This window comes from Juglans regia, chromosome 6, assembly GCF_001411555.2.
Source record: "Juglans regia cultivar Chandler chromosome 6, Walnut 2.0, whole genome shotgun sequence".
Taxonomy (NCBI): Eukaryota; Viridiplantae; Streptophyta; class Magnoliopsida; order Fagales; family Juglandaceae; genus Juglans; species Juglans regia.
In genome coordinates this window covers 20,192,522-20,264,610 of record NC_049906.1, presented here as the reverse complement: position 1 = coordinate 20,264,610, position 72,089 = coordinate 20,192,522, and the positions used below count along the sequence as shown (strand labels likewise).

The 72,089-nt window shown below is 37.8% G+C and overlaps 3 protein-coding genes, 1 non-coding gene and 1 pseudogene across 4 annotated transcripts; 4 read left to right on the top strand and 1 right to left on the bottom strand.

Moving 5' to 3' along the window:
- Positions 1 to 10,037: 10,037 nt before the first annotated feature.
- On the bottom strand, positions 10,038 to 11,317 carry LOC108994281. Its single transcript, XM_018969419.1, has 2 exons — positions 10,363 to 11,317; positions 10,038 to 10,234 (listed from the first exon to the last, which is right to left on the bottom strand). Exons 1-2 carry the CDS (start codon positions 11,315 to 11,317, stop codon positions 10,038 to 10,040), a joined length of 1,152 nt encoding a protein of 383 aa, XP_018824964.1.
- On the top strand, positions 10,812 to 10,919 carry LOC118348834. The gene has a single exon (XR_004801841.1). It is a non-coding gene; the product is annotated as a small nucleolar RNA R71 (small nucleolar RNA).
- A 24,963-nt stretch (positions 11,318 to 36,280) lies between the features above and the next one.
- Positions 36,281 to 46,310, top strand: LOC108994279 (DNA cross-link repair protein SNM1). Its single transcript, XM_018969416.2, has 10 exons — positions 36,281 to 37,060; positions 37,628 to 37,789; positions 38,297 to 38,704; positions 39,127 to 39,190; positions 40,096 to 40,313; positions 40,411 to 40,524; positions 41,208 to 41,313; positions 41,637 to 41,848; positions 42,137 to 42,240; positions 45,917 to 46,310. Exons 1-10 carry the CDS (start codon positions 36,386 to 36,388, stop codon positions 46,059 to 46,061), a joined length of 2,208 nt encoding a protein of 735 aa, XP_018824961.1. The 5' UTR covers positions 36,281 to 36,385; the 3' UTR covers positions 46,062 to 46,310.
- Positions 42,838 to 45,984, top strand: LOC118348747 (annotated as a pseudogene).
- A 21,071-nt stretch (positions 46,311 to 67,381) lies between the features above and the next one.
- LOC108994285 (3-ketoacyl-CoA synthase 10) lies at positions 67,382 to 71,899 on the top strand. The gene is made up of 3 exons (XM_018969422.2): positions 67,382 to 68,072; positions 68,356 to 68,984; positions 70,918 to 71,899. The coding sequence occupies exons 1-3, from the start codon at positions 67,662 to 67,664 to the stop codon at positions 71,495 to 71,497; spliced, it is 1,620 nt and encodes a 539-aa protein (XP_018824967.1). The 5' UTR covers positions 67,382 to 67,661; the 3' UTR covers positions 71,498 to 71,899.
- The last annotated feature ends 190 nt before the right edge of the window (positions 71,900 to 72,089 follow it).

Here is a 72,089-nt window from a genome sequence, read left to right as displayed (position 1 = left end):
TTATTCATCTGTTACACAAGATATTCTGTCACGTATTCCTATACATTGCAAGTATGTCATGTTAAGTTAAGTATGCCATCTGTTACATGTATGTCATGTCACGTAATATTCACTGTCACATGTTACACCATGTTAAGAAATGTTGTCTATTATATGGTATGCCATGTTACGAAATGTTGCATGTTACATGTATGCCAGGTTATGAAATGTACTCTGTTACATTTATGTCTTGAAGTATGTCATGTCTGTCATCTTACGTTCATGTCACGTTATGCTACGTCAGGACTTTTGTCTTTTATGTCACGTTCATGTTACGTCACGTTACGAAATGTCATGTATGCCAGTTAAGTTATTCATGTCAATCACGACCCTAAGCGCTAGGATGGGGTAATATCCTAGTGGAACTCCTTTGTTCACGCTGGAGTGTCTAAATAGGTGTGAAATTCCCTGGGTTGACGAAGTACAGTCAACAGGTTGCGAATGGGGCCTAATTAGCTGGTCACCGGAGCGCGCCAGGCACTAACGCCGATGGTGCCACACATTATGTTACGTGTGTCCACAGCAAGTGTGGCACAAACAAATAAGTCATGGGGCCACAACAACTGTGGAGCATGAAGTATGGGGCCACAACAACTGTGGAGCATACACTACATGAGACACAGCAATTGTGACACGTAGAATACGTGGGGCCACAACAACTGTGGAGTACGTATTAACGCACTCACAGCTGGTATAGAAACCTGTGATGTGATGCGGTAATCGGCAGGGACACACGGCTCAAGGGGACCTGTGTAGCACCCATATGGTCACTTTAATGATTAAGTCTATTGAATAAGATTTCAAGTTCATGTATTTCACGTTCAAGTCATGTTTCAAGTTCACGTTATGTTATGTTCAAGTTTACGTTCACGCAATCATGGTAATCCCATGAGACAAGAATATGTTTCAAGTTCATGTTATGTTATGTTCACGTTTACGTTATGTTCCAAGTTCACATTTATGTTATGTCATGCTCAAGTTCATGTTCAAATTATGCATGTTCACGTTCATGTTATGTTTCAAGTCCATGTTATATTTCAAGTTCACGTTCATGCTATGTTTCAAGTCCATGTTATGTTTCAAGTCACGTTCATGCTAAGCTTCAGTTTCAGTTTAAGTTATGCCAGTTATGTTATGTTGTATGTCAAGTTATGCTATGATTACTTATGATTTGATTATGCATTCATGCTTTTACTGCCATGCATGCATCATTAACCTGTGTGGAAGTTTTCTGTTAACTTGCTGAGATTTGTAATCAAATCTCACTATGGTAGTCCCAACTACCATTCCCCCCGAATGGTAGATTTTGTTATAGGATCTGAAGGAGAACCGGGAATCGACCAACTGGAAACGGCCGACTAAGCGACGGTGCAATGTAGATGGTATTACAATAGTTACCTCAGATTACTACTTGTATTGGTGGAGTTCAATCTCCATCACTCTTTTGATCACAACCTTATGGACTATTATTGTGATCTTAGTTGTTTAGTATGTCGTTAAGTATGGAGTATGTTTTAAGTATTTGAGATATTTTAGTTTGGTGCATAGTATTGCTAAAGAAAAAAAAATTATCCGCTGCGAATATTGCATAATGCTAGATGCATGTTAGGAATATTGCATCTTATATGTCATGAACGGGGGCAGGTAACCTTGTGTTGCATGTCTCGACACTTCAAATGTCCGTCCGATCCCAAGCGGAATTTGGGGGCGTCACAGCACATTTCAAGGAAGTATATTCGGCCGAACACCGCCCAACGAAGTAGAGTAGGAGCAAGCCCGCACCAACCATCACTTTTGGGGAGGGTGATGAAGAAGGAGTCCTCAATCCCCATGATGATGCCTTAGTGGTGACAATGCAGATGGCCATCTTCACCACTAGAAGAATCTTCATTGACAATGGTGGCTCCTCCAACATCCACTTTTGGGATGCCTTCTCTTGGATGGGGATTGATCCTAACTGCCTGCGACCAGCACCCATGCTATTGAAAGGATTCACGAGAGACATGGTTTAGCAAGTGGGAACCATCACGCTCTCAATCTTGGAGGGAAAGGCCCCTCACATCGCCTCCACGATGACTGACTTCATAGCAGTGAAGGTCCTCTCCTTGTACAACGCCATACTTGGGTGACCTACGCTCAACAATCTGAAGGTGGGGTTACATCGACTTACCACCTGAAGATGAAATTGCCAATCCCCACGGGAGTGGACAATATTTGTGGTGAGTAGGTCCTGGAACGGGAATGTTACATGCAAGAACTAAGGCCGCCGAAAGGCAAGGTCAATGTGATAGAGCCCCTGATCGATAACTACATCCCGCCTCTTCCCGGCTTAATCACAGGGGAGGAAGAGGTCCGGGATGAGCCGGCTTTCTGAAAAGTAGAGCCAAATGACCCACTCAAGTTGGCTCCCTTGGACCCAAACCGCTTTGAGGCCATGATCAGACTCGGCAGTAGGATGACATCCAGCATGCAACAAGCTATGATACAACTCCTGATGGAGCATTAGGACGTGTTTTCTTAGAGCCACAAAGACATGCCTAGGATCGACCAGGACATCATTCAACACCACCTGTGTGTAATCCCGAGGAAAGAAAAGTCAAGCAAAAAAGGGAAACTTTTAGTGCTGAAAGATGCACCGCCATCACGAAAGAGGTCGATAGCCTCCAAGCGGTCAGATTCATACATGAAGCACACTACCCATATTGGCTATCCAATGTGTTGATCATGAAGAAGGCCAAAGGCAAATGGAGAATGTTTGTTGATTTCATAAACTTGAATAAGGCCTACCCCAAAGACAACTCCCTTCTTCCTCGAATCGACCCGATAGTGGACTCTACTATGGGACATGTATGCTTAGTTTCATGGATGCTTATTCAAGGTACAACCAGATCTGTATGGCGCACATGTACTGGCCGCGTAACCTTTGGCCGTGTGGAGGAGCTGGCATGTAGTGACCGTATAGGCCTTCGCCGCAGTGCATGGTGTGCATGTAGTGACCAAAGAGCTTAAGCCGTGGAGTTTAGTTGTGCACATGGAGGCTGAGGAGTATGGCTATGTACATGGAGGCCGTGGAGCCTTTCCTGGACCATAGAGTGGCCATGCACAAGCGGGGGTCGTGTGTATATCATCGTGGAGAGGTGGAGAGGCCGCATGAAGGACCTTGACTGTAGTGCACACAGCTGCAGTGCGGGGTCGTGGAGAAGCTATGGCCGTGTAGTTGATGGCAGAGGAAGAGTAGTTTCCCACTATTGTTTGGCTGTGGAGAGGGAGTCGCTATGCTTGGCCGCATCGCATAATCGTGAAGAGGAAGGGAGGCCGACGTGTAGTGGTCGTGGTCCTCGCTGCGCCACAGTCGAGCTGGGTTGAGGAAGTTTAAAGTAGCCTCGGGCGTGCGGATGTGTGGTGGTGTCCCCGCCTTAAGGGGAGGGAGGTCATAGCCCATTCCCCTCGGGGACAGACAGCTCCAGCAGTTCAGCAAGTGACTGCCGGTACCACTCCTACTCGGTGCCACGGCGTGGCCATGGTGCTTCCAGCTTGTGCTGTCATGTGCTGTCGTGCGTGGCCATTGGTGGTTCTTTTTTGGCCAACGTGGTAGGAGTTCAGTCCAACGAGGACAGAAGACGCCGGCGACCACATGGTGACCGCTGGCGAGGTTCCCTAGTCGTGCTGCCATTGGGCCGTGGTACTGTCCCACGTGCGAGTTGTTGTGTACGACCACTTGTTCCAGTGCACTGTTGACGTGCACAATGGACTCTGGGTCCCTCCCTGCAGTCTACATGATTGTTCTGTATATCCTGGCCTTTCTTTCCTTTCAAATCGTGATGTCCTCGGTAAGTATTTGTAGTCCTAGGCGCTAGGGAGTTTGGGTTCCTAGCCCTATAAACTGTGTGCATGGAAAACACTTAAGTGCACTACACTTAATTACTTGGCCAAAGAAAAGTTCACTCGACCCTTTTCTTTGCAGTTGTATTTTTTATAAAAAGAAAAGTGGAAAGATTGAAGATACTTATCTGGAAGAGTAGTTTCATCTACTCCTCCGGTATGAGATCCTCATTTTCTTTGCGAAGTGTTTGCACTTCATCGGTCAGTTTCGTCACCCATTCCTCCATTATTTTCAGCCTTGCCTCCATGGCTTTCTCTTTGTCTCTTCTGAGTCGCCTAGAACGGGTTGTCTGGGCATACGAAGGACACTTAAGATCTATTATGATCTCACAGACAGTGCCACTATTGATGTCGTATTTCTAACGTCATTGGGCCAGGCCCCGGCAACCCGGGTCTTCCTAGCTGGGCCTCAATCGATGCTGCGTGTGAGCCCCTAGTAGTGGTCCGGTGTGGCTGTACAGTGTCCGTTTGTACATCCTTGGTGATGAGCAGTATTTAAATGCAGAAAATAAATAGATGAACACAGATTTTACGTGTTTCGGCACTAGGCCTACGTCCACGGGGGTTTGGGAATGAGAGATTTCACTATAAGAAGCTTGTTTACAGTCTCTCATAGTCTTTCATTTCTTACTGTACAATGAAAACTATAAAGCTATTTTATGGAGAAGAAGTTTTGTCTAGAGCTCTTTGGATGAAGAAGAAATCCCCCAGGTCCGGAGAAGTCGAAGTCCCCCCAAAGCGAGAGTGTCTGAGCTGATCTAAAACCCAAAAGTCCCAGAGATCAAAAGTCCAGGAGTCCTCAATCTGTAGGTTTCCATTGCCTTTTATTTCCTGCCCCTCACTTGCTTTAAGTCACTTCCATACTTTTTGTTTCCTGACATCTTACACCTTATCATTTCTTGCTTTATGTCAAATCACCCCATTCTCTTGCCTGACATTGCTTTTCCCTCATTCTCCGCTTACACCTCTATGCCTCTCATTTCTTGTCCCTCACTCTTCTCTACTATTTTATCTTCTAATGAAGCCCCCCAGTGGCTGAGCCAAGGACATTCTATGGGTCGGGGAAAAACCCCCTTACACACCCTATTCATAATGTCCATGAAAGCTGCTAGGACGTTAGCTAATAGGGGTGGGTAGTTCTCCCTTAGCAAAGGAGCGATAAAAAGATTAGCAGTTCTCCCTTCAAAGGTTTTCCCAGCTGAGAACTTGTCAAAAACATAAGTCATTAATTCCATAGTTCAGATTTGTTCCTCATTTCAGAACTTCATGTAATTAAAAAAAAAAAAAACTTATGCAAAGGAAACCAATAATGTAATTGTACATCCAAACTGTAATTAGTGTTGGTCCTAAGTCATTAGAGTTGCACACCATCTTCTACTAGGTTATTTTACAGTAACATATATCATAAAGAATGATCCTTAACCTTAATTCAAAACCATTGATTTGTTGGCTTTCATGCTATCACACTTTGAAAGGCTTCCTTATTTCTTTTCTTGCTAAAGCCCCGGTGATAGGCAGCCTTTTCCAAAAGCACTCGCTGGTTTGTCCCTTTTCTCTTTTCTTTTCTTTTTTTTTTTTTTTTTTTTGATAACAAAAAAAAACCATTAAGGTGTGATTCATTAAGGTATGTCCAGCTGCACATTTTATAACCCTAGTAGAAGAAGTGTGACTTCTTAGATGTCCTAGTTTGCAAAGGAAACAGTTTGGAAGTAAGCAAAGTGTTCATTATTTCCTTTGTTCAAGTGTGACTTTATTATACGATCTTCTCAACAGAGCCACTTCAAAGTTCTTGTGTATCTATGAACTCATGATTAAGACAGTTCTCTTCTAGTCATACCTAATAAGTGTTTCATCCTAGCACCAGAATTGTTCTCCTTGTGACAGTATTTTTTATTTTTTATTTTTACTGAATCATGTACATGAAACTTCAAATACCCCCTCCCAACTAACACAATGCATTGTCCTCAATGTATGCATGAAGAAGAGTTAATGAAAAGATGTTACCTGGGCAACAGAACATAACATTTGAAAGATGTAAAACAAGAAAAATGAGTATGTCCTGCAGTGTAATCTAGTTAGATCATGAGGGCAAAAGCTTTGAAGAAAGGAACTTCAGTAAATGGGAATGAGCAAAGAAAGGGAAGAAAGAAGAAGAAAACAAAACTAAATAAAGTAATTGACACTTGCAGTCTGTATAGGAACTTAGTCAGTTGACAATTGGTTCCTGTAATGGGATGGATGAAATTTCTGGTGCATAAGTCCCTCAGAATGGCTTCAGTCTCTGACCATTCACCTTGAAAGTATTAGCATTTTAAGTGTTTAATATTTCTATGGCACCATGAGGAGAAACTGATTTTACTAGGTATGGCCCACTCCACCGAGATCTTAGTTTTCCAGGAAACAGATGAAGCCTATAATTGTACAGGAAGACTTGCTGATTAGGTTCAAACTTTCTTCTAAGGATGCTTCTATCATGTAAGACCTTCATGTGTTCCTTGGCTAACTTAGAATTCTCATATGCATCCCTCCTAAGCTCCTCTAACTCAGACAGTGGCAATCTTCTCAAAGATCCAATTTTTTTCGTGTCAAAATTAAATTTTTTCACTGCCCAGTAAGCTTTGTGCTCAAGTTCTACAAGGAGATGGCATGCGTTGCCATAAACCAGCCTATATGTGGACATACCAAGTATAGTCTTATAAGCAGTTCTATATGCCCACAAGGCATCAATCAATCTCAAAGTCCAATATTTTCTTGAGGGATTAACAGTTTTTTCAAGAACATGCTTAATTTTCCTATTTGCTAATTCAAATTGGCCATTGGTTTGTGGGTGATAGGGGATGGACACTTTATGATGGATCCCAGCCCGGGGCATACCAAACCTGGACACTATGTTGTCTTTTATGAATTTGAGCACCACTTGGTGATCATTCTTTTTACAAGGGATGGCTTCCACCCATTTAGACACATAATCTACGGCCACCAAAATATAAACATACCTAAAGGATGGGGGAAATGGGCCCATGAAGTCTAATCCCCAACAATCAAAAATTTCCAAGACCAAGATTGGTTGCAAGGGCATTATATTCTTCCTAGTTATCCCTCCTAGTTTTTGACATGGCTCACACCTTTTACAGAATTCAAACACATCCTTAAACATATGGGGCCAATACAAACCAGACTATAGGATTTTGGCCACTGTTTTCTTTGCAGAAAAGTGGCCCCCACAAGCCCCATTGTGACAAGCAGATAGGACAAAAGATATCTCATTGTCAGGGACACACTTACGGATTATTTGGTCAGAACAATACTTGAAAAGGTAAGGGTCGTCATAAAAAAAATACTTTACCTCTGCTTTGAACCTTTTTAGATCCTGAGGAATCCAATGTTGAGGTGTTTTCCCTGTTACCAAGAAATTGACAATGTCAGCATACCACAGTGTATTCTCAATTAAAAGTATTTGTTCATTAGGAAAAGATTCAGAAATTGGCAAAGAAAAATCAGATTTAGTGACAATCAATCTAGAGAGGTGGTCAGCCACCACGTTCTCCACTCCTTTAGTGTCTTGAATTGTGATATTGAATTCCTACAAGAGCAACACCCACCTAATCAGCCTTGGCTTAGCATCTTTTTTTGCAAACAAATATCTCAAGGCTGCATGGTCTATAAAGACAACTATATAAGTTCTAAATTTCTCTAGAGCAAATACAATGGCCAGCAATTCTTTTTCTATCGTGGAGTAATTCTTCTGAGCTCCAGTCAATGCCTTACTGGCATAGTAAATAGCAAAGGGTAGTTTGTCCCTACGCTGGCCTAAGATAGCTCCTATGGCAAAGTCACTGGCATCACACATGACTTCAAAAGGGAGGGACCAATCTGAAGGTTGCATTATAGGGGCTGTAGTGAGTATGTGTTTGAGCTGGTCAAAAGCTTGTTGATGTTCTGTTGTCCACTCAAACTCAGTGTCATGCATAAGTAATTTACACAAGGGTTTAGAAATGGAGCTAAACCCTTGTATAAATCTTCTATAAAACCCAGCATGTCCTAAAAATGACTTAATGTCCTTCATAGTTTTAGGTGTGGGCTGCTTAGAAATCAGGTCTATTTTTTATTTATCCACTTCAATCCCCTTTGAGGACACTATGTATCCTAGTACTACACCCTACTGAGCCATAAAATGACACTTTTCCCAGTTGAGTAGCAAATGTTTCTCCTCACACCTGGCCAAAACAGCTTGCAAATTAGTCAAACATTTCTCAAAAGTGTTCCCAAAAATAAAGAAATCATCCATGAAGACTTCTAAGCCATTTTCAATTGTATCACTGAATATACTGAGCATGCACCTTTGAAAAGTTGCTGGGACGTTACACAACCCAAAAGGCATCCTTCTAAATGCAAAGGTTCCAAATGGGCATGTGAAACTAGTTTTTTCTTGGTCCTCAAGTGCTATTTCAATTTGATAATAGCCTGAGAACCCATCTAGAAAACAATAAAATGCATGTCCAGTACCTTCTCCAAGACTTGGTCAATAAATGGCAAGGGGAAATGGTCTTTCCTAGTGGAAGCATTAAGCTTCCTATAATCAATACACATTCTCCAGCCTATAGTTACCCTTGTGGTGACTAACTTATTTTCTTCATTTTTTATTATAGTCAACCCAGATTTTTTTGGAACCACTTGTATGGGGTTGACCCACCTACTAGGTGAGATGGGGTAAATAATACCCACATCCAACAGTTTAAGGACCTCCTTTTTAACTACTTCTTTCATTGAAGGATTGAGCCTTCTTTGCATTTCTCTAGAAGGCTTGGAATCCTCCTCCAGGTAAATCTTCTGAGTGCAAATAAAAGGGTTTATGCGCTTAATGTCAGCCAAGGTCCACGCTATGGCATTTTTATGTTTTATAAGGACCTTTAATAGCTCTTCTTCTTGTCTATTAGTTAGAAAAGAAGATATAACTACAAGTAAAGTGCGATTAGGTCCTAGAAAAGCATACTTGAGTTCTTTAGGTAGGGGCTTAAGGTCCAAAGCTGGGACCTGCTCCTTGTCTACCTTCTTTGTTGGTTGTACTGGACCTAGCTGCTCAGTCTTGGGCATCCATGCTGCTGATTGTCCTACCTGAAACAATGGCAGTGGCTGGTCAGCATATTCTAGTATTTCAAAACCTTCTTCAAAATTTTCAGTAATTAGAGGGAAAGATTCTGCAATGATGCCTCCAACAGATTCACTTCTTGAGGTTCTTCCACTTCCTGAGGTTGTCTGCATAGATTAAATATATTAAGTTCCAGAGTCATGTTGCCAAAACTGAGTTTTAGAACCACACTTCTACAGTTTATTAGGGCATTAGAAGTAGCCAAAAATGGCCTTCCCAAAATTACAGGGGCTTGAAAAACTGAATTAACAGACAGCTTCATGTCAAGGACAACAAAATCTATAGGATAATAGAATTTTATCAACTTGAACTAGAACATCCTCCACTACTCCCCTTGGTATTTTAATCGACCTATCAGCTAATTGCAAGGTTATGGAGGTTGATTTCAATTCTCCCAGCCCCAGTTTCTCATATACATTGTAAGGCAACAAATTGATACTAGATCCTAAGTCTAGTAAGGCATGGCCAATTTTTTAATCCCTAATGATGCAAACAATAGAGGGGGATCCAAGGTCTTTAAATTTAGGAGGTGTGTTGTATTGAATTATGGCACTGACTTGCTCAGTGAGAAATGCTTTTTTCTTCACACTCAACTTCCTCATATCTTTTAAAAACTTGGCATAAGTGGGGGAATTGGTTGAATGGCATCGAGTAAGGGCATATTGATCCTTACTTGTTTGAACACTTCTAAGATCTCAGCTTGGTTTTGTTCTTTATGAGAAACTGTTAGCGTAGTAGGGAAAGGTGCTGGTAATTGTTGAGTTGTTTCCTCAACGTGAATAGGTATAGGGTTAGAAACCTTACCACTTGTCCTCTCAGGAGTAAGGTTTTCAAAAGTTTTACCACTCCTTAAAGTGGTGATAGCTTTTACTTGCTTCAAGTTAGAGTCCTCCCCCATTTCTAAAACTTGATGAATTTGACCTTGATGATTGGGTTGGGGCTAGGCAAGGAGGAATTTCCCTTTCTCCTAGATGCTCAAGGTTGCAGAAATCTTGGTCAAGGTCCTTCTGATGTCATTAAAGGTTTGAGCATTTTGTGTATTTATTGCTGCTTGCCCTTGCATGAACTGCTGGAGGGTTCTTCCCATTTGCTGGACAGTTTCCTCAAGGTTTCTCCTCTGACCAAAATGTGATGCAGCAGGATATTGAGGTGGCCCCAATGATGCTGAATTTGAATTGGTTGTATATTGAGAAGGACCAGGTGCATGAATGGGGATTGAGCTGATTACTCATTCCTCTAGCTGAGATTTGGATGGTTCCTCCAATTGGGATTGTACGTGTTGGAAAATGGACCTGGAAAAGATTTGGAGATAAAATTAACAGAGTTAGATTGATCTAGAAGGACTTCCTTAAAAGCTGGAATTGTAGGGCAGTCACTAGTGACATGCCCTATTTCTTCACAGATATTGCATTTTTTTGGAATTTTCTGAATAACTTGAACTTCATTTACTTTGTTTGTATCTATGGTTTCCAATTTCTTAGAAAGCATAGACACTCTAGCATGCAAATCATCCACCTCTCTCAAGTTGTATTTCCCCCCTCCAGTTATTTTTAAAGGTTCAGTTCTATCATATGCATCTGAAACATCCCATGACTGAGCATTCTCTGATAGGTAATCAAAATACTCAAAGGCCTCTTCTGGTTCTTTATTAAAGAACTCTCCATTGTACATTGTCTCCACGAATTGTCTCATCTTAGGTTGTAAACCCTCATAGAAAAAACTTATTATCCTCCAATTTTCATACGTATGATGAGGACAAGCATTGAGTAAATCCTTGAACCTCCCCCAGCACTGATAAAAGGTTTCAGTGTCTTTTTGGGCAAAATTCATGATCTGCCTCTTTAGTGCATTGGTTCTGTGCATAGGAAAGAACTTTTTTAGAAACTCAGTCTGCATCTCTTGCCATGTTCCTATGGATCTAGGCCTCAAAGAATTCAGCCAGGTCTTGGCTTTGTCTTTTAATGAAAAATGAAATAACTTGAGTCTGATCACTTCTTCAGCACAAGTTTGATCCATAAAAGTTGAACAAACTTCCTCAAATTCTTTGATGTGCAAATACGGGTTCTCAGACTGCATCCCATGGAAATGAGGTATAAGGGGTATCATGCCAGGTTTAAAATTGAAATTATTTGCATTAAGAGATTGTATAATGCATGAGGGTGAGCTAGTCCTAGCAGGTTGCAAATCATCTTTAAGAGTCCTATTATGATTCCCCACTCTCCTCCCATCTTGTTCTTCTTCAGCCATGGTACTAAGACTCTCAGAAGATGACTCAAATGAAAGTGACTCACAATCAGAGTGTGTCACAAAATTTGATCTGATCAATCGAGAAGAATGATCTCTACTCCAAACAGATATGCAAATGCTCAACAACAATACACAACTAACACCAAGCTTTGGTGTATAGTGATGGCAGTAAAAAAAAATGATGATGTTAGTAAGTTTTTACAGAGAATGTTATTCACAATAATCACAAGGAAAACAGAGAAAGCTAAGGTCAGAGATCACCAAAGTGTGAAGAGGTTCACACTCAATCCCCCATTCCTCTGTAGTGTTCTGAGAGCTCTGCAATTTGCCTTTAATCCCAGACAACGGCGCCAAAAACTTGGCTCTATTCTTAAAATACCTCCCAAGTGCAGAACGTGTCTTACTTGTGTATACTCAGAATCCCAAGGTCGCTTTCACAAGGATTAAGGTAGATTCAGTGCTATGCAATTGTTTATTGGAATAACAAGAAGCAAGAAGGTGAGATATGAGATGTGCAACTATCTTACGGTCACTGGGCAGCTTTGTAAGCCAGATTGCTCATACCAGAAGACTCAAGGGGTTGAAAATAGTTTTACTTCTTTTATGAGAATCCTAGATGCGAATGAGATGGATTGGATGCACACTAAATTAAAAAAAAAAAACTAAAGGAACCGAATTCTCTGTATTGATAAAGATGAACAAATTCAAAACTCAAGACCAATGTTCTGAAAAGCTTTTAGAGGAAAACAAAATACCTAGGCTTCGGGTTACCTTTACACAGATGGATTCTAGGCTAGTTTTGCATTAGTTTCAAACGCGATTTCAGTCACGATAAAAGCATTTGGATAATGTATGTGATTAAAACTCTAACAACACATTTACTGAATAATCTCAACAAACTTCACATCAAACTGGCAATCAACATACAACTCGAGTTAGGGACTACATCCGTTAAGCATCCACCGTTCCTTCAATCAACGATGGATCAAAGAAAACACAGAGAAGCCCTAATCCCAGTGTCTATAAGAATGACAGAGATTCATGGAGAATACAAATTAAAACTGTGAAGAAATCAAAACTCCCACTGAAAACCCTACTGCCCAAAGGTTCCCTTTGACCTAGGTCACGAAATTACTTTTCCACCCAGTATGAAAACAAGCTATTAAGCAAATAAAAAGACTGATCCATAATCTAGAGAAGGGAAAAACAAAACCCTAAAATTAAATGCTGAACTTTCAAAATGATTTTCGGACTCAGCCAAAAATCCCAACATCCCCTTCTCGCACGTCCCTTGGTCCCTTTTAAGCTTTCATTCCTCATCCTCTCCAGTGCACCTGCTGGTTTCTCTCTCCAAGTTGTTGCTCTCTCCAATTCCATGCGGTTCTAAGGTGCGAAGCGTAAGATGCAAAGCAGCAAGGGTTACGGGCTTGAGAGGATTCCTTCTTCTCTTTTTTTTTTCTCTAAGTGTCGAGTGAGTGTGTGAGGTAAGTGGTTAGATATTGATTTTTTTACACGTGTATTTCCATTTTGACCTTGTGGTGCCTTTGTTGTAAACTTATTGTGTAAATAAGCATATGTGCTCATTTTCAGACCAAAACCCTTAATTTGCATGCTTAATTTTCATATTATTTCCACTTAATCAGCAAACTCAATGAGGGGTAAATATCGTATCCAGCTGCCCTTAAACTCCATAACACATGCCTTGAGCATATCCTCCAAAATTTTAATTGTCCTCTCCGATTGGCCATCTATTCGAGGATGAAAAGTGGTGCTATAAGTTAGCTGAGTTCCTAACTCCTTCTGTACATTTCTCTAGAATGCTGAGGTGAAACGTGTATCTCTATCAAAGACAATCTTGGATGGTACCCCATGTAGTCTGACAATCTCTTTCACATACAACTCTGCCAATCTATCAGTGGAGTATGTCTTCTGAATGGGAATAAAGTGAGCTGATTTTGATAGTCGATCAACAATCACCCAAGCTGCATCTTGACCTCTTGGTGCCCTAGGAAACCCTGATACAAAATCCATCTCTATCTCATCCCACGTCCAAACTGGTATAGGAAGTGGCTGAAGTGTACCTGAGGGCCTCTGATGTTCTGCCTTAACTTGTTGACACATCAAACATTGTGCTACATAATTTATCACTTCTCGTTTCATAACATTCCACCAAAAGTGTTGTTTCAAATCCCGATACATCTTAGTACTACCTGGGTGAACCGTGTACAATGAACGATGGGCTTCTCTCAAAATCAAATCCTTAATCTCTCTATCATTAGGTACACATAATCTTCCTCTAAATCTCAAGGTGTCGTCATCTGATACCGAATAGTCAGGTCTCTTGCTTTCTGATACCTCCACCTTTAACTTCATTAATTCTGTATCACCAACTTGAGCAACCTTAATCTGATCTATCGATGTTGAACCTAAGGTCAAACTACTTAATTTAGCTTGGGTATCACTGATCATCTCAATACCTGCTCGCTCCATATCTCAATACCTACTCAGTGCATCTACTAGACATTTGCCTTACCCGGATGGTAATTAATATCGCAATCATAGTCTTTCAGGAGTTCCAACCATTTGCGTGTCTCATATTCAACTCTTTTTGTGTGAAGAAATATTTTAGGCTTTTATAATCAGTAAAAATCTCACACTTTTTACCATAAAGATAATGTCTTCATATCTTCAAGGCAAAAACCATTGCTGCAAGTTCCAAATCATGGGTCGGGTAACTCTGTTCATAACTTTTCAGTTGTCAGGTGGCATATGCAATGACTTTCCCGTGTTGCATTAAAACACAACACAATCCCTTATGTGAAGCGTCACTATATATGACAAATCCTCCATCTCCTGAGGGAACTGTAAGTACTGGTGCAGTCACAAGTCTTTTCTTCAGTTCTTGAAAGCTCTTCTCACACTCATCTATCCATAAAAACTCTCGTTCTTCCTTGTCAACTTTGTCATCGGTGCTGCAATACTTGAAAACCCTTCTACAAATCTTCTTTAGTAACCTGCAAGACCTAAGAAACTTCGTACCTCATTTACATTACTAGGCTTTTTCCATTTCACCACTACTTCAATCTTAGTTGGATCCACTAAAATTCCTTTTCCTGACACCACATGTCCTAGGAATGCGATCTCTTGTAACCAAGATTCACACTTCTTGAATTTTGCATCCAATTTCTTTTCTCTCAATACCATAAGGGCCGTCCTCAAGTGATCCACATGTTCCTTATGACTCCAAGAGTAAATAAGGATATCGCCAATAAAAACAACCACAAACTGATCCAAAGAGTCCTTAAATACTCTGTTCATAAGGTCCATGAAAGCGGCAGGGGCATTAGTTAAACGAAAAGGCATAACAAGAAATTCATAATTCTCATATCGTGTCCAGAAAGTTGTCTTCTGGACATCTATCTCCTTAACTCTCATATGATGATATCCAGATCTCAAGTCTATCTTGGAAAAGACCTGTGCTCCTTGTAGCTAATCAAATAGATGATCAATCTGAGGTAAGGGGTATATGTTCTTAATAGTCACCTTATTCAGTTTTCTGTAATCAATACATAATCACATAGACTCGTCCTTCTTTTTCACAAAAAGTACTGGAGCACCCCATGGGGAAACACTGGGGCATATGAAACCCTTCTCCAATAGTTCCTGTAATTGATCATTGAGTTCCTTTAATTCAATTGGAGCCATTCGATAAGGTGCTTTAGATATTTGGTGCGGTCCCTGGAACGAGGTCTACTGAGAATTCAACTTCTCTATCTGGGGTAGTCCTGAAATATCATCTGGAAATACATCTATGAACTCTCTGACCACCTCTATATCTTCCAATCTAAGTCCATCCACTGGTGGTGAAACTAGACTCGCCAAAAATCATGTGCAACCTTGTCTCAATAATTGCACAACCTGCATTGCTGAGATAACATGTGGTGAAGAACTTTCTCGTGGTGCTTGGAAACTGAACTCTTCCCCATTTTTGGATTTAAAAGCCACCCTCTTATTGAAGCAATCTACACATGCACGATTTTGGGATAACCAGTCCATTCCTAGAATTACATCAAATCCAGACATGTTATAACTAAGTCGACAGGAAGAATCCTCCCTTGAATCTCCACTGGACAACCCACTAGAACAGAACTACAATTGATATGTTCTCCCGAAGGCATAATAACAGACATACTAGTCTCTAATGGTTCAGACAACTTTTCAGACAACGATACATAATGATTCGAAATAAAGGAGTGTGTGGCACCAGAATCAAATAGAACAGATGCATAACGAGGAAACAACATCAATGTACCTGTGACTACATCATTTGACGCCGCAATGTCATCAAGGGTGAGGGAAATACACGTGTTGTAGCTGTCATCTTCTATCCTCCACTCTTTCCTGATTCCCCAGCTAAATGGTTCTGCTTCCCACACTTGAAACACACGCTGACCATATAAGCATTTTCCCATATGCTTCTTCCCACATGTTGGACATGTAGGATGCAAGACGCTACATTACTTCCATACCTAGGGTGCAAGACTCTACGTTACATAATAAAATGTGCTTTGAGAATAAAAGAGGTTTACAGCGAAAAACATTAATCTTAAAATAAAAAGGCCTTTCATACAGTCAAAACTTTCGTGCCTAGACTTCCGTACTCTTCCCCATGGGGCGTGTCCGCCCTAACGCGTACTGCTTATTTAGTACCTATCGAGGGGGAGGAGCACACATAAAAACTAAAATGAATCAAATACTCAGTAAGCATTACTTCATACAGTTAAAATATAATAGCATAGGTTTTCAGTCATGCATTCATCATTCCATACATATTATACGAACGTGCATACATGCATTCCTTTGAAAACATCACTAGGCAGAGTTTTTCTTTAAAAATGATTTTCTTATCGTAAAACGTATCTCCCATCAGTGCCTTCATTTCTTCAAGAGTTCGAGGCATTCATACATTCTTTCTTATCACTTTCCTTGGCCGGTACACACTATTACGCCCCGTGTGTTGGGGTTAGCAGTCTTCCTTTGGACCTGGACTCCGCCCATGGCCATGGGTTGGAACCTTTCAGTTAGGGGGCAACATTGAGTGCACTACCAGTACTATTTACCCAGCATTGCAATCTACCCAATCCTTTGGTACCATTTTCATTCATTCATATGGTCGTTATGTATTTTTATACATTAAATGTTCAGCCTTTCAATCCTTTCCTTTTCAGTCCTTTTCATTTAACAGTTTGTTCATGGAAAAACGTCATTTAAAAGCATGAGCTTAAACATCATCTTTCATAGCATTCATAAAGCATCAGTTCATATGGACATTTTAATGTTAGTTCATAGGGACGTTTAAAACACTTTCTTCGCATCGTTTGAAGCATCGCTTAAAAGCATGAGGCATGAGCCTCAAATCTCATTTCGTGAAAATACATACAATAGATACCGCATATAGTCATCCATTCACATGCATACAATTAATACTTTGGTTGCATAAAAAGGGGCTGCCAAGGAGGGCCATACATACATATACCTTTGAACACTTAGCACGCTTCTCGTAGAACATCATTTCATTTCCTTTCATAAGGCATCGTAAAGAAAAAGCATTTCATTTTCATTTCATATCGTTTAGAAAACTCTAGAAGAGTATGAATGTAATACTTACCTGGACTCCATGCTACTTCATATCATGCAGTCCATTCATGTGTGTGTCAAATGGCAACCTACATGCATACACATAACCTTAACGTCATTCTTTATCTAGTGCATAAGTGTAAGACCCCGCTCCTTCCTTCTTACATATGCTTCTTCTTTCTGACGTACGTTCCTTATTTATGATGTAAGCAAATTTCGAGGGCAGAAATTATGTGAATTGTCTGCCCTTCTCTCTGACGACTATGAGACTTGTCATGTGTGCCAAACCACGAATGTGTGTTTCAAAAGATATCTTGTGACTTCTAGGGCATGCCCAATGTTTTAAATATGTTGGAAATATTTATAAGTATTTCCAGTGTTATTGAATTAAGATTGATCTTAAATACGACAATTATAATATTCTTAAAGAGCTCCAAAAATATTATAATTGTCGAAAATCATTTTAATATCATTATTAAAATGATTTCAACTATTTAAGATATTATGAGATTTATATTATGTTGAAACCTTTAATTAATTTAATGGTTTTATTCTCTTAAATATGTTAAATAAGACTTCATCATTCTGTTAATGATGAAGGAATATTATTTTATAAACTAAAGTTAGTTTAAATAATATTCTATCTTTATTACTTTTAATACTTTTAATTAAGTTAACGTTTAAGCATTTTAAATCAGTGTTTGAGATCCATCGTTAGATCGTTGCATAGATCCCAAGACGAAGGGACTGGGTTAAATACCCAGACCCCCTCACTTTTCCCCAGCCCTCTCTCTCTCCTCCCTCTCCCTCTCGGCTTGCACTACATGACTCCACCCCTACGCCCGATTCTTCCATAGCTCAGCCCGGCGCTGCCTAGCCTCACCGCCCCTTCCACCGGTACTACCTCACTCTGGTGAGCCTCCCCACACCGGTCTCCCTCTCCCATGCTCTCTCTTCCTCTCCCTTGGCAGTGCATAGCCCGAATGGGCTTGGTGCTCACTGCACCGCTGTGCGCCACCTGATGGAGCCACCACCTCCATGGTAGCTACTCCTCCCACCGGCCATCACCCTCTAGTGAGCTCGGCCCCTGCCATGTAGCCACCTTCCTCCCATACACGTTCGTGGCCTCCTCCATGCATGGGTTCACTGTGCATGCTCCTAGAGCTGCCGTGCGCGGCCACCTTGGCCATCGGACACCACCATGAGCTCCTCCTTGTCTCCCCCTTCCTCCTCCACCTGACCTGAGGCCCATAGCCTCCCACCACCGCACGGGCTTCTCCTCTCACTCACACACGGATTCTCCTCCCTCCACCATCGTACGCTGCCACCCACGGCATGTGACCACTCTCTCCAGCCTCCTCCAACCACCATCGACCCATCCCAACCGCCCATAGCCCCGATCTGCCACCCATGCATGCACACTCTCCCTCACTCTCTCACGGGCTTCTCCCCCCTCACACACGGGTTTTCCTCCTCCACCACCTTGGACCGCCGTGCCACCACCACCAAGCCTCCATGGCTCCACCAGCAGCCTCCCTCAACCTCCCTTAGCTGAACCCTAGGTCCAAACCACCACTTTATGTGGTGGGTAGCCACTACGCGTGGCTGACCGCCACTGTACACGGCTAGATATGTCATGTTATGCCCTCACCGCCACCATGAGCCCTTCCAAGACCACACTTAACTATCCAATGGCCAAAACAACCACTATATGTGGGTGATCAGCCACGTACGACCCTTCCGCCATCAACGGTGGCAGTCAGCGAGCAATGCACAGGTTATCCCATCGATGGTATAACCCTCTATCCCTCCTATTTATGTTAGATGTTAATTAGTTGACTAGGTTGTGGATTGTGCTGTTGGTATTTGTGGAGTTCGCTGTATTGTGCTGTCTTGTGTAGTGCGCTGTGAAGTGTTGGGCGTAGTTGGGAAGTATGCTATGAAGTGTTGTGGACTGTGCTATGTAGTGTGGTTGTGGAGTATGTGCTGTAGTGGTGACGTGGCAGGTGGAATGGGAAGAGTACATGCTGAGTGTACTCTGTGTGGCGTAGCGTGTGTGAAAGGAGTACACTTGGAGTGTACTCCATATGGTGGAGTGATGCATCATATGGTAGGTATGCCATAATGGTGATGTGGCGTGGTGTGTATGAGAAGAGTACATGCGGAATGTACTCCATGTGGTGGATTGATGCACCATATGGCGTGTATGCCATAGTGGTGATGTGGCGTAGCATGTGAGAAGGGAGTATGCATGGAGTGTACTCCATGAGGTGCAGCGATACACCGTATGGAGTGTCGCGGAGATAAGGATGGTTGAGTGGTTGATGGGCGTAGGGCCTGGTGAGTAGTGTCGGGAATTGTGGAACGGTGTCTCGAAGTAGTTATGGTGTGGCCTGTAGTCTGAGGTCACAAGTGTCACCGTGTTGGACTTATGGCTGGGAGTATGAGTGAAGTAGTGGAACAAATGTAAGAGTGCACAGCGGAAGCATGACTGAGGAATGTCATGAAGTGACATGACTATTGGCAGTCGTGCTTTTGATGGGTGAGGACTTAGTTTTGGAGTAGTGTAGCAGAACGTGACGAGATGTCATGATGTGACGGGAGTACGTGAGGAACCGTACTCACAATGAGTTGGGAGTTGACATAGCAGGATTGTGGGTGACGCCACAAGGTCACGGTGTAGCTTGGGAGTAGTCTCAAGCTATATGACGTGACATAAGGCGTAGTTGTGAACGGAGTCTTTTCGTGTTAAGTGTTGGGATGAACTGTCAAAAGGGACGAGTAGCATGAAGAGTCATGCTATCCGGGTTAAGAGAAGGTTGGTATCGGAGTATGGCCCTTGTCCCTCCGAGCAGGTGATCAACATGTTATATGTTGGTCTCAGGTGATAAAGGGGTAAGGTACATATGTAATCTGGTTAAACACATGTGCCGGACGAATTCACCATATGTAATGGGTAATCTGTCCTGAGCATAGTTGCACGGTGCTTAAGCCTCAAAGTTGGCTTAGAGCCGTGTGGCTTGTATGGATGGGAATGAGGATTAGTATGGGCTAAGGTACATAAAGATAGTGACGGGTGTACTGTTTAAGGATGGGATGCATGACTTAGTCGGTCTGAGTCATGAGTCGGAATGTGGTTAATGAGAAGAATGAGACAGAAGTCTTAGTGTCTTAATCCTAAGGTGAATCATGGGTTCACCTTAGCTAGTAAGCACTCAAAGTAGAACGTTAAGGTTGAAAGAGATAGTGACCGTAATGGGTCATCGAAGGTCTTAGCATAGTAAAGGGTACATAAGGACATAGGATAGAAGGAGAGTGTTTCAAGTGAAGTGTAGCTTATGTCTTCTAAGTTTAAGTTGCTTAAGAATGACGTTAAGGTTATGTGTATCCATGTAGGTTGCCATCTGACAAGCACATGAATGAACTGCATGATATGAAAGTAGTATGGAGTCCAGGTAAGTGTTACGTTCATACCCTTTTAGAGTTTTCTAAGGTAAAAGAAAACGAAAATGAAATCTTTTCCGTTCTAAGAAAATACATGAAACACGTTTTACGAAAGAAAATGCTAAGTGTTCAAAGGTATAAGTATGTACGGCCCCTCCTTGGCAACCCTCTTTTACACACTCAAAGTATTAATTGTACGCATATGAATGGATGAATATACGCCGTATCTATTGTATCTATTTTCCACGAAAAAGCATGGCATGAAAGACGACTTTCGGGCTCGCACCCCAAACGATGCTTTTCTCATGAAACGACATTTTCTCACGAAAGGACTGTTAAACGAAAGATAAGAAAAGAATGAAAGCTCCAGCTCTTTAGAGCTGACATGAATGAAAGAATGAAATAAAAGCATGAAATGTATGAAAATACGTAACGGCTACATGAATGAATGAAAAGGGGTACCCAATGAATGAATGGGCAAATTGCAATGCTGGGCAGTAGTACTGGTAGTGCACCCAGTGTTGCACCCTAACAGAATGGGATTCCAACTCGTAGCCACGAGCGAATCCATTGGCCATAGGGCCGCTAACCCTAGCACGTGGGGCGTAACAGTGTGCACTGGCATATGAAAGTGATAAGAAAGAATGGATGAACGCATGAATGCATGAAAGCACGAACTCTTTAAGAAATGAAGGCACTGACGAGAGAAACGTTTTACGAAAAGAAAGCCTTTTAAAGAAAAACCCCATCCGGTGACGTTTTCAAAAGAACCCACGTAAGCACCTAAGCATGCACGTATGGTATGTATGAATGATGATGCATGAATGAAAACCTATGTTGTTATATTTTAACTGTATGAAGTAATGCTTACGAGTCATCGACTCATTTTAGTTTTTATGTATGCCCCACCCCCCATAGGAACTAAACGGTCAGGACAGACACGGCCCAAGGGGAAGAGCACGGAAGTCTAGGCATGAGTTTTAAATGTACAAGAGACCTTTTATTGTAAAAAATGATGTTTTCCACTGTAAACATCTTTTATTCTCAAGCACTTTTTATTTTATAAACATAGAGTCTTGCACCCTGGGTATGCAAGGAAAAAGTTTTAAATAGAATGGTAATTCTTGTTGTCCTTTCTAAAATATTTTATAAAAAGTCCACCACAAGGACGGGCGTTACAATAAGCAACTAAATTTAGAAAAGAACGACGTTTCACTTGAAACACTCTCCTTCTATCTCGTGCTCTTACGTGTCCCCTTACTATGTTAAAACCTTCAGGGACCACTTACGGTCACTACCTCTTCCAAACTCGACGTTTTACTTCAAGTGCCTTTCCACTAAAGTGAACCCATGATTCACCTGAGGATTAAAACACTAAGACCTTCATCTTATTCTTCTTATTGACCACATTTTGATGCATGATTCTGACCGACAGAGTCACGCATCCCAATCTTAGACAATACACCCATCACTACCTTCATGCATATTTGCTCATACTACATTCTCATTCCCATCCATACACGCCACACAGCTTTAAGCCAACTCTGAGGTTTAAGCACCGTGTAACCATACTTAGGATAGATTACCCATTATATATGGTGAACCCGTCCGGCACATGTGTCTAACCCCCTTTATCACCTAAGACCAACATAAAACACGTTGATCACCCGCTTGTGTAAACAAGCCCATACTCCAATACCAACTTTCTCTTAACCCGGCTAGCATGACTCTTCATGCTACTCGTCCCATCTTGACAATTCATCCCAACACTTAACACGATAAAACTCCATTCATAACTACACCTTACGTCATGTCATATCTTAAGACTACTCTCAAGCTACACCGTGACCTTGTCAAGTCACCTGACATCCCGTTACGTCATTTCTTACACCAATTCACCCATCACAAGCACGACTTCTTGTTTAACTATATCACTTCATGACATTGCCCAGCCATGCTTCCGCTACACTACTCTGATACTATCTTGCCACTTCACACATACTCCCCGCCATAAGTCAACTACACGGTGACACTTGTCACCTCAAAGTATAGGCTACATCACACAACTACTTCAGGACACTGTTCCACTGTTTCTGACACTAGACATCACACTCTACACCCATCAACTATGCAACCATCCTTATCTTTACGACACGCCACACGGTGCATCACTTCACCTCATGGAGTACACTCCATGTGTACTCCCTTTACACACGCTGCGCCACATCACCACTATGGCATACACATCATATGGTGCATTACTCCACCATATGGAGTACACTCCATGTGTACTCTCTTCACATTATGCTATGCCACACTGAGTATATTCCACGTATACTCTTCCCATTCCACGCTAAGCCACGAGAGTACACTCCACGTGTACTCTTCTTAATCCACACAACCCCACATCACACATACAACACAATCCACAACACTACACAGCACAATTCCCAACTACGCCCAACACTTCACATACACAACACATCATATCACCACAATACACAACGAACTCCACAATTACCAACAACATAGTCCACAATCTAACCAACCAACTAACATAATTAACGAGGGATAGAGGGTTATACCATCGTCGGGGTTGACCCGTGCGTTGGTCGCTGACCGTCACGGTCGATGACGTCGGAAGGGTCGTACATGGCTACTAACCCACGTACAGTGGCTGTTTAGGTCCTTGAAGAAGGCTACAGGTGTGGATCTATGCATAGAAGGATTGGGTTGTGGTCCTGGGGTGGCGGTCTCATGGTGGTGCCGAGGTGGCACACATCGGAGACACGACAGCTCATGGGGAGTTTAGGTCATGGGTCTCAAATAGGGGAAATGGAAGGGGGAGCTCGGATGGTCGTTAGCTGGCCATGGAGGGCTTGAGAGGGGTACGGTGGAGTTGTGGTGGCAAGGTGGAGGTGGCACGACGGTGGATCTGGGCCAAAGGGTGGAGGAACACCTGTGAGAGAGTGAGAGAGTATGGGGGAGCTAGGCGACTTGACTGGGCATTGGGGGTGGCTAGGGAAGGTCGCCGGTGAGGGAGGAGGCTTCTGGTGGTGGTGTAGTGGTCGTGGGAGGCGGAGCTCGACCGTGGGTATACTGAACCCTTGCATGTGGAGGTTGCGTGAGTGTGGTCTAGGGAGGAGCTAAGGCGGCTGGGTTCAGTAGAGGGTGGCTAGGGAAGGCCCATGGTGGTTCTCGGTGGCCTAGGTGGCCGCGTACAGCGGCGCTAAGAGCTGTGCACGATGAAGCCATGCGTGAGGAGCTGCGGGCGTGCGTGGGGGAGGGTGGCTACGAGATGGAGGTTGGGTTCAATGGTGGGAGCTCGCCTACGTGAGAGGGAGTCGCCAATGGTGGCAATGAGGCTAGGTGGCGCACGGCGGCTCTGAGCTGGGCTGAAAGGAGGTTTGGCTAGGGGAATGGGTTGCGTGTGGCATAAGCTGAATGGATAGGGAGGAGAGAGAGGGGGCCTGGGTTTTAATCCCAACCCTTTAACTCGGGGGTCTTCAAAATGATCTAATGGTGTGCTTTAAATACTGATTTAACTTAGAAACACTGAGAGGAATTAAGATAGAATATTATTTAAACTAAACTTTAGTTTATAAAATAATATTATTTCATCATTAATAAAATGATGAAGTCTTATTTAATATCTTTAAGAGAATAAAGTCATTTAATTAATTAGAGTTTTCAACATAATTTAAATCTCATAATATTTTAAATAACTGAAATCATTTTAATAAAATGATATTAAAATGATTTCTTACAATTATAATATTTTTGGAGCTCTTCAAAAATATTATAATTGTCTTATTTAAAATCAGGCTTGGTTCAATAACACTGGAAATACCTTATATAAATATTTTCAGGGCATTTAAAATATTCGAGGGCTTTAAAACACTGGGCTTACTTTAGAAATCACATAATGTCTTTAAAAACATGCCATTGAGATTTGGCACACATACAAGACTCACAGTTGAATTTGCTTACGTCCAAACGAATGAGCGGGGTGTTACAAGTCTGTCGTCCTAGCTGTAGCCCTAGACGGCTATCACGGTGAGGCCTCTTATTCTTGTTTGGTGTAGATTGGAGCGGTTGTGACTGTTGTTGGTGCTTCTTTTGATTATTATACTCGATGCTCTCCAGGATACCTTCTTCAACAATAGTGGCTCGATTCACTAGCTCAAGAAAATTTTGAATCTTGAGGGCACGTACTCGATCTCTAATTCGCCAATCCATACCACATTCAAATTTCTCAGTTTTCTTTTCTTCATCTGGAATCAGATAACTAGCATAATGGGACAACTCCATGAATTTGGTTGCATACTGATCAACCATCATCGTTCCCTATGTGAGGTCCATGAACTGATGTGCTCTAGACTCTCGTAAAGACTGTGGAAAGAAACGATCCAGGAATACCTCCTTAAAGCGCCCCCAAGTAATGGGGATTCCTTCCCCTAGTTCATTCTGTAAAAGTATACAAGTTGACTTCCACCAGTTGTTAGCTAGGTCTGTTAGGTTATATGCCACATAAATCACCTTTTGATCATCAGTGTAGAATAACGCCTCAAAGATTTGCTCCAAGCGTTTGATCCAACAATCTGCATCCATAGCATTTGACCTACCATCAAAGGTCGGGGGGTGCTGACAAGAAAATTGCTCCAACGTACAACCAACTTGCGGTGCCTTAGGTGCGGCATACTAATTGGTAGCCATCGATTGGAAAAAATGGGTCGTTGTTGCAACCAAAGCATCTGGATTTTCATTCTGACTAGATCCAGAAGTGTTCCTAGTGCCAACCAAGTTTTGATGCAAAATATAATAATATCAATAAATATTTAAATAAAATAATAATAATTAACAATCAACAACAACTTCCTATTGTCATCTATTGAGAGCTATAAACACTTTATTCTATCTTAAAATATCTTACTAACTCTCAAAAGGCCAGGAGCAACCTAGGTGACCTTATTCTTTCCAAGAGTCTACAAAATCTCTCAAATCTGGGTTCTGATACCATTTGTAACACCCACTTCCCTAGGGTTAGGAATGTCACGTATATACGTAACTAAAGCTAGGTAAAAGACTTGCATAATTTAAAAAAAAAAAACATTGTTCATTCCAAAAGAAAACTTAAGTTAAGCCATTTTCAAAAACATAGTCATATCCAAGTTTCCAAACAACTAAATTAAAAGAAATCATAAATATAGCCTAAGGTTCATTAGTCCGCTCCTTCTAAACTTGGCCCACCTGCTCATAGTCCTCATTCTCTTCACCTAATGGTAAAACAATGAGATAAAACTAAAATGAGTCGGAGACTCAATAAGAACTCACCAAGGCTTTAATAAAATTTTCATACTGAATGAAATTCTTGTCATATCATGCTAAATAAAATTCATGTCATATCATGCTCATGCTCATGCAATGCATGACTATCTTGACTTATCTGAATTAACTGACTAATATGACTGGCCCACACACTTAACCTTGTGTGCAAGATTGTGCACCGACCCTACATCCTGCTACAACAAGGGGAGCCACTGAGTAGTATTCTGACATACTACGATGGACCACGCTTGAGTCCGTTGATTGCACATCCACCCTGAATACTGAACTGAAAGGTCATCTGATTAACTGATCTTATCTTATCTTATCTTACACTTGAAATTAAGATAACTTATGTATCTTATGCAACGTGATATGCATGACATTCATACTAATATAAATAATTATAAAATGTTGAATTTGAACATAATGCAGAACATTAACATGATCATATGCTATGATGATTGATATGCTTACATAGATCGTAACATGCTTTGTACATAGAAAGAATGGCTATCAAAGAACTGGCTTTAATAGTAATATTCTAACTATATGATAATCCTAATTTGTGATCAAATTACTTACCTCTTAGCGCTGCTTTCACAACCTCACTTTGTAGTTTGTTACCTATACGAAGCACTAGTCTTCACTAATTTTCTAGAAAAACATGTCATCGTATTCCACTAAATTAACCACTATCTAGAGAAAACAGTTTAAAACATTCAGTAATGTCCTACTAATTTCACTTAATATCTAAACACTAACATCATATAAAATCTTTCAATTATTCTTAGTAGCACAATTTATAATTACTACAAATTTATTAAACAGGTCAAGAAATTCAATTAAAAAATAGATTTAATTGTATTCAAAATAATTAAGAACTAAACTCTGAATTCTCATATAATATTGTAGTAATCTAGTTTATTAAAAATAATATAATACTAAAAGACATAATTTAACTCCCACATATTTCTAAAAAATAAGATTTCTATGCTAGTTCTTTAAAATAATGTTTTTTGGCTGACTTAAATAGATTACCCAACTTAAAAATAGTTTTGTGTTTTAACAACTAAACCAGCCGAACGTCAGAGTGCAGCCCATAAAAACTACTAAACCTTAGGATAAAATTACCATAAAGGTAGAGCCCACATAATAACACAACTCAAGCCCATTTCACAAAAACTTTATGTGAACTTAAAAATATGTGTTTAAAACTTTAAGGGATGAATTGGAATTGCACCTAATTAAGGCTTCTAGGGACTTTCTACGAAAGGTTAACGAATTGTCTTAAGGGCAATTTTGTGATAAGAAAAAATGTAGGGGCTTTTTGTTTTTACCAAGTTGAAAGGCAAATAAAGTCTGACGCACAATGTACAAAAGAATAAAGTTAAGAACCAGAACACTTCAATGGAGAAGAAGATGTCGTGCGATAGTGAGAAAATCCAACTCACCGTGAGAGGAAACCGATGTGACAGATCCAGTGAAGATCAACGATGGTGTAGCCGAAAATGGGCTCTGATTATAGTGGAGTTCTGAAAGAGAAAAGGACTTAGTCTCGGTAATACTCACTGAGAATCAAAAGAACATAGAGAGAGAAAGAGAGAGAGAGAGTGAGAAAAAAAAGGGCAAGTCAGTGAGGCTTACCACCAGAGGAAAAATATGTCGAGCACAGACAGATATGGTGGCCGGACAAACTATAATGAATGACAATGGATGAGATCATTAGAAATTTTGCTTGATGCAGAAGGACGGAAACAGAGAATAAAGGAGGTAGGGTATTTGCTGCTCTGTTGAAAGAATATGGAATATAAATTGAAGTACATTGTAACGTCTGAAAATCGAAGAGATCATTGAGGAATATTTGAAACGGAAACAACGGCTGAAAATCTGAAAATTTTAAATAAATTAAGAATTAAAATTAATAATAATAATAATAATAGTAGTAATAATATAAACATAAAAAATAAAATAATTAAAAATCCTTAACTTAAAAATCGTGGTCGTTACAAGTATGCTAGGGTTTGTATGTTTCAACCCTTACATGGAAAGTATTGAATGTTTGTCTTTTTGGTTGATGTTCAATGGCCTAGAATTGTTATAACAAAACATGTTCGCATGTTCTAATATTTTCAAGTCGTAATGCGAAATGTATTGGAATTTGTATGATTGAATGTTATATGATCATGATGAAGCATTCGGCATTTGCATGTGTCTCATGAAAGTTCTAAGTTTCATTGTCATGTCACATGCATTGGAATTGTGAAAATCTTTTGAAAAATGAAAAGAGTCTTTTGTTAAAAAGGCTTTATCACAACCCCAAAGGCTGGGACGAGGGAGTGTCCTAGTGGAACTCTTTTGTCCTCTCAGGAATATTTAAAATGGAGGGATAACCCCAGGGTCGGCAAAGTACTGTCAGTGGATCTTGAATGGTTCATAAAAGAAAAGGACACCGGAACGGGATCTCACCTAAAGTTAGAGGGTGCACCTACGGTGAAGGCGAAAAGCGAACTGCCGTAATATGAAAGAAAAGACGTAGTCACCTTGGTCAAAGTGGCCAATGGTTGATGCGGTAACTAGCAGGGAACACACAGTGCTCGAGCTCAAAGCTTTGTTATGAGCTCACAAATATGTTTAATGAACAAGTATGAAATGAAGAAAGAATGGTTTATGAAAGAAAAGGTTATGAAAGTCATGTTTTATACGATGTCTTTTTGAAAGGTCAAATGCATAAGTAAAGTCTCATGTCCATGCATTCATTGTTCAGTTTGCTTTCATATGCTTATGATATCTGTTACATGTTATTTGTTTACATACTGAGATTTCTCAAAATCTCACTGTTGTATTTTCCCACTATCGTTCCCCTACTCGGAATGGTAGAAACTATGCCAGGAATGTAAGATCCTTAGATATGGACGAGATTTGTGAGATAATTGAGGATGAGCTCACAGTGGAGGCTTCTCACCATAGAATTGCTTAAGGTTTCGGCTCAGCAACTCAAAAAGATTTTGGCAAATCTCAATGAATCCAATGTTGGAGTTTCATCTTTGGACCCTCAGGGTAGTTTGAGATTTAAGCATGATATGAATTTCCTGTAGCAAGCCAAGAACTCCGTTGTAGAGGCCAAGGAAGTCGCCCATGGAGTTGGGATTAGATATAGACTCCCGACCATCTAGGGGAGTATTCTTAAGTTTTCTTGAGGATGAGACCTTGGTTCTAACCCATTCCTCTTTTGGGAAATGACTCTTTGTTTAACTTTGATGTTTTGGTCCAGTGTTTTGGGAGTTCTTTAAGAAACTCATAACTAATTTTGATGACTCTTATGGAATATAAATTTTGGATTTTATGTTCTTCAGTACCATGACTAATGTTTCATTATTTTACCTAAGTTGACTTTTCGCTGCGATATTGATGAGTGTACGAAAGTGCACTCTAAATACCCTATTATTGGACTAAAATTCTAAAATATAAATAGAAATTATAGGAATTAAGGTGTATTATTGAATTGAGTTTCTATATATTTTGGGATACTCCTAAGTAGATTTTTATGTTTAATTTCAGGGTCTATAGAATAGTAAGTCAAAGCCCAATTAAATTCAAAGGAAGTGGGCAAGACGTTGGAACAATCTACGAACTTTCAACGAGTATAGGACTCTTCAAATAAGGATAATGATGGGGTTTGAGAGTAATTCGGATCAAGGGAAAAAGTCAGTCCGAAATTTGCTAGAAGACAGTTTGTACATACTTTAGTATTTTGATCCTAACTTTCCACTCAATTATCGGATTGATGCAATTATAGATGCGTTGGAAAGCTATCTTAAAGGGATACAAATTTGTCTCTAATAAGGATTTCTAAATTCGAACACCTGAAGTATGTACATGGCTACCAAGATGAGTTCTAAAATTTAGGCGATTTTATATACAGGAATACGAAGACATTGGAGTTTCTTTCCTACCATATATAAGCATTTCATTAGCACGAAATTGGAGTTTTGAAGAGGAGGGAGACAACTCAGTACTGAAGAACGAAACGATGAAATTAATTTCCATGGCTGTCGTTTGCTTTATTTTTCTCTTGAAATTTTTGTTGTCCATTATATTTATGGGTAACTAAATTCTCAAGTAGGGCTAGGGATGAACTTGCACATTAAATGGTATTTTTAATTTATTTTAATTTATGTATTTGATTTTCAATTACTAAAATTCTTTTATTTCATCATTCTCAATTCATTGTTGATGTTTTCTTCTCCGAATAATCATAGAATTTATTTTGTTTATGAATTTAGTCATGCTTTTTCTATTGAATGGATTAGCTCTTTGATTATGTTTGGATCAATTATTTATCTATATTGTTTTAATTCTCAGCTACAATATCTCTCCCTGAGTATATTATCGTCATCGAATTTTCTCAATAGTGATAATAATTTACGTATCTAAAAGTGGTGAATGATTTTTCAAAGGCTTAAATTTGGTTTATAAATCTATACATTCCGATTGGAAATTTTGGGAATTGAGTTGCCAATTGAGTTATTCAATGAATTAAGAATAATTAAAATACTGGATTTGTGCAAGGGATTCTCAATGCTTAAGTGTTCATAAAATTTGTGTACTTTTTTCTATTAGTCACTTTGCTTCATTTTAATTTGCATTTAAAATTAATCTTTGTTCTCCATTAATCATTTAATTTCTTTATTTAGTTTCTTTATTCCTTCTACTAATATTTTAATTTGTCTCTTTGTAGAATCGACAGCCCAAAGTTGTGCTATAACTACTGTGTTATTCTTTGGGAGTAATTAGATATACTGCGTACTGCTAGTTATCATTAGGTGCATTGCATCTTTTTTGTCATGTACGAGGGGCAGGTAACCTTGGTGTTGCATGTCTCAGCATTTCAGTTTTTCGCCAAATCCCAAGTGGGGGCCGGGGGCTCCACAAGCCCGATGACAACTACTGCATACCGGTGTTCTTCCTTCCAAACACGCTTTGGGGGTAGTTGACAGTTGTCCTCTCATCCTAAATATGAACCTCTGATGGGCACCCGAATTGCTTCAGTAAACATTCTCCTCTTAAAGCTCGTGGGTGCAAGCAACGAATTGCATTGTTCTCGCTCAACGATGGAGGCCACATGTACCAATTTATGGACATCCTTAATCTCTAGACACACTACCTGAGTCCTAATTCGTGTCTGCAGCCCATCCTAAAACCGCTCAGCTCTCATGCTCTTAGTAGAAATGAGGTGTGGGGCAAACCTCCCTAACTCCATTAACTTAGCAATATGCTGCTCAACAGGCATGTTGCCTTGAACCACGTTAGCGAAGCGTGACACCCCTCAAATTCTACTTGGAATCAGACAAACTTTGGATTGTCAGGAAATGCAACATAAGGTTACCTACAAAGATGTAATGCACCTAACATGCATCTAACAGTATGCAATATATATGCAGCGAATAATTCTTTTCTTTGGTTAACATTTACTGTACCAGATACTATATCCCAAAACATCATACGATTCATAACTTCATAACGAACTGATAATTGTAATGATATAAAGCTGGTATGTCATAATTACATGATAACTAAGTACTGGAGACAACATTCCTTAAGTACAGTACTAAAAGCATAACTACTAAGCTAACTCCCTGAGCCACTTGCGCGAATTGGCTAAGATAGCCATGATCATATCTAGAAACTAAAGGACAAAAGTAACGAGCTCCTCGTCGTTGCATCGTCGCCTAATCAACCTCATCCAATTGATCATCTGCTAGCTTTCCACGTCATGACACATAATCTACCATTCCAAAGGAATGGTAGTTGGGACTACCAAGTGGTATTTAATTACAAATCTCAATAAGTTATCAACCAATTTAAAATAGCAATATATAGATGCATGCATGACAGTAAAAATAATATGAATGCTAACGTAAACACAAATGAGCATGACATGACTTATAAAATAGCATGACATGCGCTGACATAACTTGAAAACTGACATCGACTGAAAACTGACATCGACTGAACTGACAAGAACTGAAACTGATGTGAACGTGAAATTAACATGAACTAGACTTTGTTAATAAAATATACAAGATTCCAAGATCCTATCATGGCATGTAATAGATAACTATGTGACAGATGACGTCTCATTCATGGCATGTAATAGATAAACACGTAACAGACATGATGATGTGGCATCGTGGCATGTGATGGATAAACATGTAGCAATGGTGTGGCATTCATAGCATCTAATAGTGACATGGCGCATTCGTGACATATAACAGATAAACATGTGCTTAGAATAAGTCATGGCATGGCATATCAAAACATTTACAATAAGCATGAATGACAATAATATGACAATTATGGCTTGCCATCGCACATACAAAAATACACCGGAAAGTAAGTTAGAGGTTAAATTACTAATACATAAACATTTACTTGAAATAAATCATGGCATGACGTATTAGAACATTTATAATAAGCATAATGAACATGAAAAATGATTTCTTACCATCACACATACATAAATATCCTGAAAGTAAGTTAGAGACTAACTTACAGTAACTATAGCGTAAATTACGTAAAAATAGTGAGAAAATAGCATGTACTAAAATGATATGATTCTAAGGATTAGAATGAAAATTTACCATTTTACCCCTCTACTAGGGAGAAATGACAAGTTTGCCCTTAAATTAAGAGTTTCACAAACTAATGCCAAATTCTACCAAAATTTACATTCCTCTTGTAAACTTTGTCCTAATTCCAAATATGTAATCATAAAAATTTAAAACAAAGCACAACTACACAAACCATGCATTGGCCGAAACATACTAAGTCTAAACTCTTGATTTTTGTTGCAATTCATCCAAACTTCAACTACGTACTTAAACCAATCCTTGCAATACTAAAAATCAAATCTTAGGTTCTAAAACCATACTAAGATATAAAAATAGTCATATCACAAAATTGTAAATCCCTTATGTCAAGAAAAGTACAAAAACACCAAGTCTTAGACAAATAGAACAACTCCTTGATGTAGTTGGTCTATCACCTTTCCAATAAACTCCAAGGACTCCAAAAGTCCATAAACTCACTCTTAACATGTGTATAAATCACCTAAGTGATAAACATGCTTGAGCATCCAGCATGGTCACCAAGTCCAAACCAAGTAACACATGTTCTTGACTTAGATCAAACATATTTAATCTGAAACTTTCATGAAGTAAACCTCAATAAATAAAATTATATACTTCATATTCAAGTCCTAAACATGATTTTATCATTAAACCTAAAATCATATGCCAACAATTTTATAAAAACATCAAGCAAACTCGAAAGCTTCAGTATTGAGCCATAACGAACCTTTTCATGCAAAGCACGCTTCCAACAATTATTTAATCAGAATCTCTTCAAAACATGACTCTTAACATCTAAATGAAAGTATTAAGAACATAGTATAATAATTTCATAGCCATTGGACTAGGTTTTAAGAACAAAAAATCATCATAACCTCAAAACAGAAATTGTTTTGTATGTTCTGATTTCAACCTCAAAGAAAATATGCATGACTCTTTAATAAAAATTCTAACATGATTTGGGTCAACTCATAACATGTATAAAAATATGTTAGAATTTTATCATATCAATATCAAGTCTTAACTTTAACAAAAAGTTCATCAAAACACCAAGATCTCACAACATCATCCAAACTGCCGCCTAGTATGACCTCTGTATGTTGAGACTCACTTGCTCTACAAAATGTCACAAAAAATGCATCAATGAAAACTAGACTCAAATAGAAATAAGTTATATGAAGGACGTTTCATGAGAATCAACTTAAAAAGGCTTTAAGCAATTCAAGCAAGATTGGCCAGAAACTTCTACTCGAATCCTCTTCAAGAAAGTGAAATGAAAGTGTCCAAAGGGTGAAGGGCAAGCCATGGACGACTTATATAGGAGTGGAGGGATAAATTTGGATGTGTGAATGACCAATTGATGGGGATTGGCTCAGCCAAAACTAGAGGCAAAACCATGGGCAACTCAGCCCATGGTATTTAGTTGTTGTTGCCAAGATGGGTGGTGGTTTGGCCCCCCATCAACCATTATTTGGGCTAACAATGGCAGCCATAGTACACTTAGGGAAGTGGGGGAAGCTTCCTCAAGAAGCCATGCATGGATGGTGCTTTTTTGTGGGCCTTAACCGATCGGGCCTCACTTTGGAGTATAAAGAGGGTTTGGTTTGGGGTTTCGGTTTCTAACAAGCCGAAATCTAAATTTTCTTAGTCCAATGAAATTTCCAAAATATAAAAGAATAAATGAGGGTGTAGTGACATGAATTTGAGTGGTTAATGGCATGTGAAAGTGATTTAATAAGTGATTAATCACTAAGCTAAAACCAGCCAAAATAGGATTTGGGGAAACCAGGGTTTCGGCTTCCACCGTGGTTTTGCGATTTCAATTGGATCTCAATGATTTGAGATTTCACTAGGGTTAAAATCCTCTTTGGTTTGCAACAAAGTGTTTGGTTGGATTGAATATTGTGTAGCTTAGGTGGCATGATCACAATGGTTGATTTTTCTTCTATTCCTTCACATATACATGTTATGGTTCCTCATAGTGCGAAGTGTCCTACACTATTCACCAAGCATGGTTAAAATCTTATTAAGCATCCAAGTAAAACTCCTCTAGACTAATTTGGACAATCTACACAATGATTTGAAAATCAACTAAATTTGGGTGCCACATGGCGCTATCACAGATGTACTATTCACTCCAAAAAAGGTGAAAAATAAACATTACACCATAAAATTCTAAATAATCATATGAACCTAGTGGTGCAATTTGTTCCCAAAATCCGACTCTTAAGTGCCTCGATTATATCAAAAGGTATTTTTGAACTCGTTCCATTTGGAAATTGAAAAACATATTATTGCTCTGTAAAATCTTAAATATTCTTCTAAAACCAATGTCATGAATTGTTTCTCAATCTAATACTCCTATGTATCTCAAATAAATAAATTAAACATTTCTGTCTCCACAACGGGTAAGAAACTGACTATGCTGACCAACTAAAATCTAAGTGATTTACTCGAATCGTGAAACCTTTCAGGGTTTTTATGACATTCCAAATATCTAAAGAAATTTATCCTGTGAATTTCTGGCAGGTTGTTACACGAAGTCCTTTGACTTCTATTGTCTCACAATAGTAGAAAAGTAACGATCATCGAATTCCTTCTTAAATCTTTCCCACGAGATCCTTTCCATGGCTCTCAGTTCCACGATAAGAAGTTTTCTTTTGGCACCCCACCATAGTGTGCTTCTACTTGGATCAAATAGCTTGCGTACAAGACTTTTTGACTTTTGGTGCATCCACACAATCGAAAATCATTTCAATATCTGAGGTCCACCTCTTTGCCTTCATTGGATCCTCGTTATCGAAGAAACCCAAGTAATGTAAAGCCAAAAATCACTCATATGAGCACCCTCGTTGCTCCTCCCGAGGGGAATTAACTTGTTGAATGTCCATATGTCGTGCATAAAGTTCGTGTTGTTACTGCAGTAAGTCCGAAATATGATTAAGTGCCCTCGTTAATTTGCTATCTCTCCCTTGTGACTACCTATCAGCTGCTCGCCTCATGGAACTCTCTGTAACACCATGCTCAGATCTCGCCACAGAACCCAAGCCTATCACTTTTATCTTAACTTACACTCACTAAACACAGTTTAAGCCTATCATTATCTAATATTCAAGCTTATGATGCTAAAGATCAACTTCTATATCTCTAGTACTTTTCCTATATGCCAATGTGGATTTACCCAGAGCCATATAAAAGCTCAGATACCAAGTTGTCGTGCCCCATTCCCTAGTAAAGAATCTGGCAAGAATCTGTAGTGCCAAGGGTGCCAACCAATCAGCAACACCCAAGCTTCAATCGAGTTAGGCATGCAATGTTCACTAGAAAGTGCACATGTAAGAAATAGATGTCTAGTTTGCAATGGAAAAGTAATGGTTTAGTTTGAATGCTAAATGTTATAGTACCAAAGTCTAAAAACCCTATATATATATATATATATTTTTTTTCCCTTACAATATACACATATCCAACTGTTTATACACCCAAATAAGGCCGACTGAACACATGCGGTCGCCTAATTGATAAATATAAATACAACTCCCATAAATGAATAGGTTCTACAACAGAAACAGGCTCATGCACCTATTGCTCAGGCTGGGTTGGAACTTCCTCCATGGGTATCACTCTTGGATCTACTTTTGCATCAAAGTCTATAGCCTAGAAACCATCAAATTAAAAGTATTACTCAGGAATTAAATCTATACATGTGGATTTGTATGATTTCTTAATTTATGGTTACACGCGAATATATGTGTGATTAAATATTAAAATTTTTGATATTTTGTTAAGGAATTCCGGTTTTATTATATAAAATTAGGGTTAAATTATTTTATATAATTAATATATGAAAAATAATGACATTCAATTCTTTTTATCATTTTTTATATTTTAATATAGATCAAAATTATATTTTGAGTTTCTGAATTCCGATCTGCCTTGGCCCGCGGACTAAAATTCAAAAGCGGTCCCTAAACCCGCGCAGTACATTGCGCCATATCTTGTCTCCTCCAAGGCCACCGCCGCCGCATCAATGGCATCTCGTTCTGAAACCTTCGCAACATCGGACAATGACGACGACAACGATTTCCAGATCCCTCCCGCCCAAACAACGACTAAAAGCACCCATCCCGGCAGATCTCTCATAAGCTCTCGAAGACCTCTCAAGTCCTCCAATTCCAACTTCTACTCATCCAAGAAGGTGAAGCGCTCCGGCAAAGAGAACGTGCCGGAATCCACCTCCTCGGCCCACATTAAGGAGGAATCACAATCCGACACGCCATCGTTGCAGAATCCCACGCTTCCTGTCCTTGATGCTCATCAAAATATCAAGGTAGACAATGATGCAAGTACTTTGGATTGTGATGCTAAAAGAGAATTGTTGAAAACAAGAGAGGGTTATTTATGCAATTCAGTGGAGTCTAGGTTAATGAAGTCGAGAGTGGATTTCGCTGTCAATGATGATTTTGAGGTGGGTCCGGAGCTCGATGTGCTGCTCAAGTTGTTTTCTGATGTAGAGGAGGGGGATGGAAATGTTGTTAATGGCGAAGCTTTTCATCCACAGGAAAGAAATGGCTTAGATTGTGATGGAGTTTTTGTTCAAATTCGATGTCCGCTATGTGGAATTGACATCTCTGGCATGAGTAATGTACAACGTCAGCTACACTCCAATGAGTGTCTTGACAAAGGGGAAGCTAAAGCTCAAGATGTGAGTTTTCCCTTCATTTTCTTTTCTTTCTTTGGAACCGTGTCCTTCATTGTAATATACTCCCATAATCCGTCTTTCACTTGCGTAATAACGGGGCAATGAGAGTAGTTAACATTTCTATTGGCCGGAAGTGAACGCCATTTGTAACTTCTGCCTGAAAGTAGGTTAACTCCTATTTCTTGGAACTCTTGTCCTCTTTTTTTTCTTCCCGAGGTAAAACTGATCTGGCAGAAGCTTAGTTACGGTTTGGATTGTGAGAAGAAATGAGATGGTTTTAGATGAAAATTTAAAGTTGAATAAAATATTATTAGAATATTATTTTTTAATATTATTATTATTTTAAAATTTAAAAAAATTAAATTATTTATTATATTTTGTGTAAGAATTTGAAAAAAATATAATAATAATGATATGATTTGAGATGAAAACACTTTTACTATCCAAACGGGTAATTGTGCCTTTGCTTCTTCCCAGATCTGATCTATTTTGTCATTATACACATTTCTGATCTCTTAGGACAGGCCATTTTTACTTAAATGAATGCGAACTTTAGCATGTTTTATGCAGATTACTGTTCCTGCTGATGAAAGCGAGCCTCAAATTCATCGTCCAGTTGTTGACATCTCTCCTGTTCTTGAGTGGGTTCGCAGTTTAGGTTTAGAAAGGTATGGGGATATTTTTGCCCGAGAAGAGATTGATTGGGACACCTTACAATGGCTGACAGAAGAGGTGTGCTTCATTCTGAACTGTTTGATTACAAACCCACTGATTCTATTCATCTTAGGGTAGACATTGTGTCAATCAGATTAAGCTCTTGACACTGCTGGTTGTGGATCATGAATACTTCTATATCCATTTAACTGTCAAAATGTTCTTAGAACAAAAAATGGGATTCAGTTTTTAAGCAAGATGAGTACATATGGATATAATACAACCTGGGCGGAAAAATATAAAATATTCCATTACCTTGTACAGATGGAAAGATCATTGATGCTGCTGGAAAACTCTGATATCTTGTGTGGTAATTGAAGTATACTCGTTAAGCTTAACAATGTATTTTGTTTGGATGTAAATGTTTCTAGCAATGGAAATGTAGTGATTAGAAACCCAGTTCTGCTCTCTATATCTTGAACCACTCCAGGTTCATGTTCTTTTCCGTCTTATTACTTGTTTAGTTAGTGAAACAAAATTTATCTGATACTTGTTTTTTTCCCTCCTTTCATTTTTACTTTAAAGGATCTGTTCGGTATTGGTATCACTGCACTGGGTCCAAGGAAGAAGATTGTGCATGCTCTTAGTGAACATAGAAAAGGAAGTGCTAATGTTGTTGAAACACATTCTGATATGCATGCCTATTCTGAGGCTCAAAGACAGAGCACCAATGGAGTTCAAATTTACAATGATGCTTCGGATATAACAGTGGATGAAACTAAAAAGATAGCTGTAAATAAGTTGATTACAGATTATTTTCCAGGGTCTGTGACTGATGGGAAGAAAGTCAACACCTCTGTGGGGAAGAGAGAGGTAGGAAAAAGATGCTCTGATTCTGGCCTTAAACGTGCTGTGGCGAAAAATATTTTCAGAAATGGCAAACTCAAGGATGTTCCCTCGTGGTGCTGCATAGCAGGAACACCATTTCGAGTGGTAAATGCCCTTTGAATTGATTATAGATACTGTAATTTTCATTTGTCACTCTTGTTGAGTTTTTGTAGTTCCCTGCCACCATAGAGCTTCCTCTTATGCAATAAATTGATGTTCACTATGGACTGTGGTCATGCATTCCCATGAATTTGAATTCTAAAACTTGATCATAAAATGCTGGCTTGGCCATTGGGGCAGCGACTCATATTTAGCAATGCAGTCACTGAAATTTAGTACTGTAATGGGTTAATGTGATTCCACGCCCTGTGTGCAAACCTTTTCAGAACAATTTATCTGATTTAGGCGAAAGACTTTTGTTGTTACACTTCTGCTATGCATTTGCTTCTTGATATTTATTATAAGTTATAGTTCTTTTACACGTCTTCTTTGACAACCAGATTTTAAGTTCTGATTAACATTTGCAGGATGCTTTTCGATATCTTAGAGGAGACTGTTCCCATTGGTTTCTCACTCATTTTCATATGGACCGTAAGTTCATTTCTTTTGTACATGTAATGAAAGTACATGAAAGTATCTGAGCATTTCTTCTTTGTTATGTTGCTTCAAGTTGCTTTTCTTTTTTATTCGATTTAATTGCTATATTCTGTCTTTTATCTTTACAAGAACCACAACTTTGATTCACTGACATTGCTTAGCTGACTGAGGCAAAGGAAGTTTTCTTTGATTGCTTGAGCAAGACAGTAAATTCTTTTTTTATTCTTGGGAAGAACTAGATGGTGAATTCAGCTAGGTTTCCTCGATACTAGTTGTCATTCCACCCATGTTCTAAAAGCACAATATTTCTTTTGCATTCGCTTGGTTTGCTATTGAAATTCTAAAGGCTGTGTTGTAGTTATATATCGAATATTACAGTTTTTTCTATGTAGCTCATGCATGTATGCTTTTCTGAGAAGAGCTTAAGCAGAAGCATCATGCTAATACACTTGAATAGTATATTAGTGTTCTTGTTGAAACATCATGTTACGTGCATTAAGATTGGGGGAGTGACAGGGCATAAAGTTAAATTGAAATCTGCCAGGGTAAGGTAACACTCTATGTCCCCACATGCTATTGTAGCTAAGTGTCTGGTACCCTCTTGCCATGATCCATCTTTAAAAATTTATAGGTCCACCATGGTATATCATATTGAAGCATCTAGTAAAGAAAACCCTGATGGATGGCCATGAGGATTGATATCTATTATGCGTAGTTTGTGTTGCGTTGCGTTGCCTTAATGTAATAATGATCTTCCAGGGGGTGCTCTGTATTTCATTGTCCAAATGAATGCCTGGGGCTGGGTTGTTGCAATAATTTAGAGGGAAGGATAGTCATTTTGTAAGCCTTGGCTTTTTGCTTTATACCATTGGGTTTCTTCTCTTATTTTTGGGCTGCAGATTATCAAGGTCTAACCAGATCCTTCTGTCATGGAAAGATTTATTGCTCCTCGATCACAGCTATGCTTGTGAATATGAAGATTGGGATCCCATGGGACAGATTGCAAATTTTACAGCTCGACCAAAAAATCAATATTGCTGGTATTGATGTGACCTGCTTGGATGCAAACCACTGTCCTGGTTCCATAATGATACTTTTTGAACCACCCAATGGTAAGGTGTGGTTCAAACTGACTTCCTAGTATCTATATCTAATTTTCACTATTTTCCTGCTATTGTATTCAAAGCTCATTGGGTCTCCTTTTTTGCGATTAGGCAATTCTACATACAGGGGATTTTCGCTTTAGTCAGGAAATGACTAGCATGCCTGTGTTGCAATCACGTCCTATCCATACTCTTATCCTTGACACCACTTACTGTAACCCCCAGGTGAGTCTACTTGAGGTGATTTGTCTTATGTGATTTCTTCCAAATAAAAAGGGATCAATTTCCTATCGGAGTTGTGGGCTTTATACAAACCTGGATCCTTCGGCTTTTCTTAGTAGAGTAAGGCTTTTGGTTGGCTTGGTTAAAAGCTTACAAAGCAACCAAGAATATTTATGCAATTAGTTAATAACTAGGTTTGGATGGCTGAATCTACCTGGCTCATTTGAGTCTGCACTGTTTATGACATTGCTATAGACGCGGGCCTTATCGGTCTCAGGCCAATTCATTGGCTTTGAAAGTCAGAATTCTATTTTCTTGGGAGTATATATTGTGTATATTCACTGATGTAAAACTGAATTGAAAAGCACACCTCTGTGTGTATTCCTATAATTTCCCCTAAAAATAATGCCTAACAATATAGAACTAATATAGAAACTGAAGTCGATTTAATCATAACGGACAGAGTTTATATCAAGCACATTTTCACATTTGTGCTTGTAACTTTATGTTCTCGTTCACCTTTGGCACTGAGAAAAGTTGATAACAACATTGGAAGCTTTTCCTTTACTTTCACTACACACACACACTCTTATGGTTAGAAAAGTGTGGAACCCCCTTTCATTTTAATCACTATTTTTTTTAATCATACTCATCAAAGTCTAGTGTCATTTCATGATTTATTGCAGTATGACTTTCCAAAGCAAGAGGCTGTAATTCAGTTCGTCATTGATTGCATTCAAGCTGAAGCCTTCAACCCTAAAACGCTTTTTCTGATCGGTAGCTACACAATTGGTAGAGTTCACATGCCTCTTTGTCTCTCTCTCTGTCCTTCCTCCCCTCTCTATGGATCTCCATAGTAGACTTCTACTTTCTTTTTTGACAAGTAAAAGAAATTTAATTAATACGAAAAATAGGCATAGCCCAAATACAGGAAGTATACAAGAGAATGCACCTAATTAGGATCTAGAAATAGATACGAGGAAATCATGGACATTGGGACAATTAAAATATCTAGCCATTTTTGCACTATTTGGTTAATGCAATCCCCTTCTCACTTTTTGGTTGCAATTTTCATACAGTTATCTATTTATGATCAAAGAGTATTTTCTTTCTAGGAAAGGAGCGGCTGTTCTTGGAGGTTGCTCGTGTGCTCCGTAAAAAGGTTTACGTCACCGCAGCAAAACTGCGTATTTTAAGATGTTTGGGATTCTCAGAGGAGGACATGCAGTGGTTTACAGTGAATGAACAAGAAAGCCACATTCATGTTGTGCCAATGTGGACACTTGCGAGCTTCAAACGTCTAAAGCACATATCTGATCAATATGTGGTAAAGGAATAATATCTTTGCACTGTTCTTTCAATACATGGATTCACAGTTACATAACTGGAAAAGGATTTTGACTCTCTCTGTCTGCCTGTCTCTCTCTCTCTCACTCACACACACACAAATCACATATGTTTGTGAAAATTTCTCCAGGCTACCAGGCCCTTGCATTTTGACTATTTTAATGGACTCACTTTTTGTAAAAATGTGTGCCCTCTCTTTTGAAGTGACAAAGTCTGACTTTGTTTAGTGGGATACGCACTTGTTATATTTTGGAATCTTATTGATCAGGGTCGATTCAGTCTCATAGTTGCTTTCTCTCCTACTGGGTGGACATTTGGTAAAGGAAAGAAGAAGTCTCCGGGGAGAAGGTGGCAGCAGGGTACGGTTATAAGGTGAAGTTGTAATTTTCTTGACTTTGTTTACCTATATTAAGCCCTTAGAAAACCATCTAGATCTCTCGTGTTTCACATGTTCTGGACCAATTAATGGATAGATGTCACAGTCCACGAACGGAATACATGGGCCATGGGCCTTGGGCCAATTAATTTCACTTACAACTTCATTTACTTTGATGCTACTTGTTATTTGGACTACAATATAGATAGTGAGCCTTGGGCCTTAGTTTTATTTTCTCGTATGTTTTTAGTATGTTAGCCTAGGTCCATGTAGGGGTCATGTCCTTTATGTAAGAGCCAAGGGCTCTAGGGTTTATTCATTCAGAAAGTTAATGAAAATATTATTTCTCCTTCTCTTATCATCTTCTTCCTTTCTTCAATGGAGGTGCTCCCCTCGAAGTGAGCAATTTCTTTATATTTCTCTTTATGCAACTTGAGGTGTGTTACAAGTGGTATCCAGAGCCAGTCTTTCCTTGGATCGGCTTCATCAATCTATGGAAATAGAAAAAAATTATTTCATCCATGCTTAACATCAGAGAGCAAGTCGAACAATCACAGCAACGTTTGGATGTTATTTTGCAGAGACATTCAAAGATGTCAAGAACAACCTTGAAGATTTTCAGAACAACTTCAATGAAGAGTTCTCAAATCTGGAAAACCAACTATATTGTCTGGAAGAAGAGGAAAAATATACAGCAACAATGGAAGAAAAGGAGGTAGTCATCCCCGCTAGGCTTACTCTTTCTCATGTTTCCATAAATCCCGTTAGAAACCAAAAATCATTTCCTCCATTCTCTGATTTCTCCCTCCGAATCTCGTGTCCTTCCCTTCCTCTTAGAAATTGTTGTCCATTTTCTTCATTTCTTTCGGTTGTCCTTGGCAACAAAGACTCATTAACAATAAGAATAGAAGGCCTAGCCATTAGATGGAAATTTGATCCCGGTGGCATCGTGTTTCAGATTCCCGACTCCTCACCATCAACCCGAAAACCCACACCATTTTCATTTTATCTATTAACTCTTTTTTCCCATCTCCTAGGGCTAAGGTTTCACTCCCTCTCTCTCTCTGAGGCTTGGTTCTTATTTTCGGTCCCTTCGGGATTTAATCACTCTTCTCTCGTTTATTTCCTCTCTTCCTCGTGTCTTTCTTGGTTTCCATGGGATTACATCTCGTGTCTTTCTCTCGGATGATAATGGCCGAAGGTTCATCAGTGTGAGGGCTGCATGTAAGGTGTTTGAGAAAAGGCCAGATAAAAGACCAGACGCTACGGTGGTCAACACTGCCATTGTTGACCATGGCGACGGGGCCGTGAGCTACCTGAAGCTACGCGAAACGCTCGACGGCGATGGCGACGGGGCATGGAACCTGAAGAGCGTGGTTGCTGCCACTTGGATTGTGGTGTACGGGGTATTTTATGGGAGGATATGGTCGCAGAGGAATGCTGATAGGATGTGGTCTTCCAAGGCAAATAGAAGGGTGGTGACTTTTCTTGAGAAGCACAAGGATCGAATACATAAGGAGGGGCAAACCTGTTTCTGGCTTTGCACTTTTTGAGTCCAAATCACTGAAATGGCCTGGTATGGAACGAGCCAATTTGCTAGACATAAATGGCCAGATTTTTGCAGAGCAGGGAAGGACCTGTAACACTAATGCATTAATCTGTTGGAAAAATGCTCCAAAAAGACCAGCAAAAAACTTTCATGCTTTGCCCTGTTAGATGAGAATGGAGCAAAATGTCAGCTGTCCCTCAAGGCAGGTGTCTTCTATGATAAAGTGTCAAATGTGACCATCTGGGGAAACAACTCAACCACTCAGGTTCCGAAATTTTTAAATGCTAGAATCAATGGCATGTCAGTCATAGAAGTTATCGAGGATCGCAAGTGGTCAGAGGTGGAGTTTACAGAAAAGGTCCAAAAGAGAGGTGGTGTGTTGATTAAAAAATGGGGAAGATCTTCAGCTGCATTAACTACCATGTCAATTGCCGATGCAATACGATCTTTAATTACTCACACTCATGAGGGTGATTTGTTTTCATCAGGAGTTTATGCCAACGAAGATCCTTATGGAATAGCAGAGGATATTGTTTTCATCTGGAGTTTAGTTACTCACTAAAGGGTATGAGTCTGGCTCCTTACTGCAGTTCATGAATAATTCTCTTACTATATATGGGTTGAGACTTTGTAGGCACTGGGCTGCACATCCTTTATGTGATAGAAACTCGATGTTTGCTTGTTTTGTTGTTTCTAAGATCACAAAATTAATGGGGTTTTCTAAGGCGACACTGTTTTATATACTCTTACTATAGAAGATGTCTGCTCCTCAATTGTTCGAGGAAATACCACTTAAGGATGTTTTTAAGCCCATTGATAAAGGAAAGGGAAAAATTGGAACAGATAATGTTATGGCTCTTGATGATGTTGTGACAGCAACCATTACTAACCCACATTTAGAGGAAGCCATGTATTGCATTCTTAGATGGATACACAGCCTTGCATTTTGGTGGATTGTTGCTCAGTGTACTGCTGAATTAGCTAAGGATAAATCACAATATGTGATGGGTGTTGGTTACCCACTGGATATTGTAGTTTGCAGTGTTTTAAGGGCCAACATGAATGATTGTGTTTATCCTACTGGTACTGTGTTTATCACCTACCTCCTTGCCAAGGATTTTAGGGATGAGAATCGGAAAACTCATCTTCTAATAGTACCAATTCAGTGGCCTTATGATAGAGGAAAAGGACTAGACTATTTGAAAGATAACCTTGTGTTACCCCCTTTTAAGCCAGCATGTAATTTGAAGGGTGGGTTAAAGCTTGATAAGGTGCCAACATCAGCAAGAAGTTTGAAGTCTTGAGCCATTCTCAGTACATCTTTTCTTGGTACAAAGAAAATTCTTGTTTTTGACCCAGGTGGTGGGACAGTTGTGGGCAAGGAAAGTAGCACCTTGTGGACAAGGTGCTTCTACGGGGGATGGTTTGTCACAGTCCACGAACGGAATACATGGGCCATGGGCCAATTAATTTCACTTACAACTTCATTTACTTTGATGCTACTTGTTATTTGGACTACAATATAGCTAGTGAGCCTTGGGCCTTAGTTTTATTTTCTTGTATGTTTTTAGTATGTTAGCCTGGGCTCATCTAGGGGTCATCTCCTTTATGTGAGAGCCAAGGGCTCTAGGGTTTATTCATTCAGAAAGTTAATGAAAATATTAGTTCTCATTCTCTTATCATCTTCTTCCTTTCTTCAATGGAGGTGCTCCCCTCGAAGTGAGCAATTTCTTTATATTTCTCTTTATGCAACTTGAGGTGTGTTACAATAGAGTGAGGCTTTTCATATGCTGCGAAAGTGTTCTGGCTCCTTGGCTGCAGGCTATGTGACTATAAACGGCCGAACGTTCTGTTCACCTTCTATTTTGCATAATGCGAAGTACGGGTCTGATGCTTGTTTTAGTCCTATACAATTCATTACGGAGTTATAGGGCAATTTTTTTCACAAGGATTTAGTGCACCCCTATAGTATCATATATGGTAATTCTTGATTGTAGCCGCATAGTAATTAATTCTCTGTGATTGTAGCTCGAAGTTTACACTGACGTGAATTTCAGAGTATGTGATGACTGGTTCATACCAGCCAAACATGACTAAATTGAGATTTTTGCCTCGTTCCCCAGGTATGAAGTGCCGTACAGTGAGCATTGCAGCTTTACAGAACTCAGAGATTTTGTGAAGCTTGTATCTCCGATGAATGTAATACCAAGCGTAAATAATGATGGGCCTGATTCTGCCAATGCAATGATCTCTCTCCTGTCATCTTGATGAGATTGTAACATATGCTATGTAATAAACTTAGAGGGGAAGGGAAATTATTCCAGTAGTCCCTTCCCCACAATTTCAACGAAGGATGAATACAATAGAAGAGATACAAAAAAACATTGCGTGAAGTGAAGCACTAACATTTAATTTACAGGTAGCCTCTATTTTTGCGTGAAAGCTTCATTCTCGCTCCTATGAGAAATTTTATGAAAACCTGTCATATGCTTCTCTTCTATGGAGGTTTTATTTTTCCAGAATGTATCTAATTTTTGGCCCAAGTCTTCTGATAATCGATTCAACATTTGATCAACCTATGTATATATATTTAATCTCTTCAAAAAGTTTAGTAATAAACATAAAGACCCTATTGTTTTGATGGAGAGGACCTTTAATTAATTTATTCGGAAAATTTTCCAAGTAACAATTTCAACAAAATCTTTCAATTTCTTATTTTACTATGTTCAACATTTTGTATTCTTCTTATCTTTTTTTTTTTTTGAATAATATTTCTCAAAGATAAAAAACTCGGTTACATTGATCATGCAACACTGCACTCAATACATGAATGGAACATTCCTCCATCCAAACATATTCTCCCTCAAGGGAAAGTGCATGCCTAGCCAACGAATGTGCTACAATATTCGTTTCTCTGTGATTGGAATTTATTTGCCATCCAACACAATTTGACAAGAACTGTTTGATATCATAAATCACTGCTGAAGCTTCTGAGTTGTCTGATCTTGATGGGAACCAAGGTGGGCCTAGTCTTAAAGATATGTTGCAAGTTCCAGATGAGCCAAATACAAGTTCAAGGGCTTAAACGATAAAGATTATGCTTTGATTCATTTCATAAGCTATGGAAAGGGCAACAACATGACTGCTTTGGACACTTGAAGGCTTTCAACTTATTTAATTAATTTCAAGGACCTATTTTATTTGCTTAGAATAATTGGGTTTATGCCTATGTAAGGGTATGTTGGGAAAATTATTATTTTATTGAACTAGAGGGTTACTGTAGCCGAGTTACTGTAGCGCCATACTGTAGCCGCGGTACTGTTCACTCAAGGGTATTTTTGGAAGATGGGGTTTTATTTTATCTAGGGTTTCATTAGGTTTTGCTTTAAATACTCTATGTAGCCTCATTCTAATCAGATTATGAAGTTTATAAAATTTGATGAATTTATTCATTGTGAGTTGAGTTTTACTCCTCTTGTTCTTAATTGAACTTTTGAACTTATCAAAGGTAAATCACAACCTTTGTGGCGTTCCTCCTTTGTAATCTGGGTTCTTGAGACGGGTTCTTCAACGGGTCTAGATTTTAATATAATCTAGGTTCTTGAAACGGGTTCTCATCGGGTCTAGGTTCTCCATCCTTGACTTGATTTTGGCTTTCTTGGGGAGTTTTCAAATTGATTGTGGGTTCAAGGGATTCCTTTCCCGCGGGTTCATATCATTTGGTATTCAGAGCAAGGTTTCCAATCAGGTCTGATTCTATCTTTTAATTTTAGCATCCTTAAATTTAATTCTAGGGCTTCATTGTTCTAGGGTTGCCAAAAAAAAAAAAATTGAAACAAAAAGTAGGCTGCCGAAATTGTTAGGGTTTTGGATTTGGCTGAAATTTGCATCACCTAGGGTTTCAAAATTCTAGGATTTTCTACATCTCTAAGTTTGTCAATTGCTTGGAGTGTCGTTCCATTGATTCTCTTCTACTTCATTGTCCATGCTTGTGTGTTTGAATTCAATTGGTTGGTTTTCACAACTGACTATTGCTGTTTGTGGATGAATTAGAGAAAAGAAAAGAAAGGAAAGAAAAGAAAAGAAAAGAAAAGAAAGGAAAGGAAAGGAAAGGAAAAGAAAAGAAAAGAAAATTCGAAAAAAAAAAAAAAAAGAGGATGAAGAAAAGAGAAGGTAGCATATTCAAAGTTGCTACATAGTTACAACAAAGAGAAAGAAAGAAATTTGTTGATTAAACCTTATGATCAAAGGGGCTGCTGCATACATCACTCAAGTTGGTATCTTGTCTTATTGTTACTCTTTCATTCGTATAACTTCATTGATTCTCGTGTCATTTTTATTCCTTCATGTTTCTCTTGTTCTTGTTTCCTGGATCTAATTACTAGTTGGGATAATACAAGGTTGTATTGTCTTGATTTAGTTCAACTAGTTCTTAATGAACTTGAGTGGGAAAACTCTTGAGGTAAAAGGCAAGAGAGTGTGAGATTATTATCGAGTAAAAAGCCAATTCAGAGTTACACACGAGTGGAGTGTCATTATTTGAGTGTAAACACGTAAGGGAGTGTGTGAGGTTTTTCACTAACATTCTTTTTGTGCAGCACATTATGATGTCTCATAGGAGTGACTCATCACCAAAGGAGATGGTAGATAACACATCCTTTGTGTTGCAAGTCATGCAACAACAGTTTAAGAAGTTGAACTTAGTGTTGGGTGAAGTGAGAGATAGGATGGATCATCAAGATGTGGTAATTAGAAATCTTCATGGCAGGAGAGATAGGAGGCGTCCCGAGTTTAGTGTTGAAAATGGGTATGAGAATGAAGAGTATGGTGATTCTCTTGTTACTAGGCATGCACTCAATACAAAAATTAAGATGGATGATATAGAGCAGAAGAGTGAGAATATTTTTCATACTAGATGCCACATTAACAACAAGGTATGTAGTATGATCATTGATTTGAGGAGTTGTATTAATTTAGCTAGCACTACTTTAGTTGAGAAATTGAATTTACGTACCTTGAAACACCCTAGACCATACATGTTGCACTGGTTGAGTGATTGTGGGGAGGTTAGGATAAATAAGCAAGTGCTAGTTTCTTTTTCAATTGGAAAATACCAGGATATGGTGCTTTGTGATGTAGTGCCTATGCATGCTAGTCATATTTTGTTAGGAAAGCCATGGCAGTATGATAGGAAGGTGATCCATGATGGGTTAAGGAACATGTACAGTTTTGAAAAAGATGGAAAAACAATCAAACTTGCTCCTTTAACTCCAAAACAGGTCCATGGGGATCAATTGATGCTGAAATGTAAGGTTGCTCAAAACAGAAAGAGTAAAAGTGAGAGTGATCAAAAAAGAAAAAGTGAAAAGGAAATTGAGCAAACAAGGAAGAGTGAAAGTGAGAATGAGCTGAAAAGTAAGAGTGAAGGTGAGAGTGAAAGTGAAAGTGAGATTGAGCTGAAAAGCAAGAGTGAATGTGAGATTGAGAAGAAAAGAAATAGTGAGACCGAAATGGAGAAAGAGAGAAAAATGAGAGAGAAAAAAGAGGGTGAGACTAAGACCTCAAGCAAAAGAGAGAATGAGTTGAAAAATAATTATGAGGTCGAGAGTACAAAAAAAGATGAAGAAAAAGAGAGTGACAGAAAAAAAGAGAGTGAAAAGAAAAAAGAGTGTGAAAGGGAAAAAGAGAGTGAAAAAGAAAAAGAGAGTGGAAAGAAAAGAGAGTGTGAAGAAAGTGAGAGAAAAACAAAGAGAAAAGTGAGTTTTTATGCTAAGGCAAGTCTTAATCCTAACGAACTTGACGTATGTTTGCCTAGTATTGTTGTCTCTTTGTTGCAGGGATATGAGGTCGTGTTTCCAAGTGGTGTATTTAGTGGATTGCCACCCATTAGGGAGATAGAGCACTACATTGATTTTGTGCCAGGTGCAACAATTCCTAACCGACCTTTCTTGGAAGAACATGAGTCATTGACACACTTAAAGGGAGAAGGTAAGTTGTTGACCATAATGCGTGCTAAGCGGGAGGATTCTATTGAGACTTTTGCTCATGTATTCAAATACACACAAGGTATGGAAACTTTTGTGGTTGATGCTTTAGCAAGAAGGTATGTACTTATCTTCATTTTAGATGCAAAATTGTTGAAACTTGAATATGATAAGGAATTGCATGCTAATGATGATGACTTTGCTATTGTATATGGAACATGTGAGAAAGCATCGTTTGGTAAGTTCTATAAACTAGATTGGTACTTGTTTATAAAGAATAGATTTTATGTACCTACTAGTTTTATATGTAAGTTGCTTGTGTGCGATGGACATGGTGGTTTGTTGGGTAACCATGGTGTAAGGAAGACTTTTGTTGTGTTGCATGAACGTTTGTGGGAATATCATTTGCCTTTCAATGACGTGTTGCATGAACATTTGTGGAAGTATCAATTGCCATTCATTGATGTGTTGCATGAACGTTTGTGGGACTATCATTTGCCCTTCATTGAGTTTGCATATATTTGGAGTAGTCATTCTGGTGTCAAGAAAATATTAGACATTTTGTATGAACATTTATGTTGGTCTAAGATGAAGAGAGATGTCAATTGTATTTGTGGAAGGTGCATTACATGCAGAAAGGCCAAATTTATACTTTTGCCACATGCGTTGCATACGCCCTTACCTATTCCTAGTGAGTCATGTGTAGACATATCTATGGACTTTGTTTTGGGGCTGCCTAGGAAAGAAAGGAGTAGAAATTCTATTTTTATGGTTATGGATGGATTTATAGAGTTTGCATATAACAGGACCATGCATACTACCACTTTATATTCTCCTTTTGAAATTGTTTATAGACTTAATCTATTTACTCCTTTAGATTTAATGTCTTTATCTGTTGACAACAGGAGTAGTTTGGATGGATGTTCTCAAATTCTTGAACAAATTAATGACAATGCATATGAAATCAATGATAATGTTACTAACATTTTTCCCTTTGATCCAGGTGGAGATTCGAGGTCGAATCCTTTTGAGGAGAGGGGGAATGATGGGAACCAAGGTGGGCCTAGTCTTAAAGATATGTTGCAAGTTCCAGATGAGCCAAATACAAGTTCAAGGGCTTAAACGATAAAGATTATGCTTTGATTCATTTCATAAGCTATGGAAAGGGCAACAACATGACTGCTTTGGACACTTGAAGGCTTTCAACTTATTTAATTAATTTCAAGGACCTATTTTATTTGCTTAGAATAATTGGGTTTATGCCTATGTAAGGGTATGTTGGGAAAATTATTATTTTATTGAACTAGGGTTAGGGTTACTGTAGCCGAGTTACTGTAGCGCCATACTGTAGCCGCGGCACTGTTCACTCAAGGGTATTTTTGGAAGATGGGGTTTTATTTTATCTAGGGTTTCATTAGGTTTTGCTTTAAATACTCTATGTAGCCTCATTCTAATCAGATTATGAAATTTATAAAATTTGATGAATTTATTCATTGTGAGTTGAGTTTTACTCCTCTTGTTCTTAATTGAACTTTTGAACTTATCAAAGGTAAATCACAACCTTTGTGGCGTTCCTCCTTTGTAATCTGGGTTCTTGAGACGGGTTCTTCAACGGGTCTAGATTTTAATATAATCTAGGTTCTTGAAACGGGTTCTCATCGGGTCTAGGTTCTCCATCCATTGACTTGATTTTGGCTTTCTTGGGGAGTTTTCAAATTGACTGTGGGTTCAAGGGATTCCTTTCCCGCGGGTTCATATCAGATCTAGTTGTAGAGACCGCAGTTACCAACTCCTTACAATCTCCCTCAAAGATCACAGTAGAGAAACCCAACTCCATGCACAGAAACATTACTCTCCCCAAAGTTGTAGCTTCCACAATTAAAGGTTTGAGAGATGCTTCCACTTTAGCACAAAGAGATACTTGTACCTCCCCACTTACATCTCTGATAATGATGCCTAATCCGATTGTCTTCATTGTTGAGTCCACAACTCCATCCCAATTCACCTTTAGCTGGTTCAAAGCAGGCCTCCTCCATCGAGCTAGTTCTCTATGAGTTGCAGAAGCAGGTAACAGTTGAGAATTTATTTGAGCCTCTTTATAATCTTCAACTGTTTTAAGAGCTTTATGTATGACTTGGTCTGGTTTATCAAATTTGCCCTAAAAATAGTAGCATTTCTTCTAATCCAAATACCTCTTAAGATAACTGCTACATATTCAATCACCTCAGTCTGCAATTTATAGATCAATTATAACATTGTACATAAAATGGTTATAACATAGTTTTTGTTATGGAAAATGATACTATGTCACTTGGAAATGCCTTCTTAGTTTGACCGCTCGTTTATTTTAATTTTTTTTTTCTTAATGGTTAAGGAAGTGAATTTGTGTATTTTTTTTTATAAATTTTTAAAGATGTTTAAAAAAATGTGAAAGAATGAAGAAAAAATAAAAAAGGTGTAAATACACTATGGGGCATAGTAGCAGTGTCATTTTCTTATACATATTTAATTGGATGTAGTAATGGCTTGCTGGAGCCCTAGAGTCTTTACTTGATCCGGGAAATGTGTTGTATATGCTATTCCAAAGTAATCTATGAATTTGCTAATAAATCATTAATGAGAATTCCATCTATTTCTAATATTCAAATTTAAAAATTTATCTTTATAATTAAATTATACTACATGGATAATTTGTGGTGTTAAAATCTCCAAATAGAATTATTCTTATTTTATTGTGAAAAGACTAGATTGGTTCATCTCGTCGCAAGTACATCCCATATTCTATTGAGCGGAGTTCAAAAATGAATTTAAGTCGATAATTGGAAAACTTCCTTCCCTTGAATTTGAGTCGTTTAGAAATTTAGGAGCTATTGTCCACCAAAACGAAGATCCCAAATTGCATGAGCAATGAGTCTTACGTGTAAAGAGTGTTGTACCTAGGGGTGATAAACGGTCCGGTTGGACCAAACAGACCGACTGTTTCGGTCCAGACCGGACCGAACCGAGACTTAGACCGGTCTGGTCCAGTCCACATTTTAGAGGACCGAAAACATTCAGTTCAGTCCATGATCCAAGGTTTTCTCTGACTGGACCGGACTGAATGAAAAATAAAATAAAATAAAAATATTTTTTATATATAATAATTGTACAATTAACAATATAAATTTTTAAATATATTATTAATAGTTGTTAATATTCTATAAATTAATAATATTTTATATATATCTTCATCTAACCTATCACTATTAACAATATAAAATTTTAAATATGCTATTAACACTTGTTAATATTCTATGAATTAATAAATATATAATATCAATTAGTTAATTATATAGTAATTATATAAATTAATAATATAATTTTCATCTAATTTATTATTATTGACAATATAAAATATTTTTTTTATTGAGTTTGTTACATAATCCATATTAATAAGTCACTTAATTTAATTTAGTATTTTAAATAATTTTTTTTATTAATTATTTAAAAAAGTAAAAAAAAAAAGGTAGGACCTTTGGATGTTCGGTCGGTCCGGTCTGGTCCGGAAAAATGATGGACCGAAAATATTCGGTCCATCGCCGAACCGGACTAGACCATTTGCAGTCCTAGTTGTACCCTTGGGCCTTGTCGTAAAATTTTCTTGCCAAGTTACATGAAACAAATTTTGAAAGTCCACGAAAAAGCTGCTGGTAATTGCTCAAAATGTGGAGCAAAAATATATTGATAAAGATATTCCTCAGTAATATTTACGACTTTCATAGTCATGTGCGGTAACAAATTAGCAATACCAAACCAAATATGACATTGATTTATTTCATTTAGTTTGTGATCGAAACAAGGGGAAGACACCTTACACGATTTTGAATTAAAGGAGATTTCCAAAAATGGTGGATATAAATTGTAGATATAAATTGTGGATATAAATCAGGCTCGGTGTATGTAGATATTGCCTAGTAGGGCCGATAGTGGTACACAATGTGGGACGGAGTAAGGGCCATTCTCATGTAACAACTCATTCCTAGAAATGGAATGAACTGCTACTTATTTAATGGTGACTTTATGAAAATCAATAATTGGAGATGCAGGTGGAGAAGGTTGAGTTTGAAGAGAACAAGAGATTTCAGAGAGAATAATTGAATATGTGTCCACTAATATGAATTTATAAAGATGCTGGGTTTTCTTAATATTTTGTGGGACATAATGCCAATATGGCAAAAGAAATGCATCAAATAATTTTTGGAGATCAGACAGATGTTGAATTTCAGACTCGATAGGGAAGATTGTGTGCCAGTGAGATTTAATGATAATAGGAGATGCAAAAGGCTGAGAAAATAATAGAGAATTAACAATCTGAGAAGGGGAAGAGAAAAAAGGAGAAACAACTTTGGAGTATGTTGGTAATTTCGAATAAGCTAATAGTGAGAATAAATTGTAAGATAGCCTAAGATTTTATGGTAATGTCTCCAATACCGTGTATGGTTTTGGAGTTGCAGGAGGATAAGGTGAAAAATATGGAGGAGATGGTGGCCTAGCATAAGAAAATTTAAACTTTACTTTTGACTTTGAAGATGACATGATTTTCCCTATAAGAATTCTCGAGATAAAAAATTAGGAAGATAATTATATTCTCCTTTAATATGTTTAATATCAAAATAAAAAATACTTAATATAGTTTGCCATTTAGCAAATTTTTTTTTAGCAGTCAAGTTTTTTATATCTTTAATCAAAACTTCATTTGCTGATTTATAATCTATTCTAAGTAAAAAATTTTGAATTAACAAATTGTCTTGAAATTTAGAAATACATAATACAGTAGCTAAAATTTCTTTTTTAATAGTACTATAATTCTTTTGGGCAGGATTCCAACATCCTCAATGAAACCGAACAATCTATTTAGAATCAATTGATAATTTTTGCATCATAATTCCTCCAAAACCAAGATCAGATGCATTTGTTTCAACAATTTTAAAAGTATGAGGTGATAGGAGTCCTAAGCATGGTAATTTTTTAACGTGGGACTTAATTTTGTTTTATAATATTTGTATGCGTTTCTTTTCATGGGGTGGATTCTTTTTTAATTTTTTAAATAATGGTTTACATAATGGCCTGAGAGATTGATAAAAATCTGTAACATAATTAAGACTTCTTAAAAATCTTTGTAATTATTGCTTATCTTTTATTTCATCAGGAAATTTATTAACAAATTCTATTACTCTACTAATTGGTATAATAGTTCCTTGATAAATATCATGTTTAAGAAACCTAATTTTATTTTGAAATAATTTTATTATTGATGATGAAACAATTAATCCATTTTGTTTCATAATATGAGCAAAAGTATTTAAATGTTTCCAGCGTTATTCAATAGATGAGGAAAATATTAATACGTTATCTATATAAACTATTGAAATGTGAGTGAAATGAGTAAGTATTTCATTCATAATATTTTAGAATTCAATAGGATCATTTTTTTAATCCGAATGGCATAACATTTCATTCATAATGTCTGAATGGGACTGTGAACGTTGTTTTATACCGATCTTTTTCAGCAATTTGGATTTGTCAAAATCCATTATTCATGTCAAATTTTGAAAATACAAAAGCATTATAAAGGCGAGATAATAAATCTTTCTTATTGGGAATTGGGTATCTAATCCATTGCAATACTTTATTTAATGGTTTATAATTGATAAAAATTCGATGAACTTCTCTTTATAATTTTGCCTTTTTTTAACATAAAAAGTAGCACAACTCCATGGTGACTTGTTTTTCCTAGTTAATCCTTTTGTTAATAAGTCATTAATTTCTTTTTTAGAGAATTCTAATAATTCATTGTTCATTTGAATTGGTCTAACTTTAATACGAATATTCATTTTCATAAGGTAATTCAACTATATGCTGTTTTTTATTCCAAAAAGCATTAGGTAAGTTGGAGCATACTTTTTTTTCAATTATAGTTTTAAAATTATTAGTTTTTTGAATTAGTAATGGATCTTTTAGTTGTTCTTCAATCCTTTTATATTTTAATTATTGTTTTAAGAAATTTATCTGTTTTTCTTTTCTTTTAATCTTATTTTTTGTTAAAAGATTAATTTATTAGGTTAATGATACTTCTTTAAGGGAGTTAATTTCTTTTGATATAAGGGGAAATAAAAAATTAATATAAATTATATACTAATAGATATTAGTATTACTAATCTACTAATGTCTTATGTACTTATCAAAAAAAATATTGAGAATTTATTAGACCATCAAAATTTAGTAATAATATTTGAGTGATTTTCTTTCTTTTTTGGTTCTTATGATAAAATGTTATTAATAATTTAATATATATATATTTTATGTTTAAAGCATATGATCATTAATTTTCATATTTAAGATTAACATTTTATGTTATGATTTATAAATTATAATATGAATACTCTATGATCAAACAATAATAATATATATAATATTTGTTGAAGTAATATATGATATATAATTATATATATTATATATAAACATTTCATATATAATTATATATTATATATAAAACTTATATATAAAAAATATTTTGTATAATATAGAAAATTAATTTATATATTTTTTCCCAACCAGTCCGGTCCCGGAAACTATGGAACCGAAACCGGACTGGGTCCGGCTGGTTTTCATAATACAGGAATCGGTCCCGAACCGGACCAAACGGTCTGGTCCCGTTTGGTCCGGGCCAGTTTTCCAGTTTAAATTTACACCCCTAACGATAGCTGAAACTCCTAGCCCTAGTATGATGAGGTTTTGATGGGGAAGATCAGTGGAGAATAAGTGGTAATTCTTGTGGACTCGAGAAGCATCCATAGCTTCCTAGACCTGGAGGTAGCAAGAAGGGCCAAATTGAATGTAAACAAGTCCACAAAATTAACTGTAAGGGTGGCAAATGGGGCAGTAATTTAGAGTGAAGGTCTCAGTCCTTCTAAAAATGCAAGGCACTTAGTTTTTTCCTTCTTTTTATATTTTTGAATTCGGTGGATGTGATGTTGTATTGGGAGTGAACTGGTTAGAGACTCTTGGCCCCATTGTTTAGGATTTCTCCAAACTATCAATGCAATTTATTAAAGATGGTAGGAATGTTGAACTTAGAGGGCTGGAACCCCAGCCATTGTCCCTTGAGGGAGTAGTAAGGCAATGTTAGCTTCGGTAACCAAAGGGAAGGGGTTTTTACTACAAATCCAAATGGAAGAAAAAGAGGGGAAAAGTGTTGTGGATAGTGCAGAAATTAGGGAATTCTTGGAGCAGTTCAAAGGTGCTTTTGAGGAGCCACAGGGATTGCCCCCTCCAAGAAGCCATGACCACATAATAGTACTAAAAGAGGGTACCCCATCCATCTCAAACCGACCTTATCGTTATCCCAATAAGAAATCAGAGATTGAAAACATAGTGGCTGACTTACTTAAAACAAGGGTGATCAGACCCAGCTCTAGCCCCTTCTTCTACCCGATATTGCTAGTGCACAAGGTGGATGAGAGTTGGCGAATGTGTGTTAATTATCATGCGCTGAACCAACAAACAATAAAATATAAGTTTCTCATTCCAGTAATAGATGTGTTACTGGATGAGCTATGTGGTGTGACAATGTTTTCAAAACTGAATTTGAGGTCAGGGTACCATTAGAGTGGTACTCGAGGATATAGCGAAGACTGTGTTTAGAACTCATGAAAGGCATTATGAGTTCTTTGTGATGCCCTTTAGGCTCACTAATGCCCCTTCCAGGCTCACTAATGCCCATTCCACTTTTCAAGAGCTGATGAACCATGTATTTAAGTTGTATTTGCGAAGATTTGTTTTCATGTTTTTCGATGATATCTTAGTGTATAGTTGTAGCTGGAAAGAGCACTTTGATCACCTGAGATAGGTGTTGGAATTACTAGAATATCACAAGCTTTAAGCAAAATTGTCCAAGTGCCGGTTCGGGGTGGAGGAAGTTGATTATTTTGGTCATATTATTTCTACCAATGGAGTAAGGGCAAATCATGCCTAGATATTTTCCATGCTTGAATGGCACACTCCTAAGAATCCTAAGGCCTTGAGAGGATTCCTAGGCCTAACAGGCTATCATAGGAAGTTCATTAAAGGGTACGACATGTTGGCAGCACCACTAACATGCCTCTTGAAAAAGAATGGTTTTATAGAAAGCATAGAAGTTAAGCAAGCTTTTATTAAGTTGAAAGAAGTGGTTACCCAGCTCCTGTACTGAAACTTCGTGATTTTAAACATCCATTCACCATCGATTGTGATGGTAGTGAGAAATGAATTGGGGCTATACTGATGCAGTCCAAGCAACCTATAGCCTTTCTAAGCAAGATGTTGAAAGAAAAGGCTCTTCTCCTCTCCACATATGAGAGGGAACTACTGGCCTTGGTGGAGGCTGTTCAAAAATGGTGTCCCTATCTATTGGGACAGTCCTTCATAGTGAAACCAAACCAACAAGCCTTGAATTTTATGTTAGAATAGAGGATAGGCACGGAAGCATGGCAAAAGTGGATCCCTAAATTGATGGGATATGAGTTTAAGATTGAAAATAAGAAGGCCCAGGAGAATAGAGTTGCTAATGCTCTTTCTCGAAAAGGGGAGGATGACTACTCCACAAAAGAGATTTTGGCTCAGATCACATTTCCAAAACCTAATTGGGTGGAAGAGTTGAAGCTGAGCTACCAGCTGTCTAAGGCTCGAGCTCACAGATCTGATTGCCGAGGCAAGGGAATAACAGGAGATTCCTAAAGGGATCTCTATAGTCCAAGGGCTCATTTTGAAGTAAGAAAGGTTAATGTTGGTACTGGGGTCCCCATTTACTAAAAAGATGCTTCATTACATTCAGGGTATCTTAAAACATATTAGAGAGCAAAAATGGGATTCTACTGGATTGGCAGGAAAAAAGACATTAAAAAGTGGATGCGAGAATGTGATGTGTGTCAGGCTGTTAACAATATATGAAGCTATTCCTCCAGCTGGTCTACTCCAACCACTACTCATACCCCAACAAGCATGTACTGACATCTCTATGGATTTCATAGAGGGTCTGCCCAATTCCAAGAGAGCTACTGTTATCTTTGTGGTTGTGAATAGATTCACTAAATATGGCCATTTTATGGCACTTTTCCATCCCTACACGGCCCAGGATGTGGCTAAAGTGTTCTTGACTTCAGTGTTTCAGTTACATGGGTTTCCAAGAACCATTGTGTCAGGTCGTGACTCTGTATTCCTCAGCTCTTTCTGGAAGAGTTTGTTTGCTCTCCAGGGCACTATACTAAATTTTAGCTTTGCCTATCACCCTTAGAATGATGGACAAACAGAAGGCTTGAATAAGAATTTGGAGGGATACCTAAGATGTTATGCGGGCTACATGCCTAAGACTTGGGGACAATGGTTACCACTATCAGAGTGGTGGTATAATAGCAATTATACCAGTTATACCAAGTTGTTGCCTTTCGAGGCTCTCTACGGGTACCCAACTCCAAAATTAATAACTTACATTCTAGGGACCTCAAGTAATGATGCAGTTGATCAGTTGATGAGAAACATGAGCCAAATATTGGAACTTTTGAAAAACAACCTCAAGGCAGCTCAGGATCGAATGAAATTATATGCAGATATGAAGAGAACAGAAAGGGAATATAAGGAAGGAAATTGGGTTTACCTACGGCTTCAGCCATACTGACAGAAGTCAGTGGTTGTGCACCATAACTTGAAACGCGCTCCTCGTTTCTATGGGCCATTCAAGGTGGTTCAACGGCTCGAATCTGTGGCCTACCACCTTGATCTTCCATCCACTTTCAAGATCCACTCCATTTTTCACATAACTTGTTTAAAGAAGAAGATAGGAGAATGATTTCAGATCATCCCTACTCTTCCACCCACAAATGACACGGGAGAGATCATACCTGAGCCTGGGGTGATTTTGGAACACCGCATGAGGTAGCAAGGCCATCGCATCGTGATTGAAGCTCTGATTAAATGGGTTGGAGCTCCCTCGGAGCATAGTACCTGGAAAAATTTGTGGAAGCTCAGAACCATGTACCCACACCATGTGGTCTTATAAGAAGTGGAGATTGCTAGGGATTCTAGTGAAGAGATTGCATGCAAGGAAGGAGGAAAGCTGAGACCTTGACTCTGAAGTGAGAGAATACGAAAAGGGAGGGAGGCTAGGGCAAATGGAAGTCTATGTGAATTGGGGATGATTTAGTGTGTTTGAAATGGTGCAGTTTGAAAAAAGGTGTCGCTTAAGCCTATAAGGCAGAGGTTGTGATGTAAATGGTGTAGTTTTTGTTTATTTAATTTCCATTAAAGTGCTATGTTTAACAAAAGTCAGTTGGGGGTGGTTGTTTTTTCATTTTACTTCAAATTATGTTAGGGTTGTGCAGGTTAAGTCTGAATGAGGGGAAACCAGGAAATTATTCTTAATCTGGACAATTGTATATCTTTGATTTTTGGGAGGTTTTGGATTCTTCAAAAATCCAATTTATGAAATTATCATAGCTTTCATCATCTTCTTTCTTCACTACTTTCTAATTCCTTTCCATTCACCTATATTACTATACAAATTTACAAGAATCATAACATGCAAGTAATAATTGTAACAGCCCACAAGAAATTCAATGGTGGAATTTCTATAGGCTTTAGGAATCTTCTTAAAACACCGATTCGACCAATCGTGTAGGTTTTAATCTGTCAGCATAGCCAAAGTTATCACTCACTATGGTGCCAGAAGTGTGATTTTATTTATTTGATGTAGTTAGAAGTGTCAGATTGAGATATGGTCTGTGCCATTAGACTCAATTGATTATTTAGGAATTTATGGCACAATAATCTCATTTTCAATTTTAGGACAAAACACTTGTTCGAAAATGCTTTTTGCTTATTTCGAGGCATTTCAGGATTGAATTTTAATTGCAAAGTTAGGTTTGTACGAGTATTTAGATTTTCTAGTGCAAAGTTTATGTTTCACTTTCCCGGAGTGAATAGTAATATCTATAGTAGCATCTAGTGCAGTATTTTCAAAATCAGTGTGGAATGTCCAAATTAGGTTAGAGAAGTTTTATTTGGACACTTCGCAAGATTTTAGCCACACTTGGTGAATAGTATTGGACACTTGACACAAAAAGGAACAGTGAGATGGATTATGAAGGAATAAAGGTGTGAGATCATGCCACCTAAGCAAAACCTTGATTTCCATCTGATCAACCAAATTGTACCGAACCAAAGAGGGTTTCAACCCTAGTGAAACCCTAAATACTTGGAATGAAATCCCAAAAGCTTGGTTGAAAACGAAATCCTAAATGGTTTCCCCAAACCCTAAAGTTGGTCTCCAAACCCTATTTAATCCAATTTCTAGCATTGTATTTAATCATTTTATTAAATCACTTCCACATGCTATTAATTCCTCAAGTTCATGTTATGACATCATTATCCAATCTTTTAAACTTTAGAAATTTGATTGGGCCAAGAAAAAATGGATTTGGACTTGATAGCATCCCTAACCATAACCAAACCCCCTTTAAACCCCAAATTAAAGCCCACTTGGTTAGTGCCCACGAATTTTGGCCACTTTAGCAAAACTTCTTGAGGAAGTTTCCACCCACCCATGACTGACCATCCACTGCTCATGACACCCCAAAGTCGTGCTTGATGTGAGGGGAAAAAGCCACCTTGCCTTTTTGTGACCTAAGCACCATCCCTCAAGGGTCATTCAAGCACATACCTCACCCTCCATAAGTCTAGAGGAGTGCGAGATACCCTTCCTTTTATTTCATCACTTTTTCACCCTATTCTTAGAGAGAAACCCAAAAGTGCTTTCTCGGGCAGTTTTCTGAGTCATTTTGCGTGGCTATTTGCAACCCTTTTTCCTCGTGATCGCGCTTGAGTTTTTGCTTAGAAATGTGAATACCGATGTAAGTTAACTTTTAACTTACTATCAATTTAATGTGTATGTATGATGAGTAAAAAAACTACAGTGTATGTATGTATGTTATCATATGTGCCATGCCAAGTTATCATCTGTTATGCAATATATTATGTGACGTTTTATTATACATTGCAAACATGTCTTGTTAAGTATGTCATCTGTTACATGTATGTAATGTCATGTAATTTTCACTGTTGCAAGCATGTCATGTTAAATATGTTGTCTTGTTGTCTGTTACATGTTATGTCATATCACAAAATGTTATATGTTACATGTTATGTCATGTTACGAAATGTTTATATCTCAAATAAGTCATATCTTTTGAGTTACTTTCAAGTCATGTTGTGTTACATTAGGGCTTCTGTCTTTCCGTATTCCAATCACATTTCGTCTCGAATACAGTTTGTGTATTTCGAGAAAAGTCATGTCAAGTTATTCATGTAATTCACGTTCATGTCATGTTTTAAGTCATGTTATATTCAAGTTAAGTTCATGTTATCAGTTAAGTTGTACTATGGTGAAGGATGATACGTTGCTTGGTATTGCGGTCAAGGCTTATGCACTGCCGAGTACTATGATGAAGGGGTATAATCTGCCGTACTACAAAAGGGAATATCAGTTAAATTATACTATGGTCAAGGATGATACACGATGCCTGGTACTACGATCAAGGCTATGTGCTGCCAAGTACTATGGTGAAAAAGTAAAATCTACCGTACTATAATCATCATATTAAGTCAAGTCTCAGATCAAGTTCATATTAAGTCAAGTCTCAGATCAAGTTCATGTTAAGTGAAGTCTCAGTTGCCGTGGTAATCCAGGTAATTGTGGTGGAGGGGGTATCATTCGCGACTCGTTTGGCAATTTTATGTCGGCCCTCTCGACTCATTTTGGGCATGGGACTTATAATGAAGCTGAATTTCATGCCTTAAGTGTGAGTGTGGGTGTGGGTGTTTGTAAGGAGATGGGATATACACATATTATTTTAGAATGCGATTCCAGTTTGGTGGTCCATTGGTTAAAATGTCAAAGGTGCTCGGTGTGGTACTTATGGGAGTACTGGGACGAGTTGCTAGAGAAGTTACAAGGATTAGAATTTTCCATTGAGCACCAATTCAGAGAAGGGAATTCTCCACCAGATGCCTTGGCTCGTCTAGGTGAACAAGGCTTTAACATGAGATTTAATTCTTTTTGTTCTTTGCCTAGGAACATAAAATGTATGATTCGGTTAGATAAGGTAGGACTTCCAAACATTTGTCTCTAGTCCCCTTTTGTTATTTTGATGTTGGTCTCTAGGCTCGGTTTAGTTTGTTTCTAGGCATGTTTAGAGCTCTTTGGTATTTGTTTATGGTTCGATTGAGTTTGTTCTTAGTTTGGTTGATTTTTGATGTTCTAATTGTTACCATGGTATTCCTCCGCCATATGTAAGGATTTTTTAATAAATTTGGGACGTGGCTACTATGTGGGTGGCTACCTGCTCTTCATAAAAAAAAAAAAAAAAAAAAGTCAAGTCTCAGTTTAAGTCTAATTCAGTTTAAGTAAGTCAAGTTCAGTTCATGTTTCAGTTTAAGTTATGTCAGTTAGGTTATGTTGTATGTCAAGTTATGCTTTGATTACTTATAATTTTGATTATGCATTCATGCTTTTACTGCCATGCATGCATTATTAACCTGTGTTAAGGTTTTCTGTTAACTTACTGAGATTTGTAATTAAATCTTAATGTGGTTGTCTCAACTACCATTTCTCCCGAATAGTAGATCTTGTTATAAGACTCAAAGGAGAACCTGGATTCGACCAATTGGATATGGTTGATTGAGCGACGGTGCATCGTCAATGTTAATATAATAGTTAACTTAAATTACTACTTGTACTATGGAGTTACATGTCCAGTACTCTTCTGATCATAGCCACTTTGGACTAGCGTTATGATTTTAGTTGTGTAGTATGTCATTTTGTATGAAGTATGCTTTTTAAGTATCTAAGAAATTTACAATTTGATGCATAGTATTGTTAAAAAAAAATTATCTATTACAAATATTATATAATACTAAATGTATGTTAGAAATATTGAATTTTTAATTATCATGAATGAGAACAAATAACTTTGTGTTATATATCCGACGTTTAACTCATCTCAAACTCATCTCAACTCATCTCAACTCATCATTACAATTTTTTCAAATCACAATACAAAATATAATAAATAATTCAACTTTTTCAAATCTCAAAATAATAATAATATTAAAAAATAATATTCTAACAATATTTTATCATCTCAATTCAATTCATTTTAACATCTAAACACAACCTAAGATGTCTGTCATATGCTAAGCGTAATGTTGAACCCTCACAATAATGTTTGGTATCTACTCCAAAAGTGAGGATGGTTCTTGATTTACATACGTGGTGGCCCCTGCTTTAAAGAGTATTTTTTCTGATTTGACTTTGCTTACTCTATCGGATATATACAACTCGTCGTGGTGGTTGTTGGTCACCTCAGTCAAAGATGACTGCTTTGGTGGAATCTTGCTTAGCATTTCTTTAACAAATCGAGCCTTTTGTTTCTAGCGAATATTTTTTTTTTACCATGACGTTTAGGAAAGAATTTGACTGGAAATCCTTTTTTGGTACAAAATTTTTATTTTCTTGGCAGGTTGTGCAGGACTTGTATTCAACCCTACACATGGTTGGTGAGCCAGCCCATCCTAATCAATACATTGGGCTAACATGGACCAGGAAACATCCGTCCCGTGTCCTTTCTCATGGAGAACGAGCTAAAATCTAAATAATAATAATAATAATAATAATAATAATAATAATGCTGACAATATACGTTGATCGTTGCAAATGCAATGCCATTTGCGTGTCACAGGGTCGGCATTACAATGTGTCGTATCCGCATGCTCATATGCCATTGGCGTGTCACGCGCTGGGCGTTGTCGGGTAACGTATCCGCATGGTTCAGGGAATCTTAGCAAGTATGAACTAGTCAGTCCAGCTACTTTAAATAAAAGTCCAATAATAAAATTGTAAAAGAACGTCTACACATGATGTTTATAAAAGGCAAAGTATATATCGACGTGTTACAATTAATAATTATTTCAGTTTTTGGATAAGAATATTGGGCATTTCTCAACACTTTATATGAAGTTTCGAGCTCAAGCACTCAATAGTATAGCACTGATAAATAGCAGTACCACATTAGTTTATAACTCGTTTTTGTGATAATGTTAGATGGGGTTTGCTAACAAAGAAAGTCTGAACAACTTGTTGAGCTATTAAAGACTTGGCATCAAAACTTTTAGCTGTGTAAAATGCTGGTGAACTAATTAACCCCGACGCATTTTTTGATCCGGCGCCCAACCTCCTAGCTCGGAGGCGAGCTGGCTTTTAAGTTTTATACGAGTGTGCGTGTGTGTATATATATATAGAGTAATGCTAGGTACAGTCCCCACTTGAAGACTGCATGTGTAGGCCTAGGCTATTTCAACTTTAAAATTTTTTAAAATTACAAAATTATCCTTCTTAAAATAATATTTTTTCTCATTTAATAATGTGCCTGCACATGCAGTCCCCACTTGAAGACTGCAAATAGAAGTGTGGACTGCAAATAAAATTTTTCATATATATATATATATATATATATGCATATACACACTTCTTTTATATGTGGACTTTGAAATTAATGAAGCCATTTCATGGGCTGGAATATATAGTTGGTTGGGGTTCCGACAAATTATGAGTTATACTCTATTAATTGATTTACAAGATATAAAAGGAATTACAGGCAATTAGGGTATATTAGTCCTAACTCGTCCATTATGCAAGAATAATATAATATATTTAATTATGTATTGTTATTTAATAATTTTAACTTAATTGCATATAATATTTATTTTTATTTATCAATAATACAAATGGAGGGATAATGTGACTTTATCATAACAAAATGAGATATATGGTAGATGATGCGGTTTCATAGTGGCAAGGATTTTACTTTTAAAATGTAATTAGTAGTATATAGTTACATAAAGCACAAAAATTATTATATATGATGCCAATAACGGGCCATACGCATATATAATCTAAAAAGAAAAATGTCTGCATAGCAGATTTTTATCTCACTTTTGTTCTATAACGATGAGATTATCAACTTTCGAGATTTTCATTTGAGAAATTAAAGGATAATCCAAAAATGATAAAAGTATTTCTTTCTTATGGGATGAAAATAAGGTAAAAGTGTGGTTTATTTTGGCTGAAAATTGTGAAGCACGATTAGGGCTTATATAAGATAGGTTTTTATTTGTTGGGATGAAAAGCTTTCATTCCCATCGATTATTCAATACTCAATAATGGCACATTGGCAAAGCACCTCGCGCGCTTAATTGCACGGTTCTATTATTTCTGAAGTTATCATTAATTGCTGTTATTATATCTTCATATTGATTTTATAAAATTATTATCCAAACTTTCAAACTTAAAAAACACATTTTATGTTTCTAGCTCTCACATAATTCCAGTCAATTATGCCTGGTTTGGATAAGGAGATGAGGTGAGATGATTTTAGATGAGTTAAATAAAATATTATTAGAATATTATTTTTTAATATTATTATTATTTTAAAAATTTAAAAAAATTAAATTATTTATGATATTTTATATAAGAATTTAAAAAAATTATAATAATCAAATAAAATGAGATAAAATAGATTAAAAATATTTCTGTATACAAAAGAACGTTAAAGTATAAAAAACTGTATAATATAAGACAGTAAAGAGAGATGTTTAAGCTTTGAGCAATTATACAGTTACCGAATTTGTGTCTCGAAGAAATGTTCCCAATAGTGTATTTCATTTTTCTATTTTTCTTTTCTTTTTTTTTATATATTTTTTTAATTATTATAAACATTTTTTAAAAAAATAAAAAAATTTATAACATCATTAAAAAACACATCTTTAATCACTAAATAAAAAAAAAAAAAAAAAAAAGAGTCATTCGGAACACAGATTCGGAACCAAAGCATTTCTGTTTAGCTTGTATCGTGCTGCGCAGCTAACCACAAAACGAGTAAATTATTATTATTATTATGTTTTGTTTCTGATATACTGAGAAATGATAAACTACTAACTAATTTATTACACTTAAACTATTATTGAATAAAATAATATTTTTTTAAATTTTAATTTTAATTTTGATTTGATGTATCTTAAATTTAAAAGAATTATATTTTATAACGTATCATCGCTCTGTTATTATTAAACTTGGGCTAGCTGCAAGAAGCAAACAAGAGAACTGAGAAAGTATAGATATAAATAAAGAAAAAATCTATACAATCTTTTTAATCTTCACATATCACATATTTTTTAATTGTTATTATTTTTTTTTTATCAAATATTTAATATATAAATAAAAAATAAAAAATTAAATTATTTTAAAAAAAATAAATTAAAAAAATTTATTAAAAAATTAAAAAAAATATGGTAAGAGTTGAAGTGTTGATAAATAAATAAATAAATAAATAAATAAATAAATAGAATAACAAGAGTAGGTAAACTACAACAACTACAGTGGGGTCGGCTGGTGGCTCCCAGCAACGTGACCTTCAACTTCCCACTGTCCGGTTTTGACTTTTTAAACATAAACGAGAGACGTGCCTTTATGTCCACCGAATAAAAGTGTATGAATTAATTACTACGAGAAAAAGGAAAAGGGCACCTCCGCACCACGCTCCAATCCTTCCCATGGCGGCCTGGCCGTTGAACTTTGTATTCAGACACCAACTCTCAATCAATGAAGAATTCAAGGCATTTCAAGGCTTCTCAACTGCATCCACATCTAGTTGGTGGTAGCATTTACTATTCTCGACCTAACACCCATCTTAATCATATCTATATATACATTTGTCTCCCTTCTCACACCATTCAAAACAGATAACAATACCATTTCGCCATGGCCAGTGAGCGAGATCTCCTATCCACAGAGATTGTCAACCGTGGGATTGAGTCTTCCGGTCCGAATGCCGGATCCCCAACCTTTTCTGTCAGGGTCCGGCGACGCCTGCCGGATTTCCTTCAGTCCGTTAATCTCAAGTATGTGAAATTGGGCTACCACTATCTCATAAACCATGCCATATATTTGGCCACCATACCGGTGCTGGTGCTTGTGTTTAGTGCAGAGGTTGGGAGTCTCAGTAGAGAAGAGCTGTGGAGGAATCTCTGGGAAGATGCACGATACGATCTTGCAACTGTGCTTGGTTTCTTTGGTGTGTTTGTATTTACACTTTCGGTTTACTTCATGTCCCGTCCACGCTCCATCTACCTTGTCGATTTTGCATGTTATCAGCCTCAAGAGGATCTCAAGGTCAGTACTAATTAATTTCTGATTATTAATTGGGATAGCAAAGAAAAAAAAACTTGTTAATTATCCCGTCGCTACGATGCATGTATTTCACTTGTGCCCATTAGCTTATACTAGTTGTATTTTTTCCTGTTTTCACGGTCAATTTGGGATTCTCTTTAGTTACTAATTAACCGTTGATATGAATCATACTACAAGAACAAAGAAATTTTTTTACGAGATTTGAATCTACAACTTGCCAAAAAAGTAACAGAGATCACATTGAAACTTGACTTTATGCCCGCAGGTGTCAAAGGAGCAGTTCATTGAGCTCGCACGAAAATCAGGCAAGTTTGATGACGCAAGCCTGGAATTCCAGAAGAGAATTTTACAGTCATCAGGCATAGGCGACGAAACCTACATCCCAAAGTCAGTTATCATGTCGACGGAAAACTGCGCAACCATGAAAGAAGGTCGAGCAGAGGCGTCGGCCGTGATGTTTGGGGCCCTTGACGAGCTGTTCGAGAAAACCAGGGTGCGTCCAAAGGATATAGGTGTCCTGGTAGTGAACTGCAGCATCTTTAACCCAACCCCATCGCTGTCGGCCATGATAATAAACCACTACAAGATGAGGGGAAACATATTGAGCTACAACCTTGGTGGGATGGGGTGCAGTGCCGGGATCATCGCGGTGGACTTGGCGAGAGATATGCTTCAGTCTAGCCCAAACAACTGTGCTGTGGTTGTGAGCACTGAGATGGCGGGCTATAACTGGTACCAGGGCCGTGACAGGTCTATGCTCATACCCAATTGTTTCTTCCGCATGGGTTGCTCCGCCGTCCTCCTCTCCAACCGTCGCCGTGACTACCACCGTGCCAAGTACCGCCTTGAGCACATAGTTCGCACCCATAAAGGAGCCGATGACCGCAGCTTCAGGTTTGCTAGCTTATTTTGCTTTGTTCAATATATTTTATTTTCCTCTTAATTTCTTCCTCACAATTTATCTGTGGTACGTGCTATAGTATGATGTGCTAGCTCTAGGAAAACGAAAATTGATGAACACATCTTGTCTGCTTTGTTTTTTTTGTTTTTCTCATGTATTTATGTCGTAATTATTCGCAATATGGTTTTCAGTTGTACTTGCTATAATCTAGGGTGTTAGCGCTACGAAAATGCTAATTAAATGGAGTTATCTCCCACTTAGATTTAATCTGGTGTGCTAGCTAGCCTTGGGAAAATACTAACCGAGCTTACCTGTGGCTCGATCATTTTGACTGATTTAAGTTGGACAGGTACGTTTGGGTAGTGAGAAGTGTTGAGAAATGTTGAGAATGTTTGTGAATAATAGTGAAAAAGTAATAATAAAATAATTGAATAGTAATAAAAAGTAGACGAAAAGTAATGAATAGTAAAAAAATAGATAAAAAATAATAATAAAATAAAAAATAGTAGTGAGAGTATTGATGAAACACCCACAACTTATTGATGAAATGGGTTGGCTTCCTTAGGGAGGGACTCGTGATTAATAAACTACCAAACTCTGCCGCTTATTAAAGCCACTAAAACATCATAGAAATTGGGAAATGTACAGGCCATGTTCAAGCTGTACCTTTCTTTTTCTTTTGGATTGCCATAACTTGTTAGGCGTCAATTTACTTTGTGGTAGTTGTTTCTTATCATTAACAGTAGCGAGGTTGTACTAATCACTCCTAGAACAAATAAATAAAGACCGACCATAAATGATAAATGTTCATGCACTGCTTTCAACGGTAGTAGTTGGGTTGACACTCAAACTTTAAGCCGAGCCCATTGTCCCTTTTGAACCTTGGTAGCGATACCGTGGAGTCCGGAATTTGGACCATTAATTGATGTCATTGCGTGTCCATGACTTGTAAACCCACTAATAATCAATTAATACCTAGCCTATGCTCTTAAAAAAAAGAAAAAAAACCTAAGCCTATAAATATTTTAATAGTACTAAATAAGCAATAAATATTATTGGACACATTTAATATATTTATCTCACTCACTTAAAACCCTGAATTCTACCACCAACATTTTAGTGAGTTATGTCTTATTGAAATGTGTTTGAATGTATAAAATAGATTGATATACGTTTTAACTTTTTTACTAAAATAGTGGATTTTATGATTGGTTTGTTGTTGTAATAATGTAATAATAATAAAAGTCCCATTAATGAACAATGCTTAGTTAAGATTAGTTAAGATGAAAAAGAGTGAAGTTAATTCAAATGAAATAAATTGTGTATGTTTGAATGAAGAGTATATCAGTCAGTACAAAACTATCTAAGATGAATGGGCCTTAGCACCCAAACGGGCCCTAAGGCTCCGTTTGGAACATGGACTGACCTGTTTATTAATAGGACTTTTATTATTATTACATTATTACAATAATAAATTAATCATGTGATCCACTATTTTAGGAAAAATGTTAAAACATATCTTAACCTATTTATACATCCAAATACATCTCAATGAGACTTACAAAACCCACTTAAACATCATAACTCACTACTATTCACAAATAAATTTAGATCGTCAGAGATAATTTTGACATCCTAAACTCATCTCATCTTAAAACATTTTTACATATGAGACCCACAACTTTTTTCAGCTTCTCATAAATACATTTAAACTCATTTTAACATTTAAACATATCTAAACTTATCTTAAGTGACTCTTACAAAACTCACTTTATCAATTCAACTCACTATTTATAAAAAATTCAACTCATAACTCAAAATCAATGACGGGTAGAAATCAAACGTTTTGTAAAAGACAACCTGCCTGCCTGCTCATTGTCACGTATACAGAACCATAACATTTTATTTCTTATGGCAATGCGACAGGAGCATTTACCAGGAGGAAGATGAACAACGATTTAAAGGGCTAAGGGTGAGCAAAGACCTAATGGAAATAGGCGGTGATGCTCTCAAAACAAACATCACCACGCTCGGTCCTTTGGTGCTACCCTTCTCCGAGCAGCTCCTCTTCTTTGCGACTTTGGTTTGGAGGCATTTATTCGGTGGTAACGCTGGGCCGGGTTTGCAGCCTTCATCATCCCCATCCAAGAAGCCGTATATTCCTGACTATAAGCTGGCATTCGAGCACTTCTGCGTGCATGCGGCAAGTAAGAATGTGCTCAATGAGCTACAGAGAAACCTGGAGCTCAGTGAGAAGAACATGGAAGCCTCTATGATGACATTGCACCGCTTTGGCAACACCTCCAGCAGCAGCATATGGTACGAGTTGGCATATTTAGAAGCTAAGGAGAGGGTGAGGAGAGGTGACCGTGTTTGGCAACTCGCATTCGGATCTGGTTTCAAGTGCAACAGCGTAGTCTGGCGGTCCATGCGCCGTGTTAAGAAGCCGAATAGGAATCCCTGGCTCGATTGCATTGACAGGTACCCTGTGCCTTTCTCTATGTAGAGCTCTAATTAAGAGGCTTTGGGAGGGACACCTTGTCCGTGCTTGATGCGATTATCTTAAGTGGGGATCAATGATAATGATGGATAATTACTTCAGTATTTCTTCCTTTTTTTTTTATGCGGGGGCTCCTTTATCGGAATGGTATATTATTGGCAATCTCGCATAAGACATTTTCTCTGTGAAATTTGGAGTACTAGTTAGAACAATAGTAATATATATCCATTTATAATGTTATAAATTCATTTTGGTTCGTCTTTTCATCATACCTGGCCTGTTACTATTGTGGATGGCTGGCTGCTGCTAGCGGTTGAAGATTAAATTTAAAGCACATTGACGTGTTTTTAAATGTGTGTATTGGTGAGATGAAATTCTGGTATATGAATAAATGAAAATTGTCATGAACATTGTTTTTGTATTTTTAATAATTTTGAAAAGAAAATATAAAATGAATTATCTACAAAGGTAGAAAAGGGTTTGTGATTTGTAGATGAGATGTGTCATTCTAAGATGGTGTTTCTAGTGTGAAAACTGAAATTTTGGAACAAAGGAAAGGGAACAAAGTTTTTAGTAGAAAATTATGATTTAATCAAAG

Excerpts from the sequence above, each read along its gene's own strand:
- LOC108994281 (XM_018969419.1), bottom strand. The coding sequence starts at position 11,317 with ATGGCTGAAGAAGAACAAGATGGGAGGAGAGTGGGGAATCATAATAGG. Across the intron at positions 10,235-10,362 it reads TATCTCCAAATCTTTTCCAG|CATCATTGGGGCCACCTCAA; the intron begins GTCCATTTTCCA and ends ATTCAAATTCAG.
- LOC108994279 (XM_018969416.2), top strand. The coding sequence starts at position 36,386 with ATGGCATCTCGTTCTGAAACCTTCGCAACATCGGACAATGACGACGAC. Across the intron at positions 37,061-37,627 it reads GGGAAGCTAAAGCTCAAGAT|ATTACTGTTCCTGCTGATGA; the intron begins GTGAGTTTTCCC and ends TGTTTTATGCAG. Across the intron at positions 39,191-40,095 it reads CACTCATTTTCATATGGACC|ATTATCAAGGTCTAACCAGA; the intron begins GTAAGTTCATTT and ends TTTGGGCTGCAG.
- LOC108994285 (XM_018969422.2), top strand. The coding sequence starts at position 67,662 with ATGGCCAGTGAGCGAGATCTCCTATCCACAGAGATTGTCAACCGTGGG. Across the intron at positions 68,073-68,355 it reads AGCCTCAAGAGGATCTCAAG|GTGTCAAAGGAGCAGTTCAT; the intron begins GTCAGTACTAAT and ends TTATGCCCGCAG. Across the intron at positions 68,985-70,917 it reads GCCGATGACCGCAGCTTCAG|GAGCATTTACCAGGAGGAAG; the intron begins GTTTGCTAGCTT and ends GCAATGCGACAG.